Genomic DNA, 72,089 nt, shown 5'->3' with positions numbered 1-72,089 from the left:
CGGCGTGCGTGGGAACTAAGATATGCTAAGTATACTCGCAACAGAGAGGCAGAAAGACCAGGAAAAGTAACAACTTACACTTAAAGGAAGCTTAGAGGGAACAAAAGGGATTATGCACTTAAGACTTTAGATTGATATCCATGCACCATATATGTTGACATTCATATAGCCGTAGAAAACTCCGGTATAAGTTAAAAGAAAGAATTTCGCCTAGGTCATAAACAATGGATTGAATTATCAGAAGATTGTATCATGGATATTTCATAGCGCCGATGAAATGATAAAGTAATAACTAATACCGTGAGCCACAGATTAGAAGATAGCTTAAGCCTACATAAAAGCTGATCAGAAGGAAGTGGAAACTAAAGAGTTACAACAACGAAGTAAATTAGTAGTCTGATTATTGGACCTAGAAAATTATAGAAATCGTGATTGAGAACATTGCAGGATCGCTCTTAGTATCAGAGGTACAAGAGAGATAGTACAATAGCCATATTCTGTAATGGTTTACGATAAAATTAGTTAGAAGAGTACCATCCTCATAAGAAGCCAATATGAAGCTCCTAGTGGAGTGTGGATGCACCAGAGGTGCAAGTATTATAATAGAGCTTCAAGTCACGGATGTGAATTATACCTATGTGGAAGGAAGGTCATGAAAGAGACAGAAGTTGTGATACGAGATTTTATTGTTCATACGAGATACTCAAATGCAAAAGATTGTGAATAGTCCATACTTTGGAAAGGAGGCTAGAAGCACTATAATTCAGTATCCAGGAATGATAGCGGCAGCGTCAGTGGTATATATCCTCCAGCCTATGGTTTCTAGGTACCGAGAGGCCTAGTTAAGAGAGTAAATAAGAGTTTGAGACGATGTGATGTCTCGCTTGATGTTCTAAAATAACACAAGAAAATCTAAGTTGAAAGAAGGTTGCGAGTAGTATAACTATATATGTGTAGATGGCAAGCTAAATTAGGGTAAAGCGACAAGGTTTTAGGAAAACATGAGTAAGGAAAAGAAAGGGCGAGTGAGAATGGATAAGTCCTTAGGATTAAGCCCATATAAACAAGAGAGTTGATGGTTTCTCTAAGTTATAGAAAGCTCAGTGTAGCTTGAATGAACTCAAAGGAGTCTAAGACTAATAGCATTTAAAAGAGATGGAATTTTGCCTTGGTAGTAAAATAAGGGCATACTTGTGATAAATGAAGTATGATGTTTGGATCTTTGATTGAGTGATGATTTGAAGGGATTTCAGGAATTGTATAGGATTAAAATACCCACGTAAGTGAGTCACATTGGGATGCTATAAAGTACAGTTATTGAAGTACAATATCACCACTAAGTGGATCAGGAAAATCACTTCGAATATTCCTTGATGCAACGTAAATCAAAGTGGAAATATTTTATGTAAGAAGTTTCAAGATATCAGTGGTATATTGAAGATCAACATTGAGGTAAATCAACAATGGATGGATAGAAGTTACAAAATACGAAATGAGATATGGAAATATTCCTAAGTTCGACAAAGTATTGACCGAAGAACTTCAATACACCTATAGATGCCTAGAGGGATATCTTATCAAGTTCTGTATATGCTCCCAAAGTAAGGCCTAAATATTGGCTAAAAGCTGAAAGGAAGAGTCGCATAGGAGCACACGTAAGGAAAAAGTCCTATAGGCTGCATGGCAGAAGGTAGCAAGAGTTACAAGATTGGAAGAATTCCAACCACATACCATGGTGTGAGAAAGAGACCTAAAGGGGAGAATGCCCTGGCCTTTGGATTTATTCAAAGAACAGTTTCCTAAATGACAAGGAGAATATTAAAGCATGCGGAAGACATAAGTTTTATGAAAATGATAAGTATCAGCCAACATTTGAGGACGAATGTTCCAAGGGGGGAATAATGTTACACCCAATATTTTTGTACGTGAAAGTATTCCATAAGTAAATTGATAAAAGCTCATAAATGAAATGGTAAATCTCGCATTTTCGTATGTCAAAATTTTGTCGTAAGCTAATCGGCGTAAGTGAGAATGAGATTATTTTGAGATTACAAGCATTTTGCTATTTCAAACAAGTGATGAGTAAATTCGTGAAGGTAAGAGGGTAAACAAATCGAAGAAAATGAATTTCGTTGATGTTTGACATTTTGGGATAAAATACGATACGAGCTTTAATATCCGGTATTTATGGACTAGTACCATACAAGGTACCACATGACCATAATAGTAAGGTGTACAAAGTGTATTCAAAGTGAGTAGTATTTTAAGTAATTTGAGATAATTTCTAATTACGTGGATAATCAGATAATTAATAAATTTTAGTGGGAGATTAATTAGAAATTTATGAATAAAATAATTAATTGTGAACTTTGGATAATTACTAGGGGACACACAAATCCACATGGGAGTGTGGAAATATTGGCAGCAAATTGTCATGTTTTCATGACCTTAAGAAGGTGGAGGCTTGGCTTGCTAATTATTATTGCTCTTTCTCCTCCCTATTTCCAGGAAACTTGACAACCCCATTTTTTTTGCCCTTTTAACGTTTTTCATCCCTTCCTGGTGTAAGTCTTGATCAAATTATCTGAAACTAAGTGTTCCTTTCATTTTCTTACCCCACAAAAAGAAAAAAAAAGTTTCGTCTTTGAGGAATTTCAGCCAAAGGGGTACAAGAATTTATGGGAATTTCTAAGGATTATAATTTTATTAAGTATGACATAATATAATGGATTCAGAATTTTGGACTCGTCTATTTACTTCTTCAAGGCGTTACCAATCTCGATCAGATGTTAAGATTTAAAGTGGGATGATATTGATTGGCTTGCTAAGTATGGATGGAATTCTTAAACAAGATTTCACATGAATCCTTTACAAAGTGAGATAATATCCAACGTGATTTTGCTTCAACAAAGTTTCATACAAAGTAATACTGCGTAATAGCAACGAGATTTACAATTTTAAAAGAGTATGGTGCAATCTTTCTAAAGAACATTATACGGATTTTTTCCTACTGCGATCCGCCATTATGCATTGTCGCAATCAATAATGTTGAAGGTATTATCAAGAGAATCGGTTCAGGTATGTTAAGACTATCCCTTCTTTCTTTTGGCATGATCCATACGGTACAAATAAAATGAGCAAAATACGCAACTTTTATAAATGACTCTATTCCTGGAAATACTATGGGGTGTCTATATTCTTGATTCCCTATGTGAATTATTATTATATCTTCTGTTCATGGGCCTTAGAAAAATAAGTATTTGATAAAGTTTATCCGAAAGGCATATTGATTTTTATAGCATTCTAAGAAAATATTATTAACATATTTCTTATGCATTTCATGCATTCATACTTGTACATTTACCCATGACCAGATGGTATTATATACACGTATTTATATGTATATATATGTATATGGGATATGGGAAAAGGTTACGGCGTTATATACGTACCACCACCTGATCAACTGGTATACGTTGATGACTTGCCCACAGTAGCCGAGATGATATGCTGGGATGCTCTCAGAGGTTTGATGAAGTTATGAAAACATATACCCATGCATGGTATGGCATTTATACGTATACACATGACATTTTAAATATTAAAGGATTTCACAGGGCTATTCAGCTTTATATGCCGAGTCTTTCACTCTATGTTTCTCTCATGTCTATTGTTTACTAATTTTCGTTCCTTACATACTCGGTAGATTATTTGTACTAACGTCCCTTTTACTTGGGAACGCTGCGTTTCATGTCCGCAGGTTCCGATAGACAGGTCGAGAGTCCTTCAAATAGGCTATCAGCTCTTTGGAAGATGTTGGTGCGCTCTATATGCTCCGAAGTTGCTTATTTTGTTAGTACGATTAGTATATGCATTGATTGGTTTGGCGGGGCTCTGTCCCAATCTTTACGATATTATGTATTTTTATAGGCTTGTAGACAGATGTCATGTATACAGATTCTTGTGTGGCCTTGTCAGCTTATGTTTTGAGTATATAAAAAATCATGACGGCCTTATAGGCCCGTGCATCATATGTATAAGTTTGGATTACATGTTGGATTATCCAATGTCGAGTATTTCTCCATGTTTTATTCTACTTATTTCATGATAGACTCTCTGGCTTATTTACCCATAATAGCATGATACGAAAGATACGTTATGTAGGTACTCTGTTGAGTAAGGTATCAGGTGCCCGTCACGGCCCATCGATTTGGTTGTGACAGTTCTCCAATCCGAGACTCATTGCAAATGCAATCCGTTGATCTCAAAATTGATGCTCGCAAATACAAGATTTGAAGGCTATACCGTCAATAGTCTTGCACCAACAATTTCAATTTTAACCAAAACTCATTCGAAAAACACCCAGGGCTCCAAACCAAACACGCACAAAAGTGTAATAACATTATACAAACTCGCTCGCTAACTTAAATCATCAAATAGCATCAAATAATAAGAATCGATCATCTAAACTCAAGATTTTAACTTAAAACTCTATTTTTACAATCATTCACATAATGCACCGAAATACGCTCAGGTCATCCTGGACCCTAGCTAAACATATGTACAAGTACACAAACATCATATGAACCTACCGGAATCGGCAAAACAGTGATCAGAGGTCATTTACCAAGAACGTTGACCATCCCCAAGCCAAACCTCATTTTAAGTCAAAAATCGCTTTTTCTTCAAAATTTTACGTAAAAACTTAAGAAAAACTACACAAACCATGCACGCAAATCAATTAACATCAAATGAAGCTATGAGAGGTCTCATAACATGAAAGTTAGTCTAGTACTCAAGAAGACCTATCGGGTTGTCATATTCTACACCTATAAAAGAAACATTCGTCCTCGAACGAACACAGAAAAGTACCTGAACTGATAAAAAGGTGGGGGTATCTACTCTGCATATCAGACTCAGGCTTTCATGCAATCCCCTTAATCGGCTGACCTTTCCATTGCACTTTGATAGAAAGAAAACTCTTAGATCTCAACTTACGAAACTACCAGCTTAGAATAGCCACCAGTTCTTCCTCATAGGCTAGATTCTCATAAAGATGCACCATGATGAAGTCCAAAATATGTGACATGTCCTCAAGGTACTTCCAAAGCATGAAAACGTGAAATATCGAACACACCCCTGCTAGGATAGGAGGCAATTCAAGCCTATAAGAAACCTTCATAACTCTCTCCAAGATCTCAAATGGGCCAATAAACTTTGGTCTCAACTTGTCCTTCTTCCAAAATCGCATCACGCCTTTCATAAGTAACACTCGGAGAAGAACCTTATCACCCACCATGTAAGCCACATCCTGTCTGCATAACTCTTTTTCTTGGACAGATCTGGACAAAGTCACTCCTAAATAACCTTAAACTTTTCCAAAGCATCACAGACCAAATCAGTGGCAACAGTCTAGCCTCGTTGGGCTCAAACCAACCAATCGATGAACGACATCGCCACCCATATAAGGCCTTGTACAGAGCCATCTGGATGCTCGATTGATAACTGTTGTTATAGGCAAACTCCGCTAGAGGTACAAACTATCCCCACTGACCTCCAAAATCCATAGATCATGCCCGCAACATTTCCTCCAGTATCTGAATAGTGTGCTCAAACTGTGTGTCCGTCTGAGGATGAAACTGGGCACTTAGCTCAAGCCGCATGCCCAACTAACGTTGCACGACCCTTTAAAAATACAATGTGAACTGTGTGCCTCAATAAGGAATTAAATTGAAATGGGCACGCCGTGCAGCCGTATAATCTTCCAAATGTAAATCTGAGCCAATCGCTCTGAAGAATAGTAAGTCATAATCAAAATGAAGTGAACGGACTTAGTCAACCAGTCTACAATAATCCAAACTGTGTCATATTTCCTCAAGGTTCGTGGTAAGCCTACTACAAAATCCATAGTAATGTGCTCCCACTTCCACTCCGGTATCTCCAATCTCTGAGTCAACCCGCCTAGTTTCTGATGCTCTTGTTTCACCTGTTGACAATTCAAACACCTAGAGACATAAGTAACAATATCCTTCTTCATCCTTCGCCACCAATAGTGTTGTTTCAAGTCACGGTCCATCTTCGTGATACCTGGGAATATAATAGCGGCAAACTGTGAGCCTCATCAAGGATCAACACTCTAAACCCATCAACATTGGAACAAAAATCCAGCCCGCAAGCCGCATAACATTGTTATCTCCAATCACAACCTCCTTAGCACCAGCTCGTTGCATCGTGTATTTCAACACCAATAAGTGATGATCATCAAACTAACAATCTTTGATATGTTCGGACAATGAAGACTATGCTACAACACATACAAGAACCCGGCTAGGCTCCGAAACATCCAATCTCACGAACCAATTGGCCAAAACCTAAACATCCATGGCTAGTGGTCTCTCCACTATTGGTAAATATGGCATACTGCCCATGCTCTCAACCTTTATACTAAATGCATCGCCCACTACATTAACCTTCTTCAGATGATATAATATGGTGATACCATAGTCTAACTCTAACCATCTCCGATGTCGCAATTTAAGGTCGTTCTTCTTGAATAGGTGCTGGAGATTACGATGGTTGGTATAGACCTCACATGGAATGTCGTATAGATAGTGCATCAAAATCTTCAGTGCGTGAAAAATGGTTGCCAACTCTAAATCATGCACATGGTAATTCTTCTCATGAATCTTCAACTGTCCGGACGCGTAGGAAATCACCCTATAGTTGTCCAATGGGACGAAATTTTACCGGGACAATGATGGTACATGTCTTAATTAGGACGGGATAAACGGATGACCTGGTAGACTCGTCCCGTTCCACCAACAAACGGGATGGGTTGGGATGTGGGCCTTTTCTTAAAAAAATATTTAAATATTTAAGCATTAAACTAGGCAACAACCATTTTATTTACAAATAGCAACGGACGATACATAGTCTACATTTTGTTATACTTACCAAATACAATACAAATTCCATAAATATACCATAATATTTGTGTAACAATAGGATAATATATATTAGAAAATTATTTTGTAGCATAATAAAATTGTTTTAAAAATTATTAAGCTCTTTAATCTCATCCATATTAAATACCATTTGTATAGGTAACCGATAATCATAAGCAACTTTAAGTATTTCATAAGTAGAATTCTACCTAGTACAAATATCATTTGGAATTTTTCTATATGAAAGGTCATCATATGCACATCGTTCTTTAAACTCATGAATTCTAGTCACTCTATTAGCATGAAAAATATAGCCGCAAACTTGCACATCTAACATGAAAAATTTATGGATTAATTGGGTAAATTCTAGCTTTTAAGCTATTTGCTGCATTGGCGTTAGCAGAATTATTATCTAATGTGATAGTTAAAACTTTATCAATGAGCCCATAAAATTAAAGTATTTCTTGAATAGTAGTTGCAATATACGCTCCAGAGTCTTTTGAATCAACAAATTCATAACCAATAATATATTTTTGCATGTTCTAGTGATGATCGGTCCAATGATATGTAACAGTTAAATAATTATTGCCATTAGGAATACAACTTATATCAGATGTGATAGACACTTTACAGTCTAAGTGAAAACTAATATACAATGAATATACTAAAGATATTCGGTTTGAAAATTAAAAATATCATTTCTAACTCTGTTCTTAGGAAAACCTTGAAAAGTATGATTATAATTTTTTTGTATATAATGCACAAAAGCAGGGTGAGAAGGAAAAGTAAAAGGTCAGCCACAAATAGTGACCATTTTTGCTAAATTTTTACGATCTCTATATTTGTTATAGGGACGTAGTATAGTACCAGAAGTAGGATAAAACTATTATTGGAAAAAGTTAGAACCCTGCCAGATCCAGTTGGATCACCAGTACCACTACTAGTATCTGGTATTTTTTCGGTATCTATTTGAGCTTGTATACATAAATGTTTGTGTTGTTTAAGTAAGTGCTTGGTTAAACCCCTCGTCCCACCTGATTTTCCATGTGCAAATTGTGCTTTATATTTTACACAGGTAGAAACTAAATTGACTTTATCATGTTCAAAGAAATTTCGTACAAGTGATGTTTTTGTATGTTCATCGTTAGCCATACCCATTACAGGTGGGACATGGGATAGAGCTCCATACCAAGATTGACTCTGAGTTAGAGATTGTGTTGCTGGACTAGTGGGTGTTTCTTCTAATTTTTCTTTCTCATTAAAATTATCATTTCCAAATTGTCTTTGTAAAGTTTCATGACTAGTTATTCTCCGGGATTAATGTTATTAAATACGGGGGGCTTTGTAAATGAAGTTTTATCAACATGAGTCATTTTATCTATAAATTTTCTAATTCTAGTAAGAGGATTAGGAATAATAGAACTAGGACCTTTACTACTTTTTTTTAAAAGGGTTGGTTATGTCAAATATTTATTTACAATCCATAATTTAAATACGAAAAGTTAACAAAAAAATTACACACACAACTTAAATACAAAAATAAACACATGTAAAGTAAACATAAAATTAGGCACTAAAATGATACGCAAAAATAAATTAAAAATTAAGAGATGAAACGAGTGCACTGTGATTAAATATTAAAACATGAAGAAATTACCCAAAATATTGCTCCAAATACTTAATGAATTAATTTAAAGCTTGAAATTTGCTCCAAATATTTGCCAACCTACTTGAAACATAGTTGATTATGAAAAAGGATAGGATGGTATTTATAGTTAAAACTAGGGCTAAAGTATAATTAAATAAACTTAGGGGTTAAATTAAAAGTTTAGGGGGAAAGGGGAGGGTTTTTTTGGGTGGGGGGTGGGGGTTAGCCGTGGCCAAAAATGTCCGTTTATAGCCATCGCCAATGGCTAATTTTGAAAAAACACGTTGGCCAACAGCTCTTTAAAAAAAATTATGCAGGCTGGCGGGATGGGACGGTCCCTTAACGGGCTGGCCCAACGTGACAAAATGGGCAGCCTATCCCATCCCTTGTTCTGTTTAATATAAGACTAGTACCATTTATTTTAAGTAGGCCATGATGGGACCGGGATGGGCCGGACTGACCCGTCATGTTGGATAGCCTTAATCTATATTGCGCCAAGCCAATTATACAATGTATCACAATATACGGTGTAAGATCCCGAACCTGTAGGAAATACCAATACTGGGGTTGTAGTCAATGCAATCTTGAGCTTTTGAAAGCTCACCTCATACTCGTCGGACCATCTAAAAAGAGCACCTTTCTGGGTCAACTTGGTCAATGGGGTTGTGATAGATAAAGTCCCCTCCACAAATGGAGATAATAAGCCGCCAAACCCAAGAAGGTTCGCATCTTTGTAGCTGGAGTAGGTTTAGGCTAGTTCTAAATTGCCTAAATCTTCTTAAGATCCACCTTGATGCCCTCGGCAGATACAACATGGCCCAAATAGGCAACCGAAGCCAACCAAAACTCACACTTAGAAAACTTGGCATATAGCCGACGATCCCTCAAAGTTTGGAGTACAATCCGAAGATGTTGCCGATGCTCTTCTCGACTGCAGTAGCAAACCAAAATATCATCAATAAATACAATTACAAAAGAATCTAGATAAGGCTTGAATATTCGATTTATCAAATCTATGAAGGCTGTTGTGGCATTAGTCAAGCCAAATGACATCACTAAGAACTCGTAGTGTCCATACCAAGTCCAAAAAGCAGTCTTAGGGATATCTGATGCCCTAATCTTTACTTGATGGTAGTCATACCTCAAATCAATCTTGGAAAACATCTTGGCACGCTGAAGTTGGTCATATATGTCATCAATTCGTGGCAACAGATACTTGTTCTTGATAGTGACCTTGTTCAGCTGCTTGTAGTCAATACACATCCTCATAGAGTCATCTTTCTTCTTCACAAACAACACTGGTTCATCCCAAAGAGAGACACTAGGTCATATGAATCCTTGTTAAGAAACTCTTGCAATTGATCCTTCAATTACTTTAACTCAACTGAAGCCACACGGTATGGTGGAATAGAGATAGGTTGAGTGCCCCGAACCAAGTCAATGCAAAAGTCGATATCTGTATTGGGTGGAATACCCGAAAAATGTATAGGAAACACCCCTCAGAACGCTTTCGCAATCGGAACTGAATCCATGGAAGGAACATCTGAACTAGAATCATTTATATTTGCCAAATATGCCAGACACCCCTTCTCGACTATACGCGAGCCTTCACATATGATATGACCCTACTAGTGGAGTGACCAAGAGTCCTTCTACACTCTAATCGAGGCAATCTCGACATAGCTAAAGTCACAGTCTTGGCATGACAGTCAAAGATAGCATGGTACGGGGACAACCAGTCCATATGCATTATAACCTCAAAATCCACCATATCCAACAACAAAAGATCAACTACAGTATCATAATGATGAAATGTAACAACACAAGTCCCATACACCCAATAAACTACTATAGAATGTCCAACCGGTGTAGACACAAAAATAGGAACGTCAAGGGAATCACAAGGCATACTCAAATACGAAGCAAAATATGAGAACACATAAGAATAGGTAGAAACATGATCAAATAACACGAAAGTATCTCTATGACAGACTGAAATGGTTCCTATAATAACTGTTTTAGATGACTTTGCCTTATTTCTAGCTGGGAATACATAACAATGGGGCTGAGTCCCACCAATCTAACATCTACCTCTTACACGACCTCTAGCTAACTACCATCCACCTCTAATGGTCTGACCACAATCTTAGGCTGTCTGACCCCTGCCTCTAGCTGGCTGAGCGGGCAGTGGAACAACTGATGCCAGAATCATAGGACCAGTACCCTATTGTAGTCAGTTGCTCCTCAATCTAGGACAGTACCCCTTGATATGACCTGTGTTACTACATTCAAAGCAACCTAGTGGTTGGCGTAAGTGCTGAGTCTGAGATGATCCCTAATGACACGAATGACCGCTGTAGTAACTATGTAGTGGTGGTGCACTGGTGGTGCACTAATAGGAGCTAATGTGTACTGAACACTAGTTTCTTGGTGCTTTACCCATACACGTTGTGACCACCTAAAGAACCATGAGACACCTAAAATGTTGGCCGAACGGGCCTAATAGGATGGCCTCTACCAAATGAACCCCTGCCTCTAGATGAGGCACCATTAAAACCACCAAAATGATGTGACCTCTTCTCAGATGCCACCTTTATATGTTGATCACGAATCCTCTCGATTAGCCTAGGTATTTTCACAACCTGAGTAAAACAAACATCATCCTCAGTCTCTCCCATCTACAGCATGATACCTTAAGTAAGGCCATCTATAATCTCCTCAACCTATCTCTCCCAGTAGGGATCAGGATAGCTCCATAACGTGATATATCCACAAATTTGGTCTCATACTGGGTAATGGTCATGCTACCCTATTGGAGGTACTCAAACTTGTTGCACAAATCCTCTCACTTAGTGAAAGGAATGAACTTTTCCAAGATCAGCTGCGAGAATAGAGCCCAAGTGAGGGAAAGTAAACCTGTTAGCCTACCTCAAACATACTCCCACCACTATCTTTTGGCAGAACTAGTTGTCACACCTCCTTTTTACGTCCCCGCGAGGGGTGAAGGAGTTTTTGCAATTAAAGGACAATCGAAACGCGATTTATTTATTTATTTCAGAGTCACCACTTGGGAGTTTTAGGGTGTCCCAAGTCACCAATTTAATCCCAAATCGAGGAAAAGAATGACTCTGTATTACAGTCCGCGAACCAGAAATCCGGATAAGGAATTCTGTTAACCCGGGAGAAGGTGTTAGGAATTTCCGAGTTCCGTAGTTCTAGCACGGTCGCTCAACTGTCATATTCGGCTTATTTATCTATTTTTATACAATTATGAGCTCATGTGCCAATTTTAACTCTTTACCGCTTTTATTCAATGCGTATTTATTTAAGACAAACTGAACGTCATTTAAAGCGTGCTTTCGGATCGCGTCACATGAAATGCACCCGCAATCCTAAGCACACTCTATCCAACGTTTTGGGATTTGAATTGGGTCGCATGAAATGCACACCCGAGTTTAAGAAGGTAAATTTATTAGAGTCGCGTCTAAAGAGGCTAACCCGTTCTTATCTTTTGGGAGGGTCGTGACATCCACTGAACGACCCTTTCCGATTTTTCTAAATATCTTTAAGCCTTTATTGGGGGCCCCGCAAATTTGCATTTTTATTTGGGCGAGGCTCGTCCCATTTTATTTTAAGGATAAACCTAGAAGTAACCATATTTTCTAATTTTTGTTTTTTTTTTGTCTTTAAAAGAAAAGAAAAGATCCTAATTGATTATTATTAAAAACTTGGGCTTCAAGTTCAAGTCTGGGCTCAAACAAAAGGAAGGACCTTTTAGCTTGGACCCGCTACTTAACTCAAAACCCGAGTTTACATTACTGCTAAGCTTTGAATCACCATTATCCGTTCATTATTGGGACCAAAGAGCCCAAACCACGCTATTGGTGCATGTTTTAATGCCTAATAGCCACAGACATCAGGCCCAAAGTTGGCCCCAATCACACAATTCCCATTAATACGCATGGATTAAGTAATGCAAAATAGTCCAACTAATTGTATATGCCTAATCCAAACAAATTTCCGATCTGAACCATTAACTAAAATCAATTACGCTTATATGTTTAGAACCAATATGCGGACATGACTTACTGCAATTCAATATGGATTCAGCTTGAATATAAAACCTGATTTTAAATTCAAAATGATACTTCAACTATTTCTGGTTCTCTTTTACAAACGAAGTTAAATCTAAACTAAAAGTACTAGCTATGTATAAATTTTAACTGGATGACTCCAAGTTTAAACAACCCAAACAATGGCTAAGTGATGCGCAGGCATACTAAAATTTAGCATATCATGGTCAACACAAGCTCAACCAAAATAAACTGCTAACTCTACATTTATTGCTTCTAGGAACACTTCTAATGAGTTTAACAGTCTACCATTTATCAATCAGTAATTCAATACAGTCCCAAAATGAACATGAATATCTAATCGAATATTTAAAGCTACAACAACTTTCAACACATTCCATTGAACAGATGGCAATTTATTGTTATTGATTTTCCAAATCACCCATACATTTGAAACAAGTCTCCACACCATTTGGGATAGGAAAGTGTACCTGGTAGAAGAACAGATATACAGTAGAAGAGGAGTCAGCAGTAATAACAGTAGTACAGCAGCAGATTGAGCAAAACACAACAGCAACCAAAGGAAACCAATAACAACCAGTAATAGGCAGCAAGAAAGAACCAGCGACAGATTTTGTAAAACCAAACAGAAATCCAAGACACTCAATGAAACAGTAGCAGGTCACCCAGATGGCAGACCCAATAAAACCAGTTTGAAGAAAAACCAAACAATATTGGACAATCAACAGGGGCAATGAAGCTATAACAGTATTGTATTCAACAATGAAGAAAAGACATCTCTTTCAGTTTCTATCTCTCAATATGCTGAAAATAGCTGTAAGAAAGCAAGCCTATCTCACTCAATATTTTCTAACTTATCAAGATTCAGAAACCAGCCTTAAGAGCTCTTAAAAAACAATTCTAAAATATTAATGTTTACTCTTCTTCTAAAACAGTCCTTAACCTCACAAGTCAGTTCTCCCCTCCAAAAAATCTCTCCTTTTTTCAGTCCTTAGCCCCCTTATTTATAGCCAAGCAGTCTGTTTTCTTTTCAAAAACTAGTCACCCCCCCCCCTTTTATTCAAACTTCAGTTTTTCCAACCTGTATATTCATTCTCATGTGCACCCCTTAATCTCCTTTTATCATTTAGCCCATGATATTCTGATTTCCCCTTTTATTCAGCCCTCTTTTTGTTAAAAATGGTGTCAGATCTTCACTTCTTTATTAAAAGCCCATGCTATTTCTGATTTCCATCCAATAAAGGCACTTAACACATTATCACTCCCACCATTGATCCCTATTTTATTCATTAGTTTAGTGGTATATTAGTATTATACTGACACACCATTAAAGTTGAACAATTTTCAGGCTTCTAATATCCCAAAATACCCCTCTGGGAATCTGAACTACTGCCCTAACAACTGATTGCTAATTACTATCCAATGTACTACAGCTATAACCAATTCACAACTAAATTCAAACAAATTCGATCAAAAAATATGAAGCAGTAGGAATTAAAACATTCAAATCTGTGAAACTAATTGACGGCGTTTATCTAATCGACTATACTAGTTATAACATAGAACAATCAGTCGATGAACAAATAAGACCAAACAGGGTATCAACTGACTTCAGCAACTTTGCACAAAATAGGGAATCTATATGAATTATCCATTCGACTATATTAAACAAATCGAATATGTATCTTACTACACACATTTAACAATGGACAGAAGAATAGTCGACCAAATAAAAAGGTCTTACGAAGATGGAGAAAATTGAAAGAAAAATATCAGTAAGATCAACAAATTAACTAAACATGTTAACAAACACAAACAACATTCAAACAAGAACAGAAAGGAAAAAGAAAACTTACTTTGGAAGCTCAACAACAAACGACCCAGGTCTGATTGGATTTGACCATTTGAGGACGAACAGACTTTAATCGAGGTATTTTCAACCGAGAACACTTCGATTAAGGTCTATTAGACCCCAACCCTCCGCTTAAACTGGTCGGATTCCCAAAGTTCTTGTGTTCTAGGGTTTACACGGTCTAATTTGGGGCTTGAGGGTTTGTGGGTAGATTCGGACAAAACCAAACTTGGTTTGGTCACGAGTGAGGCCAGGGTAAAGACCGGTGTGAATTGGGGTGGGTTGGTGTAGAACGGGGTTTTGCTCGAACATTAAAACGAAGATTCGAGACGATGGGGAATGATTCGAGGCAAGAGGCTAACGGATTCGTGTTCAGGGTGGTTGGGTGCATCAGGGGTGTTAATTTGGTGGTCACCGGCGTCATTGTTGTCGGGTTTACGGCGAGGGTGAAGGGTGGCGGCTAGGGTTTGAAAAGGGGTGATAGGTTTGTCTCTGAGAGAGACGATGAAAGGGGGGGTGTTCGGATAGGGGGGCTAGGTAAAGGGATGAGGCTTATATACGACTTAGAAGAATCGATCCTAGCCGTTGGATAGAACGTGATCAATGGCCAGGATCCCTTGGCTAGCGTAAAATGGTGTCGTTCCACTTAAAAGGAGGTTAGGCTGGTCCGGGGCCAAATGGGTCAGACATCTGGGGGTGGTTTGAGTCCGTTGGATTAAATGAAATGAACGGCTCTGATTAGACGCACCTAAACGGCGTCGTTTCAATTTAGATGGGAGGTGAACTGGACCGTTAGATCTGTTTGATCAACGGTCCATATCTGATAGGCTAGAAAGACGTCGTTTGGGGAGGTCCTGGAGACCAAGGGACCGGACTAGGTTATTAAAACGGATTGGGCTTGATTTTTTAGTCTTAAAATTCCAGCCCAATCCAGTTTTCTTTATTTTTCAACCTTTTTTTTTAATTTCTAATTTAAACAAAAATTCTAAAATAAATTGTAAAAATCAAAAAGTAAAATTACACATATTATTTAGCACCTATTAAATAAAAATCACATAATGACAAGAAACACACATGCATATTTTTTGTGATTTTCTTTTAACCAAATTATGGTTGATTAATTCCTAAATGTACCATTAATTTCTAGATGCATGCGACATGTATTTTTTGTATTTTTGACTAATTTATAAAATAAACATGCGCAGACAAATGCAAACAATACAAGAAAAATAACACAAAACTCACAACAATTGCAAACAAACAAAAAATTGTATTATTTTTTGGAATTTTGGGAGTAATTCTTATATAGGGCAAAAATCACGTGCTTACAACTGCCCCTCTTTGTCCGAAGACATGAAGGGTTTTCGTGCAAAGATAAAGTGAGCGATTTTTGCCCATCTGAGTACTCCGTGTGAAGCATTTTTTGAAAAAGATTTAACCGAACCTTTGCTTCAAAGGTTTCCTACATATCCCTGGCTAGAAGGGAATCAGGTTAATGTAGTTCGGGATGTTTTGATAGCTGGGACTACCATGGGACTGCAATGTTACTGCTGTTGCATGTTGTTATTACTGCTTACCGACCTCCTTGTTACACCGTGCTTAAAAGAAAAAGCAAGAAGCTAGGCTAGACTACGGATTACAAGATCCCATCTATCTTCCATTCGTTCTTGATGCCTTGCTTTCTTGTCGGCTTGTGTCTATTTCAGTGCTTCTTTCTTCGGAGAACTGACGGGGATAACACCGGCTTTTTGCTTCTTGGAATACCAGCTCTCACTGTCTGGTTCGGTCCGCCGGGGGTATGGCTTCCTTCATTAAGCTTTTCGGTGGTTCTTCTGGGGGATACGGCTTTCTTCATCAGATTTGTTATGATGGGCATAATTTAATGTTCACAGACCGCTTTTTTCAAGATGCGTCTTCTCTTCCTTTTGACTCATACGCTTGAATTTGCGCTGGGACCTCTTGTTGCAACCTTCCGCTTTTCGGTGAGTTGCTGGTTTCAAGACCTGAAAATGCAAAGACTAAAAAATATTCCGCTTGTTATACAGGTGGGCGCCTATTTATTTCAAAACATGAAAATATTCCTCTAGTTATGCAGGTGGGCGCCTATTTATCTAAAAACATGAAAAGCATTCCTCTAGTTATACAGGTGGGCGCCTATTTATCTAAGACATAAAAATATTCCTCTCATTATACAGGTGGGCGCCTATTTATCTAAGACATGAAAATATTCTTCTCGTTATACATGTGGGCGCCTATTTATCTAAGACATAAAAGTATTCCTCTCATTATACAGGTGGGCGCCTATTTATCTAAGACATGAAAAGTATTCCTCTTATTATACAGGTGGGCGCCTATTTATCTAAGACATGAAAATATTCCTCTCATTATACAGGTGGGCGCCTATTTATCTAAGACATAAAAATATTCCTCTCGTTATACAGGTGGGCTCCTATTTATCTAAGACATAAAAGTATTCCTCTCATTATACAGGTGGGCGCCTATTTATCTAAAAACATAAAAATATTCCTCTCGTTATACAGGTGGGCCCCTATTTATCTAAGACATATAAATATTCCTCTCATTATACAGGTGGGCGCCTATTTATCTAAAGCATGAATATATTTGAATTTGTTCCTCGTTCATCCGAGAAAATTTTTGACAACGTCAGAAAATTTTCTGCCCCGGTTTTGGCGACCTTCCTTGTGGCGCGTCTTTCTGCCATCATCAACCTTTATTTTGTTGTAGAAATCAAAGAAAATTTTGTTAGTTTTAACATGGTGAGTGATCGTGTCACTCCTGCTGGGGGACGATTTTTCCTTTCCCTTTCCCTTGCTCTGTGCTCCCAAAACTGGTTGGGGATAAAGTTGCTTGTTGGGGATGATATTTCTGTTGGGGATGGTTTTTCCATTTATCCCTTTCCTGCCCTTTTGTTTCAAAACATGCTGGGGAAGTCTTCTTAAATTCCAAAACTACTCCCTTCAAAATTTATTTTCCCTTAGTACTGCAGGGGATAAAATGTTATCCTTTGGGGATAACGTTATTGAGGATAGGACTGTTGGGGTTATTTTGCTGCGGATTAACTCTCTCTTCTTCCTTCCCCCTTTCTGTGTTGTCTGACCACCTTGGACCTTGGTCAGTGATCTATCAAAGTTCTGCTGGGGATCTTATTCGAACTTGGTACATAAGTCCCTCAACCGTTGTTTTCCGCTTTTCTTCATGATCCCCTTAACTTTCTAGGCCCGTTTGTCATTCGGTCTTGCGACAAACGCCTTTTGTCTTATTGCCTTGTCTCTGGACTGTCCCCTTTGCATTTTTCTTTGTACCATTCTGGCCACTGGTAGTAAACTCTGAAAAATCCTTCTCAAAACAAATTTCTGGAAAAAGTCTTTTTAGACAAAGAAATGAAAAGATAGAAAAAGAGAAAAATCTTTCTGAACAAATGCTGGGGGAGAAGAAAAGGAAAGAACTTATCTGGACGGTATGACTGGTCCCAACGATCATGTCGTGCATTCCGGATTAATCGACCCAGTCTGTTTGTATCAATCAGTCTTCCTGATGGCTTCATTCGCCGGGAATGACCAGACGCCCAATTTTTGCCATATGTGGATTCTTTCTGCCGATCTCAGCTTGTCGCCTCATAGTGCCCTTCGAGGGGTTTGCACTAATAAGACTCTCTCCTTTCTCTCAACTCTCGTCGCCTTATGGTACCTGTGAAGGTTTTCACCGATAAGACTCTCTCGTTTTATTTCTCTCATCTTTCGTCGCCTTATGGTGCCTGTGAAGGTTTTCACCGATAAGACTCTCTTATTTTATTTTATTTTTCAGCGGGGGATTGGAGTGCTGCCGATATGACTCTCTCTTCTGGGGATTCTTTTTGGCTATCAATTCATTTTCCAGTTTATGATCCTCTTCTTTGCTGGGGCTCAGAGTGTTGTTCCCGACTTCCGTTTGCATGACTCGACACTTCTCGGATACTGATCGGGAGGTCTTTTTTGGACATCTATGTTGGTTTTGGTGTGGGGCTAAAATAAAGGCTATCAAAAATTCAAAATAACTTTGATGGGTAAAACACTACAACTCTTGGAATCAAACCTTTTTTGAAAATTTAAAACATAACTTCTACCCCAGTTTTCTTGCTTGGGGGATTTTATTTTTGTTACACTATGTTGAACTATGCACATTATGACCGAGCCGTGAGGTGCTTACGTATCCTCTTTGAGGAATCAGGTCAAACGTAGTTCCCACGATTCCTTTGTTTTTCTTATGACCTTTATCTTGTTTTCATTTTTCTTTTTCTTCTTTTTTTCATATATTTTTCCCATTAGTGACTCCAAAAGAGGGGTATGAAAGAATAAATAAGGCTCAAAGGGGGAAGCAAAGGTTAAAAGTGTTTAGATAGAAGAAAGAATTGCCTCCGTCATTTCATTATCCAATAAGTACCAAGTACAAACAAACGAACCAATAACTATCATAATCAAAGAAATTACGCATAATATCTTTTGACTGCATCAGAATTAATAGTCATGTCGACGCATTTTCCTTCATCCATTAAGATTTGATGATATCCTGCATAGCAGTCCACAAAGGATCCGATCTCGCGCCCAGCGCAATTATCGATCAAGATATGGATGTTGGGCAATGGAAAATTATCCGTAGGACTTGCCTTGTTGAGATTGTGGTAGTCGACACATACCCTGATTTTTCCATCCTTCTTCGGCACTGGTACCACATTGGCCAACCAATCGGGATATCGAGTGACCCGAATAACTTTTGCCTGCAGCTGCTTGGTCACTTCTTCTTGGATTTTCACACTCATATCCATCTTAAACTTCCTCAGTTTTTGCTTGACCGGAGGGTATGCCGGGTCAGTGGGCAATTTGTGAACCACTAGATCGGTGCTTAATCCTGGCATATCGTCATATGACCATGCAAAAACATCTTTGAACTCAATGAGGGCTTTGATTAATTCCTCCCTGATGTTTGGCTCAATGTGGATGCTGATTTTGGTTTCTCTGACATTATCTGCATCCCCTAGATTGACATCTTCGGTGTCATTCAGATTAGGCTTGGGTTTCTCGTTGAATTGGCACAATTCTCGGTTTATTTCTTCAAAGGCTTCATCCTCGTCATATTCGGACTCATCATCATAACCGATCTCTTGTATAATTAAGTCGGAGTCAGATTGTTTTATTAGACTGGGTCGAAGATCCGTTGTGCATGCCATGTCATTAGAACCAGTAAAAAGAGAACTGTTCAGAAAGAGAAAAGAATGAAACAAAATTAAAACAAGACAAGAAAAGAGAATTTTATTAAAAATGCGGGATAACAGGGTTCACACTTTACAAAATAAAATGAGATTTGGATTACACCCTGGAATAATCCGAAAAACAAGAAAGAAAAATCAAAGCCTACTACCAGGACTCCCCCGGGTAGGAAGAGGAGTAACCGTCTAATTGTTGGTACTGGCCTCAGGCCCCACAAACTGCATGCCTGCTCTGCTTGAACCCTCTCCAACTTCTATTACATGGACATCAGCGAACAGCCTTTCGAAGATCCGATTCAAATCCCCGTCCATCCCCATCAATGGTTCGAGAATTTTCGGGACCGGTGACCCCTTGGCACTTGCTCTAAAAAAGGATCTGGAGAGACGCGGAATTGGTTTGGGAAGAACCCAAACTCTCTTCTTCATTTTCCGCGCTCGCTTTACATCTGCCGCAGTAGGTTTGAACCCCAATCCAAAGGTCTCTAAATCCTTGGGCAAGGAGACAGGTTGAACAATCCGTTGAAGCTCAGCCCCCAGGCCTTTTCCTGGCACAAACCCATTACCCGGCATCTCTGAAACCATCATGATGGTTGCGGAAGCTACCCTGGGGTGTGGAATTCTTTCACCCTCAGGAATCTTGTTTGCTGACACTGCATCGAAAATCTGGTAAACCCAGGGACCTTTGTCATCATTGGTTTCTAAGAAGGGCACAATGGCGCCTCCCATGGTGCACGCAGTGTCTTCCCCATGCAGCACGACATCTTGTCTATCCCATTCGAACTTGACCATTTGATGCAAGGTGGATGGCACTGCTTTGGCCACGTGGATCCACGGTCGTCCCAACAACAGTTTATAAGATACCGCGGCATCCAATACCTAGAACTCCATAGTAAACTGGACCGGGCCGATGGTCAACTCGAGTATAATATCCCCCACGGTGTCTGTTCCACTTCCATCAAATCCTCGGATGCAAATGCTGTTCTTGTGGATTCTACCATTGTCAACCTTCAACTGGTTCAGGGTGGATAATGGACAAATATTGGCACTTGAACCGTTATCTACCAACGCCCGAGTAACTGTCGAATCTTCACATTTGACCGTCAAATAGAGAGCTTTATTATGTTTCGTGCCCTCCACTAGCAGATCGTCATCAGAGAACGTTACCCTTTTTACCTCAAAACTTTTGTTGGCAATCGTTTCAAGGTGGTTCACTGAGATTTCATTGGGCACGTGAGCTTTATTCAGTATCTTCATCTGGGCCCGGCGATGTTCATCCGAATGGATCAATAGTGATAACAACGAGATCTGGCCCGGTGTTTTCTTCAATTGTTCGACAACGGAATAATCCTGCACTTTCATCTTTTTCAAGAATTCCTCCGCCTCTTCTTCTGACACAGGTTTCTTTGTTACTGCTGGGTTGGACCTTCTCAACTCCACTGGAGCAAAACACCGTCCCGATCGAGTCAGTCCATGCGCCTCACAACTATCCTCCTCCACTTGCTTTCCCTTGTACATTACCACTGCCTTTTCATACTTCCAAGGCACGACCTTGCTATCAATCACTGGCAATTGGACTACCGGCTTTATGATGGCCAGTTCCCTGCAGACCCCTTTCACAACAACTACGGGTGTGGATGACGTTCCTGATACCACCAATTTGGCTGGCTCTTGTTTCTTTGTTGCGGTGGACGGATTCTTTCCTAATATCACCACTGGCTTGGCATCTTCCCCCTTCAACTGTACCCCTGCTTCCCCACCGGTCGACTTTTCTCTCGGAGTGGCACGGATCATCATCACTGTCTATGAGGGTTTCTTGGGTTCCCCTCCTTTGTGCACCAGCTCGATCATGTGAGCTTCGTGGTGCACTGGCAATGGGTTGTGGTTGATGTTGGATGCCTCCGGCGTCTGGACCTCGATCTTGTTGGCATCAATAAGATCTTGTATTGCATGCCTCAACCTCCAACATTTTTCGGTATCATGCCCTAGCATTCTTGAGTAGTACTCACAGCTTATCGATCGGTCCAAATTTTGGGGTGGGGGGTTTGGCCCCCTAGGCTCAACAGGACACAACAAACCTAACTGCCTCAATTTGTGGAACAAGGTGGTATAGGTTTCTCCCAACTCAGTAAAGGCTCTCTGTCTCTGTAGCCTGTCATTTCTAGAAGCTTGATTTCCTCGAAAGCCTGCCCCTGGAGGGTTCCTGTAAGCCCTTGGTGGAGGATAGGCATTTTGGGGTGGAGGGTATGTGTTCTGTGGAGGTGCATATGCGTTTTGGGGAGCCGGCATGCACCATTGCGGGCGAACCGGAGGCTGAGTGTATGTTTGGGCTTGGTGCACGGAGAAGTGTGGTTCTTGAGGTGGATAGTAGTGTTTTGGCGGGTTGTATGGATAATTTGGATTGTGGGGTCTGGGTTAGTTGTAGTATGGTTTGCTGGACCTGAACCAACCGCCTGTCTCAACCGTGGCGACTTCTTCTTTCTTCTTCCTCCCCAGCGCACCTCACGTGCCGCTCTGAATAGCCTGGGTCGTTGCCTTGAGCGCTGAGTAATTTAGGATTTTATCGGACCTCAGTCCCTCCTCTATAATAACCCTTATCTTTACTACTTCATTGAAGGATTTTCCAACCGTCGTCACCAAGTGACCAAAGTAAGTTGGGTCCAGCGTTTGCAGGAAGTATCCCACCATTTCCCCTCTCTCATGGGAGGATCAACCCTGGCTTCCTGTTCTCTCCAGCGGAAACCAAACTCACGAAAGCTTTCCCCAGGCTTCTTTCTGGTCCTCAATAATGTGAGACGGTCAGGGACTATCACAAGATTTTATTGAAAGTGACCCGCGAAAGCCTGCGCTAGATCATCCCAAGTGTACCATCTGCTGGGATCTTGCCTGGTATACTATTCCAATGCCGATCCACTTAAGCTTTGACCAAAGTAAGCTATCAGTAGCTCATCTTTGCCGCCTACTCCTCTCATTTTGCTACAAAAGCCCCGCAAATGTGCCATAGGGTCATCGTGCCCTTCATATAAGTCAAACTTAGGCATCTTGAATCTTGCCAGGAGTTGGACGTCCGGGAAAGGGCATAGATCCTTGTAGGCCACGCTGACCTGGTTGCCCAATCCATGCATGCTCCTGAAGGATTGCTCTAGGCTTTTGAACTTCCTCATTACCTCATCCTGCTTTGGAACCTTAGCCGGCTTTTCAATCTCCGCCGGGACCTCCAAGTGTGGATTATAGGTATGGGGTTTTGGTGCCTTGAATGTGGGTTCAGGGGGATAGTACTGCGCATTGTGAGCCTGAAACAACGGCTCACTAGTTGATCTTTGCAGCGTGGCTGGTGTGGGTTCCATAAAAGTGGGAACATTTGGTGTTAGGAGATGTTGATGGGGTGGTGGAGCTTGGGAATCATAGGGGCTTATCCCCTGATAATAGTGGTGATTCGGGAGGCTTGTTGAAGGTCCAGGGTGAGGGCATTCCGGCATATGCCCTAGTGTAAGAGTAACAGGTGGTTCAGGGCTCTTTTGTACTTTAGCCAAGGCTAACTGCATAGCATTCATCTCCAATCCCATCCTCTCTATCTTCTCCATTGCCTCTTTCAGCAACTGGCTTACTGGCCTTTCTTCCTCGGCACTATTTTTTGAAGTAGTCATGATTATTGGTACAGGTCCTTTGGATCTGGTTTGATAAGGATGTGATGCCAGAACGCTTTAACAACTAACTGTCTGATATTTGTGGAAAACAACAAACTTGGTAATCGCACGTTGGGGATGCAATGCTCCTAAGCAGTTAACCATTTCTAACATGTTTTTGCTTCAACTGCATGCGTCATCCCGGCTTGCTTTATTTGTGCCTTTAAAGTGTTTTGGGAACCCTCCGCTTTCCTCTCTATTATTTTTCTTCTTCCTTTTCCTCTCTTTTTTCTTTCCTTTTTCTTTTTCTCTTTTAGTGGTGGTCGAATCTTATGTGGATTTCCTACGTATCACGTCCCCGCGTGAATCAGACCGGGCGTAGTTCTGCCATAAAGTAAAGACACAAAATTCTTTTTGGAATCATTCAATTCATCACCAAAATTTGCTATTACAAACTACTTATTTCAAACGAAAAAATAGCAAAAATACAGATTCCAAAATTCTTAACATATGGGAAGACAATGGACCCACAAAGCCAACAAACAAGACTCAAACTAGGGATACATTAAAGATTTCAACTTAGGTGCTCGCGAGGCATCATTCAGCCTTTCCGCGGGTTTTGGTGTAAGACCCCTCTACAAGCTTTTCAACTCATTCATGATCCGGTGGACATAGCCCATGATGGAGGCAAGAAGGGTATCATGAGGTATTTGCTCACATGCTAGGCATCTCATGTAGATGTAGTGCCCAATCTCATCAATCCTACCCCGGATGTTATCCTTTTCCCTGAACAGTTGTCCTATTTGCCGGTTCTTTAGTCCCAGCATTTGAGCATTATCGGCGAGTCGATCCTGAAACCTCTCTATTCGTTCTTCCATTATGGCCATTAAATCATAACAGCGTCTTCTGTCTGCCTGGGCATCTCGGGCTTGTTTAAAGACCCGCTCCTGAAGAGTGGGGTTTGTTTCTCTTAATAGTCCAATGCTTATTTCAGAATCCCTTATGACTTGTTGTAGATGCTTCCTCCGTGCCATTGTCCCTTTTGCCCATCTGACCCGCATTCTTGCTATGCAAGCCTCGGATCTCTCCAAGTCCTCTCGGCTTTTTCTGACTTAATTTCTCAACTCTGCTATCAACCTTTCATCGGAGCGACGTTTCTATCGGTCGTTGTTACTCTTACTGACTTGGCAAATTCGGGCTTTTAGTGCCTGGTTTTCTTTGGTTAATTTATTTTTTTCACCCTGCTCCGAGGTGACTTGCACGCTGTTCTCAAATATAAGTCTTTCAACTTGTCGCTTCAGCTTCCCGATTTCAGCCCGGTAACCTTCTCCTCTCGCTAACCAGCCCCACTGTTCCTACGAATCATCCATAAATTGTTGGACATGAGCTCTTTTAGCAGGTCTCTGACGAGTCTGGAACCTTCTCCCGAACCAAACATTATACTTTGGGTCTACCTCACCCTTAGCCAGTTCTCGAACCATAGTCTTGGGCTCAAGGAATCTACATTTGTGCCACAGCTTTCTAATTTTTCCTTCGGGGAATACGACTCCTGCGCTGAGCTCAATGGCGTGCTTGCTTAGATCCTCATCAGTGGGAATTACCTGAAATCTTCCTAGTTGGCGCAACACCCGATGAGGAGCATATGGTTGGATGCTGCGAACTCCCATCAAAAGAATATGACATTCCTCGGCCGCCATGTATATTACCTCAGTATCAGACAACCACCCAAATGCCCATTCAATTTGGTCGGCTGTTGTTGACCTCAATCGTGTAAGCCATGCTTCGACACCTTCGGGGAATACAATTCCTGTCATTTGTTTCTCAAAACTGCTGATACAGTTTTTTCGGTTAATCCGTGGTTCATGTATCCCACTCGGTGACAGAGGTGTTCTTGCATCCACAGCTAGAGTAACAGATTGCATCCCTGGAAGAAAGTGCCTCCTTCTCGGCATATAGTTAAAGCTCGGTAGATTTCGGACAAAAGCAAAGGAACCACAGTACTGTTAGTTTTTTTGATTGCAATATCAGCCATCCTTACAAGACCTATGTCTATTTTCTTATCTTTGCGGGGACAAACCACGATTCCCAGGAATGCTGTTATGAATGACAAAGTACGTCTCGCCTACCACTTGTTTCTGTTCCCAACATGAATTAGTCCGAGGTTAGGCTCTTCAAAACCCTGAGGAGTACCATACCGTTGATATAAGAATTGGAGAGCACAACATCCTCTTGACAAATCATCATTTTGCACCTTCCGACTAATGCTTAGAAAATCCAAAAAACCCGTGCGGAGATACTGGTCTTGGTGAAAGTAAATATTGTCCTCTTAATTTTCCATTCAATCCCGCATATCCGGCGATTTCCTCTAGTGTAGGTGAAAGTTCAAAGTCAACAAAACGGAATACATTGTGGGTTGGGTCCCAGAACGGTATTAGAACCTCGAGGATATCTGTCCTCGGCTTGATATTCAACAGATTGACAAAACCTCACAAAATTCTTCCCGCTATCTCTTTACTATCGACTTTCAGATCATTCCACCACATGTAGAGTTGTAGAGGGACCTCGCTAAAGACTGAGAACGTTTCACTTTGATTCGTACTCATCCTGCACATTTATTAAGGTGATTAAAGAAGGAAAAACTTTTATTCGACCCAAAACAAAACTATCTATATCCCGTTTTTTTTTTAATTTTGAAGATGAATGACTCGGTTTTCAGATACGGCCTTTCAGCACTTCGGGGACGAAGATTTTAAGGCTGTGTAGGTCTATCGGTCAAAAATCACAAAAATGGTCGTTTGTGCAAATTCAGCCTTCCGGCGTCCCTTTCGGGAATACTCGGCTATTTATGGCAAAACAGCCTGACTCAATTTATTTTTCTGATGAAATTAACATTTGGCATATTTTGGTTATTTTAGCAAAAGGGGAGGTTGGACCCGTTTAGGGCTGCCTACGTATCTCACATCCGGTGAGAATCAAACCGGCGTAGTTCGCCAAATTAAACAAACTATATATAAAAAACAACATATTTTCGCTTCCCTAACAAAAATCAAGACTCTTTTTCCTTTTCATTTTTTTCTTTTTTTACAAAAAAAAAATAATTCGGCAGAGTTTTGACACTATTTGGGCATTGTTATTTTTTCAAAGCAGAAGATTAACCCTATACACTGCTATTTCTCTTTCTTTCTCTCTTTTTTTTTCAATATTCAAAACCGGTCATCATGCAACTCCAAAGCAAATAAATGCACAAGTAGTGAGTAGGATGCATCAGGATGGTCGTTTCTGTTTCAGGTTGCTATTCCTAAACGGACTCAACCCCTGTGTTGAGTCCCCTAAGTCAAAAATGCACATGATGCAGATAAGCGTTCCTACTAGGGATCCGGTATGAAGTTGAGTTATTCTAGGTTCAGAACCTGGGTGTTTGTTCTAGACCAGGCTTACCCGAGCGGACAGCTCGAGCCGAGGGAGAGGCAGCAATCCGGGAATACAGAAGCTTCACCGGCTTTGCAACTTATCCAAACCTCGTTCTAAATTGGGATTTGACACTATACAGAAAAGAAGTCGTACGAAGTACGCCCTTCTTCATGATTTAGAAAACTCAGAGAGAAGATGGGTTTCGGCACAGTTTATATACAGTTCACAAAATATCAAAGCGGTAAAAGCAGTTAGTTAGCACATTACGCACAGATCATGTAACAAAATCAGATAAATCTAAATACAACAATTATTCCAAGCTCGAATTCTGAACCCTGAACCACGTGGTCGTGGGTTCGGTCCCCAGCGGAGTCGCTAGAGCTGTCACGCCTCCTTTTTACGTCCCCGCGAGGGGTGAAGGAGTTTTTCCAATTAAAGGACAATCGAAACGGGATTTGTTTATTTATTTCAGAGTCGCCACTTGGGAGTTTTAGGGTGTCCCAAGTCACCAATTTAATCCCAAATCGAGGAAAAGAATGACTTTGTATTACAGTCCGCGAACCAGAAATTCGGATAAGGAATTCTGTTAACCCGAGAGAAGGTGTTAGGCATTCCTGAGTTCCGTGGTTCTAGTACGGTCGCTCAACAGTCATATTCGGCTTGTTTATCTGTTTTTATACAATTATGAGCTCATGTACCAATTTTAACTTTTTACCGCTTTTATTCAATGTGTATTTATTTAAGAGAAAGTGAACGTCATTTAAAGTGTGCTTTCGGATCGCTTCACATGAAATGAACCCACAATCTTAAGCACACTCTATCCAACGTTTTAGGATTTGATTTGGGTCGCATGAAATGCACACCCGAGTTTAAGAAGGTAATTTTATTAGAGTCGCGTCTAAAGAGGCTAACGCAATCTTATCTTTTGGGAGGGTCGTGACATCCACTGAACGACCCTTTCCGATTTTTCTAAATATCTTTAAGCCTTTATTGGGGGCCCCGCAAATTTGCATTTTTATTTGGGCGAGGCTCGTCCGATTTTATTTTAAGGATAAACCTAGAAGTAACCATATTTTCTAATTTTTATTTTTTTTGTCTCTAAAAGAAAAGAAAAGATCCTAATTGATTATTATTAAAAACTTGGGCTTCAAGTTCAAGTCCGAGCTCAAACAAAAGGAAGGACCTTTAAGCTTGGACCCGCTACTTAACTCAAAACCCGAGTTTACATTACTGCTAAGCTTTGAATCACCATTATCCGTTCATTCTTGGGCCCAAAGAGCCCAAACCACGCTATTGGTGCATGTTTTAATGCCCAATAGCCATAGACATCAGGCCCAAAGTTGGCCCCAGTCACACAATCCCCATTAATACGCATGGATTAAGTAACGCAAAATAGTCCAACTAATTGTATATGCCTAATCCAAACAAATTTCCGATCTGAACCATTAACTAAAATCAATTACGCTTATATGTTTAGAACCAACATGCGGACATGACTTACTGCAATTCAATATGGATTCAGCTTGAATATAAAACTTGATTTTTAATTCAAAATGATACTTCAACTATTTCTGGTTCTCTTTTACAAACGAAGTTAAATCTAAACTAAAAGTACTAGCTATGTATAAATTCTAACTGGACGAATCCAAGTTTAAACAACCCAAACAATGGCTAAGTGATGCGCAGGCATACTAAAATTTAACATTTCATGGTCAACACAAGCTCAACCAAAATAAACTGCTAACTCTACATTTATTGCTTCCAGGAACACTTCTAATGAGTTTAACAGTCTACCATTTATCAATCAGTAATTCAATACAGTCCCAAAATGAACATGAATATCTAATCGAATATTTAAAGCTACAACAACTTTCAACACATTCCATTGAACAGATGGCAATTTAATGTTATTGATTTTCCAAATCACCCATACATTTGAAACAAGTCTCCACACCATTTGGTATAGGAAAGTGTACCTCGTAGAAGAACATATATATAGTAGAAGAGGAGTCAGCAGTAATAGCAGTAGTACAGCAGCAGATTCAGCAAAACACAGCAGCAACCAAAGGAAACCAATAACAACCAGTAATAGGCAGCAAGAAAGAACTAGCGACAGATTTTGTAAAACCAAACAGAAATCCAAGACACTCAATGAAGCAGTAGCAGGTCACCCAGATGGCAAACCCAATAAAACCAGTTTGAAGAAAAACCAAACAATATTGGACAATCGACAGGGTCAATGAAGCTATAACAGTATTGTATTCAACAATGAAGAAAAGACTTCTCTTTTCAGTTTCTATCTCTCAATATGCTGAAAATAGCTGTAAGGAAGCAAGCCTATCTCACTCAATATTTTCTAACTTATCAAGATTCAGAAACCAACCTTAAGAGCTCTTAAAAAACAATTCTGAAATCTTAATGTTTACTCTTCTTCTAAATCAGTCCTTAACCTCACAAGTCAGTTCTCCCCTCCAAAAAATCTCTCCTTTTTTCAGTCCTCAGCCCCCTTATTAATAGCCAAGCAGTCTGTTTTCTTTTCAAAAACCAGTCAGCCCCCCCTTTTTTATTCAAACTTCAGCTTTTCAGCCTGTATATCCTTTCCCATGTGCACCCCTTAATCCCCTTTTATCATTTTGCCCATGATATTCTGATTTCCTCCTTTTATTCAGCTCCTTTTTGTTAAAAATGGTGTCAGCTCTTCACTTCTTTATTAAAAGCCCATGCTATTTCTGATTTCCAGCCAATAAAGGCACTTAACACATTATCACTCCCACCATTGATCCCTATTTTATTCATTAGTTTAGTGGTATATTAGTATTATACTGACACACCATTAAAGTTGAACAATTTTCAAGCTTCTAATATCCCAAAATACCCCTCTGGGAATCTGAACTACTGTCTTAACAGCTGATTGCTAATTACTATCCAATGTACTACAGCTATAACCAATTCACAACTAAATTCAAACAAATTCGATCAAAAAATATGAAGCAGTAGGAATTAAAACATTCAAATCTGTGAAACTAATTGACGGCGTTTATCTAATCGACTATACTAGTTATAACATAGAACAATCAGTCGATGAACAAATAAGACCAAACAGGGTATCAACTGACTTCAGCAACTTTGCACAAAACAGGGAATCTATATGAATTATCCATTCGACTATATTAAACAAATCGAATATGTATCTTACTACACGCATTTAACAATGGACAGAAGAATAGTCGACCAAATAAAAAGGTCTTACGAAGATGGAGAAAATTGAAAGAAAAATATCAGTAAGATCAACAAATTAACTAAACATGTTAACAAACACAAAAAACATTCAAACAAGAACAGAAAGGAAAAAGAAAACTTACTTTGGAAGCTCAACAACAAATGACCCAGGTCTGACTCGATTTGACCATTTGAGGACGAACAGACTTTAATCGAGGTGTTCTCAACTGAGAACACTTCGATTAAGGTCTATTAGACCCCAACCCTCCGCTTAAACTGGACGGATTCCCAAAGTTCTTGTGTTCTAGGGTTTACACGGTCTGATTTGGGGCTTGAGGGTTTGTGGGTAGATTCGGACCAAACCAAACTTGGTTTGGTCACGAGTGAGGCCAGGGTAAAGACCAGTGTGAATTGGGGTGGGTTGGTGTAGAACGGGGTTTTGCTCGAACCTTCAAACGAAGATTCGAGACGATGGGGAATGATTCGAGGCAAGAGGCTAACGGATTCGTGTTCAGGGTGGTTGGGTGCATCAGGGGTGTTACTTTGGTGGTCACCGGCGTCGTTGTTGTCGGGTTTACGGCGAGGGTGAAGGGTGGCGGCTAGGGTTTGAAAAGGGATGTTAGGTTTGTCTCTGAGAGAGACGATAAAAGGGGGGGTGTTCGGATAGGGGGGCTAGGTAAAGGGATGAGGCTTATATACGACTTAGAAGAATCGATCCTAGCCGTTGGATAGAATGTGATCAATGGCCAGGATCCCTTGGCTAGCGTAAAACGGTGTCGTTCCACTTAAAAGGAGGTCGGGCCGGTCCGGGGCCAAATGGGTCGGGCATCTGGGGGTGGTTTGAGTCCGTTGGATTAAATGAAATGAACTGCTCTGATTAGACGCACCTAAACGACGTCGTTTCAATTTAGACGGGAGGTGAACTGGACCGTTAGATCTGTTTAATCAACGGTCCATATCTAATAGGCTAGAACAATGTCGTTTGGGGAGGTCCTGGAGATCAAGGGACCGGACTGGGTTATTAAAACGGATTGGGCTTGATTTTTTAGTCTTAAAATTCCAGCCCAATCCAGTTTTCTTTATTTTCAACCATTTTTTTTAATTTCTAATTTAAACAAAAATTCTAAAATAAATTGTAAAAATCAAAAAGTAAAATTACACATATTATTTAGCACCTATTAAATAAAAATCACATAATGACAAGAAACACACATGCATATTTTTTGTGATTTTCTTTTAACCAAATTATGGTTGATTAATTCCTATATGTACCATTAATTTCTAGATGCATGCGACATGTATTTTTTGTATTTTTAACTAATTTATAAAATAAACATGCGCAGACAAATGCAAACAATACAAGAAAAATAACACAAAACTCACAACAATTGCAAACAAACAAAAAATTGTTTTATTTTTTGGAATTTTGGGAGTAATTCTTATATAGGGCAAAAATCACGTGCTTACACTAGTCATCTGAAACACTATAAAGTCAGCTCCATTGGACTCCACTACACCCATTTTGTGCAATACCTCATGGAAACGGTCTAAGAAATCTTGGGGATCCTTAGAAGGTGCACCACCAAATTGAATAGGAAATAGCTTGGCTAATCTGTCCAACCTCTTCGATCCTTCTTATGACATCGGAGACCCTCCCTAGACTGTGTAACAGTAATAAACTGAACTGCTCTAAATACTAGAACTACCGAAGTCTGATATCCGTGAGTCATCTGCTCTGAACTGTGAGTAGCAAGAGTCTGGGCTCCTCCCCAAGCCGAAAAGATGGCTGGCATAACAAGAAATACACCGACTTAGGCCACGCTCTCCATAAGGCCCACCAAGTGGACTAGAACGTCTTGAAGTAATCGGTGGTAATGAACCCCTCTAGGACCTGAACTGGTTTAACTGGCACGGTTTGAAACGGGGCCTCTTCCTCCTGCTCGATCTGAGGCTATGCAATAGGTGCTACTGCACATGCTCTAGGTTGAGCTCTACCTCAGCCTCTGGCACTCCTTTAGTCCCATCCCCTACCATGGTAGTGGCTGGAACCTGGGGCTCTGGCTCCTAATCGGTTACGAATTTTGCATGTGTCCTCACCATCTATGAGCGAATAAGAATAACTTAATGATAGAATAAAATTGTACAATGGAGAAAGAAAGAAGTGAAATTTCTGTAACACCTTATAGCCTTTAGAAGATAATCACAGACGTCTCTGTACCGATCTCAAGAATCTACTAAGCTTGCTCATGACTTGCAAGACCTAGCTCTGATACCAACTTGTCATGACCCGAAATCTCCAACTACAGGGGTCGTGATGGCGCCTAACATTCACTTGCTAGGCAACCCAACGTTAGCTAAAGAATTAACCAATTTTAACAATTAAATAATAATAATAAAAATTAATAACTGAAATACCCATGGATATATGCAATAAATACATAAGTACGCAGTCTATACTAATCCCAGAAATCCGGAGTCACAAGTACATGAGCGAATAAAATACTCTAAATATGGTCTGAAATGAAATACAACAAATTGAAACTAGAGAAATAGTAAAACACGATAGAAGGGGACTACAAAGACTATGAATATCGTGCAGATCTACCTCAAGTCTTTTGAATAAGTAGAATCCGAGCAAACTCCTCTATGCGTCTCTAGGACCAACACCGGGGTTTGCACAAGTGCAGGAGTATAGTATGAGTATAATCGACCCAATGTACTTTGTAACTATCGATCCTAACCTCAATGAAGTAGCGACGAGTCTATGACAAGACACTTACGATAAACCTATACGAATAATAAATAAAAGACAACATAATATAGAGTAAAACTGATAAACCCATAAAAACGAACCTGAAGTAATAGAAGGGCCCAGAATAGCATAATTCCATAGCTTCACATCATAGTATAGAAATAGAACACCACAGTTACAACCAACTACAACACATTAGACTCTATTGTGGTGCGCAACCCGATCCCTATATTTATACAATATCTGTTGAAGCGTATAACCCGATACTAATATTATATCAATATTTGTTGTAGTGTGCAACCCATTCCTATTATCAATTCATTTTAATGTTATTGTAGCGCGTAACCTATTCCCAATATCAACTTACTAAAGTGAACAACTCTATACAATGAGATTCGATACTCAACACAAAAGGTACTAAAACGTATAGAACACCAAGGAACTACTAGCACAACAAAGAGAAACTGATAACTCATATTCACAAATCTCAACAAATCATTAACTCAAGAATAGCCAAAGGATTCACACAATCGGATATAACCTACTAAAGGGCAACAAATAAGGTAAAGACAATAAGACAAGTAGGGACAAGAATCAATGAAGATATACAATTAATACAGGTAGGAACACACAACAGGTAAGCATATATTGTTCGAGAAGTGAATTAATTGAAACATGTTATAACTTAATGACATATAACAAATAAGGCATGAATAGCAAGTAAGAACATGTAGTATCAAAGCATGTAATGAGATATAACATAGAATAAATTGTAATGACCCGACTAGTTATTTTGAGTATTTGCATTCCATTCAATGGTTTGAAGGAATGAGTAGTTTCGTATGATATATTATGTCATATATATATATTATCATTTTTAATTTTCATGTCATTCGGGATTGATTTGGAATGGATGATCTTCAACTAGGAAACACTAAATTGAAAGAATTGACCAAGTTTAAATTTTGTGAATTTGAACCCAGATCAGAGTTTTGATGGTTCCATCAGGTCTGTATGGTGATTTTGGACTTGGGCCTATGCCCAAAATTGCATTTGGAGGCTTCAAGAAGGTTTTGGCCATATTTGGCAATAGTTGACAATTTAAAGGTTTGGAACGTTCATAAGTTTGACCAAGAGTTGACTTTAATGATATCGGGTTTAAATTGTTTTTTTGGGAAATGGAATAGGTTATTTATGTGATTTGGCACTTGTGTGCAAAATTTGAGGTTATTCCGATTTGATTTCATATGATTCGACATGAGTTTTGGAAGTTGGAACTTCGAAAGTTTATTAAGTTTGATCTGATGTGCGAGTCATGGTTTTGATGTTGTTATGTGTGATTTGGGGCCTCGAATAGGTTTGTGTTATGCTGTGGGACTAGTTGGTATATTCGGACGGTTCCTAAGGGGCTCAGGTGAGCTTCAGACATATTTCAGACCATTCTTCCTTCATGTGTGAGGTGTTGCCATCCACATAAAACTTACTTTCAGACATAGACGGATCCAGGATTTAAATTTTCTGGGTTCAATTTTAAAGTTTTTAGCATTGAACCCATTATATTTTCAAAGTTATGGGTTCAAATCTACTATTTTTGCAATTTTAATGAATTTTTACTTACAAATTTTTACTCCGCGTCGAAAGTTATGGGTTCAGCTGAACCCGTTGGTAATACGCTACATCCGCCACTGTTGACCAATACGAATGGTTTTGTACAAGTGTGGTGGTCGTAGAAGGGGGAAATTGGTATCACTTATGAAAAAGGCTGGAGTTGGGCGATCTCCACAGTAGCACGATTTTGAGCGCATCTACGGCAACGTAGATGTACTGGCTTGGAGAGCAGAAGCGAATATGAGCACAGTGGGCTGGTGTCGCACCAGCGATTGCGCAGAAGCGGGACATTATCCGCATGTGAGAAATGATGGTTTTCCAAGATTTTCCATAACATCGGGATAATTGTTGCAGAACTGATGCCGCAGAAGCGACCCTTTGCTCACAAATGCAAAAGAGCTCGGCAAAAGTTATAAAAAGATGTTTTTTTTTTGTTTTATCACATTTTGAGTTATGAAACTCGGATTTGGCCAATTTTGGAGAGGAATTTCATCACATGGATTGGGATACGTGTTTTTTACTCGATTTTAATTATATTCCATGATTCTATTGTCGACTTTAGCATTTGATTGATGATTTTAAAAGAGAAATTGCGAGCTTTTGTCTAAACTTTTCTAAATTGAATGTTTGAGATTTGAACATTGATCCGGAGTCGTATTTGAGTGAAATTAGTACGGTTGGACTCGTATTCGAATGTGTTGTCAGAAATTTTGAGTTTGAAAATATTACCGACATAACTGGTATTTTCGTAATTATTTACACCAGAAAAATCGGCAATAACAAAAAATCTTCATTTTAGCACCCAAAACTCATTCGGAACCTCCCAGACACAAACCATATATGCATTTCAATCACAAAATATACTACAAATATTTTCGTGCACTCAAAACATCGAAAAGAGGTCATTTTGACCTGATATTGACCATGATCAAACTCCAAATCCTTAACCAGTCTCTCAACCAATGACCCAAAACACGCCCGAGCCCCTCGGGGCCCCATCCAATTATACCAATAAGTTCATATCCATTATCCAAAATTATTCAAGGCCTCAAAATAACCATGGGAACATCACAACAAATAATTGAAGCTCAAACCTAGTAGAATTCTCTTAGGTTGTTAAATCTTTATTCCGTCAAAAGAGTATCTAAATCAGACTTTTACACTTCAGAGTACTTCTAAACTTCGCACACAAGTTTATGTCAACTATATAGACCTATCCAAAGTCTCGGAATACTAATTAGAGTCTAATAACATCAAAGTTAACTCTTGGTTAAACTTATGAACTCTTAAGTTCTTCTAATTGCCAACTTTCAAGAAATAGAGTTGAATTCTTCTAGGAACCTCCAGAACAAAATTCGAACATATGTATAAGTCCACAATCATCATACGAACCTATCGGAACAATAAAAACTATATTCCGAGTCTGTTAACCCAAAAGTCAAACCTTGGTCAACTGTTTAAACTTAAAACTTTCAATTCGAGAGTCATTCTTCCAAATCAATCCCGAACCACTTGAAAACTAAAACTGACTATACCCGCAAGTTATAATACATCAAATGAAGCTACTCAATGTCTCAACCCACCGAACGAAATGCTAAAGTTAAAAATGACCGATCGGGTCATTACAACTAAGGTAATTAGTGGTGGTGTTTCGAGATAAATCATTTCCGCAAGAATTTCCAAGTGAATAACATGTTATTTCCTCTGTGTAAAAAATATTGACACTATTTCTTATTAGTCCATTTAAAAAAAGATTGACATATTTCTATACTTAATGTATGAAAAGCTTTTATAGTCACACAAATGTTGTGTCTTATTTAAGATCACAAGTTTTAAAAGTTTTATAGTCATACAAATGATATAATATATAGAAGACCTTAAATTTTAAAAATCTTCATATTTTAGTAAATTTTCTATCAAGTCAAACTAAGACAGATAAATTGAGAGGGAGGGAGTAATACTTTTTAGATTCTTTGTAAGATTTAAATGAACCAAAACCAATTCAAAGAAAATAAGGATAAAAACCTAAAGCACGTATATAATGATGTAGAAGCTGAACTATTCAAATTTAGTCCCCTGAAAACAAATAAGGAACTATAGCGGTCCCAAAAATAGTAAAGACTAGTATGTAGTTTTTTTCCTTTTTGAGTTGATCTCCATTTTGTGGTGACATATGAAAGTGATAAGTTTTGCCAGAATTATTCAAACTAGATGGCTAAATTTCCCAACACTTACGTAAATGCACCTTTAATGAGCTCTCAATGAGCCTAACAACTACTATGAACTTAAAAAAGAGTTGAACAGTGATATTAACACAGACAATTTATCAAAAGATGGTTGAGATGGGGAGCGACATATTATATATAATAGAATTTTAAAAGTTGACTAACTTCTGACAGAGAAAGTATTTTTGGGTGGTAAATAATATATTCCATTACATACATATAATTACCGTGAAATACGCGTACAAGGTAACTAACGTAAAATTGATGATCACTACTGAGTAGAAAAATCAATTTTCTTTTCTCTTATCAATTCACTACAAAAAAAACAGCATTTAACGACGGACGCAATCCGTTGCTAAAGAGCCTTGTTTCGTCGCTAATCAGGATTAGCAACGGATTAGCGACGGATTACCATTTGTTGCTGATTTGCTCGTTGCTAAGCTCTTCGTGACGGAAAAATGGAATCTGTCGCAATATTAGCGACGTTCTAGCGACGAACACTATCCGTTGCTACAGTTAGCAACAGAATTGCCGTCTCTATATTAGAAAATTTTGTCGCTAAATTCATAATGCATTTCGTCGTTGGTATACTTTTGCGACAAAAATTCGGTCGCAAATCTGTCGCCAATATTTTGAGACTCATTTCACCTTTGCATTTGGCGACCAAAATAGTCTGTCGCAATGTTATTTTATATATTTATTTTTTTTACAAAAAATATCCGTCGCAATATTTTTCCCATTTAGATCCTTTTTATTTAGCATATTAAATTTTCTCTGCTCATGCACTTTGTATGTAAATTATTAGATATCCTTTATAATAACTAAAATTCATATAAATTAACATACTTCAAGGTCCAAAATGCATATAGCTAATACAATTAAGTTCGAATTATCCGTAACACCAACAATAAAATTCAAACCAAAAAGGTGGGTATTATCCCTAACACCAACAATAAAGTTCAAACCACAAAGGTGCGAATTATCCCTAACACCAACAATAAAGTTCAAACCAAAAAACTTCCAAATACGAGGCTTGGGGGTTAAGGTCATCATCTGAAACCGATAGATGAACCCCATGAACAGTAATATGCTTTACATTGATCAATACCATATACTCTTCTCTTCTTTTCCCCTCCCGCGTCTTCGTAATATGCTTTACATTAATCAATATCAGATTGAGTTTGTATTTGTTCATATAATATTTCCTGATACCTTTCCTGTAAAAGAGGTGTAATAAGTACTTAAATTAAAATAGTCAAGAATGTTGAGCATTTAATTAACCAACAGAGAGGATACTTTTCATACTCTTTTTATATTATAGTAAATAAGATTATAAAATATTGAACTTACATGCACGAGCCGAGCTTCCTCATCAAGAAAAGATTTTCCATCATGCCCATGTGTATGGACGTACAAATGTAACTCACTTGGTGTTGGGTCTCGACCCTTTTCAACAGCCTATACAAAAAATAATTTATTTTTAAAAGGATGAAAATATTACTATAGCAAAGGTTCTAACTTCTAATCTTTCTGAACTTGTAACTAACAGAGATTCAATTTTGTTTGATTCAATACAAGGGTTAAGGCTGCCAATACAGGGCTGAAACCATCATCAACGGCTCAAAATGTTGTGACAGTATTTGATGTATTTCCTTCAGGTGTTAAGGCTTCCAATACATGGGCAAAACAAGTGCAAGGGGTGGCTGAAAGTAAGCAGTTGACAACTGCACAAAACACTCTTGTATGCGATGTTGAGGACCAGACTTTTGCAAGTAAAAGGACTGGACAAAAAACTGATGGCCATAAACTGCTAGGCCAGGCACTTGGTTAACATTGATTTTTGATATACTTGAAAGGATGCTATGCAAAATTTACCACCAACACAAAACATATAAACAGTACACAGTAAAGTACACAGGTAAACTGATGGAAATGTAATTGCACTATATATCCTGCTCAATGTAATTAAACGGCGGAATATGCCAACAAATTCACTTTACAATGGAAGGCTAGCTTAACCTCTTGATCCAATTACTACTCAATTTCCAATTCAACAACTAAGCAAGAAAAAATATAAAGTAACGATACATGCTTTTATTCACTCAAATTAGATGTTGTTTTTCAAATGCCACTGCACAAGAAACATACTGAATTGGCTAATGTATATACAATGTCAACTAGTGCAGGGCAAATGCACATTAAGTGATAAGCAGTAGACAAACACCACCCCCTTTTTGATTAAGTGATAAGCAGTAGACAAAGGCACATTATATGTCACACACTGACCAAATTTATTGCACAACCATTTTAGTTCAATCACTTTAAATTCTATAATCATTTCAGTTAACCATCCAAATTCAGTATCCAAGATGGAACTTCCTGCAGTGCACGTTAGCTGGTCTACCTTTGAAGAAGGGAAGTGTACTGGGTGTTATAGCGTTTGCATAATCAACTTATATTGACAGCAAAAGAACGTCAATATGCACTCAATCTTTAAACATAGAATAACCTGGTCAGAATCAAAATTACATACCGACACAGCTTTTGCTCTCATTCTCGATAATGAAAACTAGTCTAAAGGAAAGATAAAACAATAGGTGTAGTCGACCAAACTCCTAGACTAGCAGTGTATTCCCATCTAACCTTTTCCCATCTAGGAATTCTTACTTACACCAAAAAATAAAATAAGAGCAGACAACTCATCTTAATTATTTTGCACCTAATTACTTTCCATATTATTATGTTGCAGATAATAATTACAAATGAGAGGGGGACAAAGTGAGTGAGAATGAAAGAAAATGAAAGACCATATGCTAAACCAGTGAAATTACGTATCCCTTTGTGGAAAAAGCTTCTCTTATACCTGCCCTCCTCTTATTTTTTTATGAGTGCTCAAATCCATATTTGTTCTATTAACTGTATTATTATTTCTATCATTTCTCCTCCATTTTTTTTGTACAACTTCTTTAGTCTTAATTAAACCTCTATTTCTCTGCCAACAAAACAATTCTAGGAATTTCTGTAAGGCTCATAATATGAGGTTTTAGGTCATTCTCTTTAAGATACCAAACTTCTCTGCTTTTTTACACTTTCTGAAGAAGAAAGTCCAATGGCGTGACTCAGCTTTGTGTCTCTTGCCATAGAAATCTACGGACAAACATTTTTTACATGTTAAACTCATGGCTGAAGGTAAGAGGGTCATTCCTAGTTTTACCTTAAACTATAAAAAAATTAAAAATTTATTGTGTCATTGTGAATAAAAATTTCTCAATCTTTAACTATTATTTTGCAGGTAGGAGAATTCTCAAACGAGTTGCAGGTATGAAATAAGAGCAAACATATAATTATAAGCAATTCTGAAATAAGAGCAGACATATAATTATATAATTATAAGTAATTCTTAACACCAACAAGAAGAAACTTTAAGTTTAGATTTGCAATAAAGCTAAGGTTGCGATATACTTACAAGTCTCTTGCGATACTCCCCAATGGAGACAGAGCCGCCTGTGTGAGTCTCAGTGGAGACTCCACTCCTACCGCCACGACGATTCTTTGCATTTGTTTCTGACTTTTCAACACACTTGGGATCTTTCCAAAGTTGTTCCCAACTGCTAGATTTTCAAATTTAATAGTAAGCGATAAATTTAGGGAAATGAGTGAGAAGTTAGACATCAAAGAAAAGCAATAAATATAGATATATTCTCAATCATACCAAGGCTACAGGGAGATCAGTGAAATACTAATATTTCATATGCAGAAGAAACTCATATACCAAACAAAGATGAAATTCGAAGCCAAATAGATGTAAATATCTACCAAAGATGATCAACTGATTCTACAAGGCAAGATTTGTTTGAATAACTTAAAAGAAAGTGACACATTATTTTACCTGTCAACAATGTTGCTAGAACATGCTTGCTGATATGGAGAAAAAGGAAGTGCAGGAACTACAGTTAGCCATAAATGGCAATTATTCAACTAAAATAAGAAAAAAAGCTCACAAGATCAAATCGCAGTAGAATAACAGATACAGTAAAAACTAATCCACAGACTTTCTCAAATTCAACTTCAAATTATATAAAACAAACTAAAACCCTAGTAAGGTGAAGAGTGGAGAACAAAAATTACATACTCCAAACCTTCTTACAAACAAAGGAGATTGAATAATAAAAGGATCTTGCACTTTGGGAGATTTCATCAAGGGGAAAAAATGAAAAATTGCTTATCACAACCAAAGTCAAGACTTGATAGATACTATTCTATATCCATTTTAAGTCAAATTAAAACCCAATTTTGCTAATAACACATAACCTCTTCACCAAGACAAGCACATAAAGAGTCAGTAAAACTGTAAAAGAAGCAAATACAAATATAGTGAAAACCTAATTAGTCACGTAAAAAGGATCCTATCTTGAAAATTAAACCAGAAACACAAGTCCAACCATGAAAGAAAAGAACTTTACATACAAAAAAGCCTCCTTTTACAATTAAAATCTGATAAAGCTCCAAGCCCTAGCTACTCCAAATTGATGCAAATAAAGTAAAAAGAAAACAATTAATTTGAAAATGTTCACTCACATTCAGTGTAATGAACATAGTATTCGTAGTCATTAGCACCGCCATCAAGCTACTGATTAATAAGAAACAGAAGAAGAAACAAATTAAAGCCATCTACACACCTTAAATTCACGTTGGCTACTAATTTTTGCCCTTGTTCTTGCCCTCAAGTGTGTTTTCCATTGATTTTGCTCCCAGCCGCCTATATTTGCTCCAGCGTTCTACCCTGTTAGAAGAAGAAGACACCGAACTTTTACCAATTTTGTGCCCTAGGATAAATAAATAAGTGGTATTCAGCGACGAATTAGCTACGGCTTATTTCCGTCGCTATTAATGATATTATTGTTTACTAGATACTAGATATAACATGATCGACGGAAATTTCCGTAGCAAGGAGCTTAAAAAATTTTGATAAAGAAATTAAACATAGCGACGGACATTTCGTTGCTAATTTCGTCGCTGTAGGTAAATAAATTTTGTCGCTCAGGTTTTGTCGCTAAATCTGTAGCTAAATTGAGGGCGCCAATATTTAGCAACGATTTTTCGATTTCGTCGATATTCCGTCGCTATATTATATACTAACTATTTTTTGGCTTTTTTGGCAACGAAACTATTATTCCGTAGCAATCCGTCGCTAAACAACTTTTTGAGGATTGGGTCCTTTTTACGATAAGATACAAATTGCCCAATAATTGAGTAATGTTCGGTCTGTGTCATATCTACAATAATATAAAAATACAGTTCAATTGACTAATTTATGTTTCTCAGCAAAAAGGATGGGCCTTTTCTATTTCCAAGAAATGTCAACTCCAAATAACACTCGTGGTTCTACAGGAACCACTAACGAAAATAATTAATATGCATTTAGGAAGGAAAGATAATATCTTTATAAGAAAAACTTCTTTCATGATATTTTCTTCACTTTCTCCTCCAATCAAGCAAATCATGTTAAAGTACCATTATCTCGTTCATCTTAATTATTAACTATATATATATCTTCCTTTTTCTTTCTTCTTCATTCACAAAGAAAACATTCAGTAGTTGCAGTTTGATTCAATGGCTTCATCAAGCAGCCTTCAACCTGATGGTATGCATCTCTCTCTCTCTCAGACTCTCTCGAGACATGCACAGCGGCAGAGTTATATAGAGTCAAAATAGTCCAACCGAATCCCTTTCGCTAAAATATACTCCCTCCGTTTCAATTTATGTGAACCTATTTCCTTTTTGGTCCGTGCCAAAAAGAATGACATCTTTCCTTATTTGGAAACAATTTACCTTTATGCAATGATTTATAGCCAAACAAAATATATGTGTCTCATTATACACCACAAATTCAAAAGTCTTCTTTCTTTTCTTAAACTCTGTGCCCAGTCAAATAAGTTCACATAAATTGAAACGGAGGGAGTATATTATAGCGTGCAAAATAGGAATAGTGATAAGTTTTTTTATTTTTTATTATGGACATATAAACTGTTGAATCTCTTTGACATAAACGAAGATTCTAGTATAAAGACTGTGTGAGTTCAAAAATCATTTTAAGTCAAATGTTCAAATACAAAAGTGTGCCTTTTTACAACAACAACAACAACTCAGTATAATTCCACTTAGTGGAGTATATAATCCCACTTAGTTGGGTCTGGGGAGGGTAAGTGTGTACGCAGACCTTACCCCTACCCTGGGGTAGAGAGGCTGTTTCCAAATAGACCCCCGGCATCCTTCCCTCCAAGAACTTCCCACCTTGCTCTTGGGGAGACTCGAATTCACAATCTTTTGATTAGAAGTGGAGGTTGCTTGCCATCAGAACCCTCTTGTCTTAAAAGTGTGCCTTTTTGGTATTGAGAAAACATATGCATGTGCCTGCAGGGATGGGAAATCATGACCAGCTTACTCCTTTAGAAAAACATGTAATGTTCTTTGATATCAACAAAGATGGAATAATATACCCTTGGGAAACATATCTAGGTGTGCACTTTTTCTCTATTTTTTTTAATTATTATTTATGGTAAATTTGATAGTTTCCTTTAATTTTCTTTCTAATTATTTTTTTTTCTTTCACGAATTTTCTTACTATATTTATGATTTATCATCTGTTCAGGTTTCAGAAAACTGGGACGTAATATTTTCCGCTCACTTTTGGCTGCTGTTCTCATTCATCTTGTTCTCAGTCACAAGACTCGACCGGTAATTCGAATCTCTCTCTATCTCTATGCATTTATTGTTCGTAGTCTAGATTCTAACTAGTCCTCATTATATGACATTACTTTCTTCTTCCCATTTTATGTAATACTCCAATGTAGGGTGGCAAACGGACGGGACGGATCGAAAACGGGTAATGAAAAAACGGATAAATTATTCGATCTGATCCGATCCATATTTAATATGGATAAAAAACGGGTTAACCGGCGGATAATATGAGTAACCATCTTATCCATGACTTCATGAATATGATCACTTTTGGGAGAATTCCTAGTCTCTCAAACTTGAGGAACCCCAGTTTGAGATTTTATAAATGTAAAAGTTAAACGCGTTAGTTATTCATTTTCTAAATGAATAATATGGTTCTTATTCATATTTGATCCGTTTTTAAAAAGTTTATTATCCAACCCATTTTTAGTAGATAATATGGATGGTTAACTGTTTTTTTTTAACCATTTTTCCACCTCTACTCCAAATTTATTTGGCACCAAACTTAAGAAAAAAAAAGAAGATTTTTTGAATTAAAATAAGATATATGTAATTGTGTGATATAAACCATCTCGTTAAGAGTAAAATATCAAATTTAAATGAAATTATTTTAAATATAAAAAATGTTCATCTTTTTGGAAATGTGTCATAAAAATAGACATTTGCCCCAATTTATATGATAATTTTCACTTTCGAAATTTAAACTTCTTAATTTTGATCATGGACATCGTATTTTTAAATTTTTAAAAATAAAATTTATCTATTTAAAAATTACGTAAAAAGTGTTGTAAGTTACATTAATTAATAATTTAAAATATTTAAAAAGTATATAAAAATTATGAACAAAAGAATAATTTTTTGACTTTCGAAATTCAAACACCATTAGGAAAAATTGGGACAGAGGAAGTTTAATTACTGAGTTTGATGGTGGAATACAATAGAGAAACGTTAAATTAAAATCAGTCATGCAAGTACATATAAACATGCAGATGAATTAAATATTTATCACCATGTTCTATTTGCTATGACATAAGTAAATTTCAATGACGACAAACAATCTCTTTGATCTCTTGTCAGTATTTAGATGGAATAAAATGATATTATTTGTGTAGTGGCACTTGCTATGTTATTATTAATTGAACGTGGGGTACCGATGCACACAAATAAGAGAGGATGACATATATATAGAATAATGCGAATAAGTTGGGGAGGGAGTCAGCGTATTATGACATAGTTAACTAAAAAAGTAAATTTTTTATAATAGCTTAATTTATACATAAGATGATCATACATCACAATATAATACGAGATAATACATATTTGTGATAACAATATTTTAAAGTGTTCTTGATTATGGGTGGTAAGAATATGGATTTGGGTGGAACTAGACCTCCAGCTTTCTGTTTGCGCATTATTACTATAGACTTGATATAACATCGACCGAAATATAAGCTAGCTATATTTGCCCTTCTATTTTAATTCTTCTAAATTAAAAAGAAAAACAGGTCAACAAATTGGGGGATTAGATTGTCTAGATTAGAGCTGGTGACAGAGGTAGACATGCAATGAATAGAGTTATATGATTGACTTTAATATTCTACGGCTAGTTGTTTCTAGCTAGTTTTTTTTTGTTCCTCAATTGCAATGCTAACACACCCACGGCGGGCGGCCGCTTGAGTTTTCTTTTCTTGATTTTTTCTTCTTCTTTTTTTTCCCCGATTTCCTACTCGGTGGTACTCGCATTGCATGAGGTCTTACTAAATTTGGATTTATCTAGGAAAGTCTCATATTAAGAGTAAAATATTCCTTAACAAAGACTACTTCATACTAAGGACTAGAATCGAAAAACTCTAATCAAGAATAAAGAAATACTTATCATTTCATCACAATCTTTGTTGGTTCTTTTGTTGAGTTTCCATAGAATACAAACAAAATCATAAAAAGAAGAAACTCTTATGAATTCCAAATCCAATCTAATTTAGGTCGTAAGGATGACGAGGACAAGCAAGCTAATATATATATATATATTTGTATTTTTCGGAAAAAAAGATTCACTGCTATGGCCCGAAATTTACCAGCCAAGTTCTCATTTAATTTATTTGTTTTGATCATAGGGAAAATGGCCGTCTCTACTGTTTCCCATTGTGATTAAAAACATCAAATATGGAAAGCATGGCAGTGATTCTGATGCTTATGATGCTGAAGGAAGGTAAAGCTGAAATAATTTGTGTATTGTAACTAAAAATATGTGACTCGTGTATTTAAGTACAAACTGTAATTTTTTCACAAAATGAATAGTTAGTGACAGAATTCTCTTTCATAGACAATAATTTAATGGTCATAGATCACATTTGTTGTAAGCTTTGTATAAGATACAGTTAATATTCGATTATATTTTTGAATGTTTTTGAAGATTTGTGCCAGAGAAGTTTGAGGAGATCTTCAAGAAGTATGCTCATAAAAATGCAAATTCATTAACAGCTGACGAAGTGAACGAGTTGCTCAAGAAAAATAGAGAACCTAAAGACTACTTTGGATGGTGCTGTTTATATTTCTTTTTGTTTTTCTTTGAAGTGATATATATTTTCTAATATCATATTTTTTATTGGCGTAGGCTTAATGCTACAACAGATTGGAGGCTCCTATATGATTTGGCGAAAAACAAGAATGGTGAATTGACGAAAGAAGCGGTACGAGCTGTTTATGATGGAAGCCTTTTTGAACAAATGACAATGGCAAGAGAGAATGCTTCTAAGAAGTCAAGCTAGTTTGATATTGCACAAACTGAACAGTTAATGATGTTTGTTATTCTTGATATTTCGATACTTCACTCAACTCCTAAGTTAATTTTATCTTCATCTTTCATGTTATTGTATTGCTGTACAAAAACGAACAACAAAGTTATTGCCCTTATTATTCCTATTGTCTTTCTGTTTAATACAGTGACCATTGTATTCTTATTACCTCATTCGTCTTGCAAGTTTATCTCATCCATTAGAGTTTGGGTGTGCTTTTATACCATAAAAAGGATAACAAAGGAGGGGTCTAAGCCCGGCAGTACTCTATTATAAGAGAGGGCTGAGAAATTCAACCTTGCCAAAATGATTAAGGGATGACTGGTTATGCTAGGATGGTGTGGGGTCCATCCCCATAAATGAAAGAAAGAAAAAGAAGGAAAGGGGTTCATCCCCATAAATGAAAGAAAGAAAACGAAGGAAAAGTGGGTAAAATGTCAAATATAATAGACTTCTTATAGGCTATAGAAGGAGAGCTTCGATTTCCATTTCTACGTACCAACAAAGAGAAAGAAAGAGTGAGGTTTCACAGGGTATAAAAAATGGAAAAGGGTCATATATGTCCCTCTATTGGGTAAAATAAGCTAGATCCGTCCTCTGTTATATTATTTGATCAAAATTGTCCCTATCGTTCAAGTCTATTGTTCAAAATAGACCTCTACATTTCAAAGAGAATATTAAGAAGATTTTTCATCAATTCAAACAAATAAAAACTTCAAAATATTTGGTTTAAATGGTGGAAAATGTTGCAAAATATGGAAGTGCTGATAAGAATGGGGAAATTCACTGGTATAACAAAATTAGCTATCCAAGCAGATGCAACCAACTATGTGCCAATTTCAAAGTGCCGGCCTGTTTCAACATAATTAATAATTGACACTCCTGAAATTATAAAAAAGTAGGTCACAACAAGAAAATGGGCATGAGTGCATGAAGATTCTTGCCTTTGATGAAGCGGACCACACGTTTGCAGAGATATTGATTCTCTATCAACACTTACTATAGTTCCTTTGATTTTTTCGATAGTTAAACATGTATTTCTTTTTTTTTTCTTTTAAATCAGTTTTCTTTCTGTGTTAATTGGTGTAAAACTTTTAGATTTAGTGTTTAATTTCATAGATGAATGGGAGCACTGAGCTTAATAAGCTAATTATCTGAATGTTAAATTTTCGATCTTCATTTTTTGAGGAATTTGCCCTGTAGTTTTTAGAGGAATGAGTTGTTAAAAGAAGAAAGGGTGAGGTCGGGAAGATGACAGGTGAGAGATTTGGGCGGGTCGACTTGCTCAAAGAAAAAGGAGGAGTGGGTTTAGTTTAGCCAATAGAACTCTAACACGTGACTTTTTATAATTTAAAATTAAAATTTGACGGCAAAGGGGTATTTGAACAAGAGACTTGAATGGTAGGGATAATTTTTATCAAATAGTATAACGGAGGACAAATCTAGCTTATTTTAGCTAGTAGAGGGATATATATGACCCTTTTCCGTATAAGAAAATAGTCAATGAGAAAAATAGAGAGAGCGATATTGTAGTGAGCTGGAAACATCAAAAGAGGGTTATTTCTTTTGTATGTTGTAGTGGTCTTTAGAGTATTTTACTCGGACCTACAAAGTGTAAAATTCCTTGCTATAATGATATCAGTTGCTCTTCACGGGTCCATGGGTTTATCCCTTATTCAAAAGGGTTTTCCACGTAAAAACTTTTGTGTTCTTGATTGTTATTTTTATTTTTGTTGATTACCATATCTCGGTGCTACGTTATTATTTCGCTTTTATTACCGTGAATATTATTTCTTTAGGGGGTTTATTCCCAATAACTGGTATCAGAGCACAGGTTCTGCTCGTTCACAGAAGTAATATTGACTGTTGGTAGTACTATGCTCAGTGAAAAAAAATGTCCGGAGTAAAATATGAGGTTGCAATATGCAACGGAGATAGAGGTTTCTCAGCATGGCAAAGAAGAATAAGGATCTGCTCATCCAACAAGGATTACACAAGGTACTGGATGTTGACACCAAAAAGTCTTATACCATAAAAGTTGAGGATTGAGCTGACTTGGATGAAAGGGCTGCTAGTGCAATCAGGTTGCACTTATCAGATGATGTGGTAAATATCATTATTGATGAAAACACCGCATGTGGAATTTGGACAAAGTTGGAAAGCCTATACATGTCCAAAACGCTGACAAATAAATTCTACCTCAAGAAGAAGCTATACACCCTACACATGGGTGAAGGTACGGATTTTTTGTCACATTTAAATGTGTTTAGCAGACTAATCACACAACTCACCAATCTCGAAGTGAAAATCGAAGAAGAAGACAAAGCCATCTTGTTATTGAACTCATTGGCATCTTCATACGATAATTTGGCAACAACCATCTTGCACGGTAAGACTACCTTTGAGTCGAAATATGTCACATCGGCTCTTCTACTTAATGAGAAGATGAGAAAGAATCCTGAAAATTAAGGACAAGCTCTCATCACAGAAGGTAGAGGCAGGAGTTATTAAAGAAGTTCGAGCAACTATGGTAGATCCAAAGCTCGTGAGAAATCTAAGAACCGATTCAAATGAAGAGATATAAATTACTACAATTGTAATCAACCAGGTCACTTCAAAAGAGATTTCCCAAATCCATGGAAGGGCAAAGTTCAAAGCAGTGGTTAGAAGAATGACGATAACACAACCTACATGGTACAAAACAATGATAATGTTATCCTCTTTATAAATGAGGAAGAGGAATGCATGCACTTGTCAGGTCTAGAGTCGGAATGGGTGGTTGATACAACAAAATCTTGCCATGCTATACCCATAAAAGATCTTTTTTTTTTGCAAATATATAGCAAGTGATTTTGGCACTGTGGGAATGGGTAACACAAGTTACTCAAAGATTACGGGAATTGGTGACATTTGTATTGATACAAATGTTGGATGTACATTGGTTCTAAAGGATGTGCGGCATGTACCTGATTTGAGGATGAACTTGATCTCGAAAATTACTTTAGACCGAGATAGAAATGAGAACTATTTTGCAAATCAAAAGTGGAGACTCACCAAGGGATCATTGGTGATTGCAAAGGAATTTTCTTGTGGCACGTTATACAGGAAAAATGCAGAAATATGCCAAGGTAAATGGAACGTAGTACAAGATGAGATTTCTGTAGATTTGTGGCACAAAAGGATGAGTCATATGAGCGAGAAAGGATAGAAGATTCTTACCAGGAAATCACTCATTTCTTATTCCAAAGTTACAACGGTAAAACCTTGTGACTACTGTTTATTTGGTAAGCAACATATAGTCTCATTTAAGACATCGTCTGAAAGAAAATTAAATATACTTGATTTGGTATATTCTGATATTTGTGACCCAATAGAAATTGAATCGATGGGCGGTAACAAACATTTTGTTACTTTTATTGATGATGCTTCATGAAAACTATGGGTTTATATTTCGAAACCTAAAGATCAGGCATTTTAAGTTTTCCAGAAGTTTCATGCTATGGTTAGAAAAGGAGACAGAGCAAAAGCTAAACCATCTCCGAAGTGACAATGAAGGTAAGTACACTTCAAGGGAATTTGAAGAGTACTATTCGAGCCATGGGATCAGACATGAAAAGACATTTTCTAGAACCCCACAACACAATGGCTTAGCTAAAAAGATGAACCATACCATTATGGAGAAGGTGAGAAGCATGCTCAGAATGGCTAAACTACAAAGTCATTCTGGGGTGAAGCAGTTCAGGCAGCCTGTTACCTGATCAATAGGAGTTCATCAGTTCCGTTGGCATTTGACATCCCAAAGAGAGTTTGGACTAACAAGGAGGTGTCCTACTCGCATCTGTGTTCGGTTGTAGAGCTTTTGCGCAAGTACCAAAGGAATAGAGAACAAAGCTAGATGATAAATCTGTTCCCTATATATTTATCGGATACGGAGATGAAGAGTTCAGATATAGATTATGGGGTTTTGTAAAGAAGAAGGTCATCAGAAGCAGAGATGTAGTCTTCTGAGAAAGTGAAGTTGGAACTGATTATGATATGTCAGAGAAGGCCAAGAATGGTACAATTCCTAACCTTGTTACCATTCCTTCTTCTTCTAACTATCCCACAAGTGCAAAAAGTACGACCGACGAGGTTCCCAAGCAGGGGGAGCGACCTAGTGAGGTTATTAAGTAGGGGGATCAACCTGATGATGATGTCGAGCAAGTGAGTACCCCACTCAAGAAGAATAAGAACCTCAATCTCTAATGAGATTAGAAAGGCCAAGGGTAGAGTCATACAGGTATCCTTCCACAGAGAATGTCCTTATTAGTGATGATGGAGAGCCAAAAAGTCTTAAGGAGGTGTTGTCTCATCCAGAAAAGAACCAAATGAATGAAAGCCACGCAAGAAGAAATGAAATCTCTACAGAAAAATGGCATATACAAGCTGGTTGAACTTCCAAAGGGTAAAAGACCACTCAAATGCAAATGAGTCTTTAAACTCAAAAAAGATGAAAATGGCAAACTAGTCAGATACAAAGCTCGATTGGTGGTAAAAGGCTTTGAATAGAAGAAAGGTATTGATTTTGACAAAATTTTCTCACCTGTTGTCAAAATGACTTCTATTCAAACAATTTTGATCTTAGAATCTTGCCTAGATCTTGATGTGGAGCAGTTGGACGTGAAAACTACACTTCTCCATAAAGATTTGGAAGAGGAGATTTATATGGAGCAGCCACAATGATTTGAAGTAGCTAGAAAGAAACACATGATATGCAAATTGAATAAGAGTCTTTATGGGTTGAAGCAAGCACCAAGGCAATGGTACAAAAAGTTTGACTCATTCATGAAAAGTCAAACTTACATAAAGACATATTTTTATCCATATGTATACTTCAAAAGATTTTCTTACAACAATTTTATTATTTTATTGTTGTATGTGGATGACATGTTAATTGTAGGGAAAGACAAGGAGTTGATCGCAAAGTTAAAGGGAAATTTGTCCAAGTCATTTGATATGAAGGACTTGGACCCAGTACAACAAAATCGGGTATGAAGATAGTTCGAGAGCGAACACGTAGAAAGTTGTGGCTGTCTCAGGAAAAGTACATTAAACATGTACTGGAATGCTTCAACATGAAGAATGCTAAGCTAGTCAGCACACCTATTTTTAGTCATCTGAAGTTAAGCAAGAAGATGTGTCCTACAACAATAGAGGAAAAGGAAAGCATGACAAAATTTCCTTATTCCTCTGCCGTTAGAAGTTTGATGTATTCAATGGTATGTGTCACACCTCCTTTTTCTACCCGAAAAGGGGTATAAGAGAGTTTTTTCAATTAAAGTGACAATAATCGAAACAAAATTATTTAATTAAATTCAGAGTTGCCACTTAGGATAATTTATGGTATCCCAACCGGTTTAAAATTTTGAATCGAGGAAGTTTGACTCGGTTTTACAGTCCGCAAAACACAGAAATTCGGGTAAGAAATTTTGTTAACCCAGTAGAAGGTGTTAGGCATTCTCGAGTTCCGTGGTTTTAGCACGGTCGCTCAAATATTATTGTTGGCCTAATTATCTAATTAATTACATATTTAGAGCCTATTGAATTTTCAAAATCGCTCTTAATTATTTATGGAATTAGGTTGGAACAAGTTGCGATGTCGCACACTCGTTTGTTTGGTACACATTGTGAATCGCATCACGGGAACCATACCCACGATCTACAACATCTTTAATTTCATTATTGTTCGGAGTTGGGGGGTCAAGTCACACCAACGTGCACTCAAATTTTGGGATTATGTATCATGACTATGCCTCGGGAACTGTACCCACAGTTTTTCCCATTCCCACGGCATAAGACCTTTCGAACATCCAAGCAATCAGCTACCCTACTTAACTCTGTTAACTTAATATTCTATCACTATATTATCAATCCTAAAGCCTCGAAACCTTTATCTTTTAATAAGTCATTGCCAACGAAACTTCAAATTTACTAAGAATTCATCCGAATATAAAATTACATGAAAAGAAACACACAAACAATAATCACAAGAACCAAAAACACGCAAACAAATTCTGCCAGGCATCACGAGCAAAAACGAAACATTAATTCAAAGATCAACAAAACATATAAAAGAGAGAATAACAAAATTACTGGAAGCATGGAATTAAGCCAAAATAGTAAAAAAAAATTGAGGAATAAACCTCGAATAGATCTGAAATCTGACTGTCGCACAGTTGACGATGCCAAGCAATGGAACCGCGAACAAGATCTAAATCGAAAAACCTCGCCGGAACCTCATCGAACTCTGAGTGTTCGTTCAATTGTCTATCTCTCACTATGTTTTTTTAACCTCTTTTTTCCGACGAAAATCAAAGACACGAGAAGAGAAAGCAGAAACTTTTTCTCACTGTTGCTGCTCTCATTTTGGACTGAAGGTAGTCGCTGGTGTGAAATGACATGTGTAAAGAGAAGGGAGAGAGGTGTGAGGGTACTGGTGCAACTTTTTTCTAGGTTGTTTTCTGGCTTGGACGCCGGTTGTTGTGAGACGAAAGTGAGGGTGGCTGATTTGTGTTAGTTTGGTCACTGGTTTGGTGAGAGATCCAGAAGCAACAACGACTATGGAGTGATCTATAAGTCTAGGGTGTTTTTTCTTCCGTTGTTCATCACCCTGCTTAGGTTGTATAGGGTTAGGTCTGTTGGTTCTTTTGTTTGAATAGGAGGGACAACGACGGGGCTAGTTCTCAGGCGAGGGAGGGTGGCGTTAGGTTAAGGAAGATGAAGGAGAAGGGTCCAAAAACGGCTGAAGCTTGGGCGTTCTCAGCTCTTAGGTCTTGTGTGTGAATGGTGCTGAAGGTTGAAGATGAAGCAACAGGAACGGCTAGGAGATAGGGTTCTACGGTTGTAGCTTGTTAGGCCTAGGTTTTTTTAGGTTGTGTCTAGGTCTTAAAAATGTGTGTTAGCGTGTATAAGAAGAAGGGAGAGTGGGTCTTTGGGTTTGGGCTTTAAAATTGGGTCATCTCTTTGGACCTCTTCAATTAAGACCAAACAAAAATTAGCCTCAAATTTCGTACTCTTTCTTCTAAAGCAAGACTAAAAATACTACACCATTTACTAATTAATCCTACTTAAGTAAAAATAACTATTAAAATAAAACTAACCGTTAAGACAAACCTATTTTTGTAATTTTCATTTTTGTGACAAAATAAACTAGTTGAAATAGCGATATTAGGCCTAAACTAAACATTTAAATGCCTAAATATATAAAATCTTGGGGAGGGTAAAAAATTACATGTCTACAGCTACCCCTCTTTTACTGGAAATGCGAATAATTTTTAGACAAAGAACTACGAGACAGATTTTTTGATCCGACCCTTATTTAGAGAAACCAAAAACTAAGAAAAAGGAGAATGTGACCGAGCCCTAGTATATGAGTTGCCTACATATACTTGGCTATAAAGGAATCATGCCACGTGTAGTTCAAAAGTAGGAACAATGATGGAGTACCGAGGTGGAGAGCCGATTGAGGTGTCGTCGAGGTTCCGGTCCGTGGTTCCTACCATTACATCAAAAATAAAAGGAAAAAATTACAGTAAAAATAAAAGAAAAATACAAAATCCTATCTACTTCTTGTCTTGAGTCTTTCTTGAATCCCCACTTGCTCTTTAAACATGAAACAAAAAATTCACCCTGTTCTTCAGGTGGGCATTTTGCTTACTTGATTTTGAAGAAAACTTGAAGTTGACCCTGTTCTTCAGTTGGGCATCCTGCTACTTGCACTTGAAATAAACTTGAACTTGGAGTAGACTTGAGCTTGAAAACCTTGTTCCTCAGGCGGCTCGTGCTGCTTCTGATTTGAATTAAAAATTGTCTCTATTCTCCAGGCGGGATCCTGCTGTCTTTGACTTGAATCTTGAAAACTAAAAGTTGACCCTGTTTTTTAGGCAGACTCCTACTGTCTTTGACTTGAATCTTGAAAACTGGAAGTTGACCTTTCTCTTCAGGCGGGATCCTCCTGCTTGATTTTGACTTGAACTTGAAAACCGAAAGTTGAACCTATTCTTCAGGCAGGCTCCTGATGCCTCTCTGACTTGAAATTGTAAACTGAAAGTTGACCCTGTTCTTCAGGTGGGATTCTCCTGATGCTTCTCTAATTTGAAATTGAAAACGGAACATGTTCTTCAGGCGGGCTCCTGATGCCTCCCTAACTTGAACTTGTAAACTGAAAGTTGACCCTGCTCTTCAGGCGGGATCCTCCTGCTTAATTTTGACTTGAATTTGAAAATTGAAAGTTGACCCTATTCTTCAGGCGGGCTCTTGATGCCTCTCTGACTTCAAATTGTAAAATGAAAGTTGACTCAGTTCTTCAGGCAGGATTCTCCTGATGTTTCTCTAACTTGAAATTGAAAACTGAACATGTTCTTTAGGCGGGCTCCTGATGCCTCCCTGACTTGAACTTTTAAACTGAAAGTTGACCCTGTTCTTCAGGCGGGGTTCTCCTGACGCTTCTCTAACTTGCACTTGAAACCAATTTCTGAAATATTGACCCTCGTTCTCCAGGTGGGATCCTCCTGCTTGATCTCGAACGAAATTGAAAGTTGACCCCGTTCTTGTCACGATCCCAAATACCAATCGTGATGGCACCTATCACAGTACTAGGCAAGCCGACAACCCATAATCACAACCCGTTTAATCACTTAAACAGGTGAAAACATGACTGAGGATATGGTTTCTAACCAATAAAGTGAGGAAAAATAGTCAAAACGCCCCTAAGGGTTCTACAAATCGGCACAAGGCCCCAAACATGGCATACAACCCACAGTACAGTATAAAAGACTAAAATACGAAATAATATAAGATTTCCAAATCAAGTACGCGACTTAATAGTTGCTATGGAACGGACCAAGCCATAATCTCTAACGGTGCATGCCCACACGCTCGTCACCTAGTATGTGCGTCACCGCTTTTATCAAAGCAAGTCAAATACCGGGGTTTTGTACCCTCAATTCCAGATTTACAATAGTTACTTACCTCAAATCGGTGAAAAATACTACTCCGCGGTGCCTTTGCCTCTCAAATCGGCCTCCTCGCGCATCGAATCTGACCAAAACCAGAACGAATACGTCACAATATGCTAAGGGAACAAAGCCAGAGCGAAAACAATTGAAAAATATCAAAAATTCCAAAATTAGCAAAACCCGAGCCTCGGGCCCACATCTCTAAACTCAGAAATTTTCACATTATTAGATTCCTTATCTCCCCACGAGTTCATACATATCAAAAATACCAGAATCGGAGTTCAATTGACCCCTCAAATCCTTAATTTATGCCCTCTTAAACTCAAGCCCTAAACCTCCATTTTTAATCCATTAATTCCTTAAATTTCAATCCTAATTCATGAAATACCACTATAGAAGTGTGTTTTAAGTCCAAATCCTTACCTTATCGAAGTTCCCTTGAAATATCTCTTCAAAATTGCCTAAAAACTCTAATTCTGAAGTTAAAAATGGTTAAACCCTTCAAAAATCGCGAAGAAGAAACATATATACCTTATGCCTAGACATAACCGCATCTGTGGTCAAATAGCCGTTTCTGCGGTACTATCTCCGCATCTACGGTCCACTTGCCCTTCTGCATCTCCGCAGGTGCGGTCCCCCTTCCGCATCTGCGGTTCCACACCTTCCTCAGCCTTTCCGCTTCTGCAATCCAATCAATGCATCTACGATACCGCACCTGCGGTCCCCAAATCGTAGGTGCAAAAACACCAGAAGCAGTAGAAAAATCTGCAATCCCTCATGTTCCAAACTTTCCGTTAGCCATCCGAAATCACCCCGAGGCCCCCAGGACCTCAACCAAAAGCACCAACACAACCCAATACCTCATTCAAACTTGTTCCAATTGTCAAAACACCCCAAACAACGCCAAATCCATCAATTCACATCGAATTCAAGCCTAAGTTTTCTAAAAACATCCGAAATACGATTTTCGATAAAAAAACCCAACCAAACCACATCCGAATGACCTGAAATTTTGCAGACACATCCCAAATGACATAACAAAGCTACATAAACTCTTAGAATTCCATTTCGACCTTCGGATCAAAATCTCGCCAACCAACCGGAAATCGCCAAAATACTAACTTTGCCAATTCAAGCCTAATTCTATTCCGGACCTCTAAAACTAATTCCGATCACACTCCTAAGTCATAGATCACTTCCTGAAGCTAACCGAACCATCAGAACTCATATCTGAGCCCTCTAACACATAAGTCAACATCCGGTTGATTTTTCCAACTTAAATCTTCTTAAAAGAGACTAAGTGTCTCATTTCTTACCAAATCCACTCCGAACACAAACTACTTAATTTGATCACATAAAACACGGATAACGAAGCATAATGAAGAAGAAATGGGGAAAACAGAGCGGTAACTCATGAGACGATTGGTCGGGTCGTCACAGTTCTTCAAGCGGGTTCCTCGTGCTTCTTTGACTTGGAACTAAAATTGATTTCCGAAATGCTGCCCCTCGTTCTCCAGGTGGGTGCCTACAATCAAAAACAACAAAACAAACAACATTTTCTACCCCAGTTTGCACTAGAAAGATTTGTGAGTTGTTAGCGAAACTGTAAATCACGTATTTTATTGATGAAGGATGCAATGATGAGGGTAAAACTAAAAACTCGACTAAGATGTGCGTCTCCTTTGAGATTGAGCTTAATAAAACTATAAACTGATCTTGATTAAACTAAAACTGCCCATATTCTTCATGCAGAACTCTGAACTCAAGAAAAACTAGAGATTGAAAACTTAAGGAAACTAACAACTAACCCTATTCTCCAGATGGGACCCCTGAACTTTAAGAGAAACTAAATATTGAAACCTTAAGTAAGCTGACAACTGACCCTATTCTCCAGGTGGGACCCTTGAACTCAAGGAAAACTAAAGACTAACCACTTAAGAAAATTAAAAATGACCCTATTCTCCAGGCGGGGCTCCTGAACTTAAGGAAAACTAAACATTAACAACTAAAGAAAACTAAAATTGACCCTATTCTCCAGGCGGGACCTCTAAACTTAAGGAAACCTGAGACTAACAACTTAAGGGAACAAAAAACTGACCCTATACTCCAGGAGGGATCCCTGAACTCAAGGAAAACTAAAGAATAACCACTTAAGAAAATTAAAACTGACCCTATTCTCTAGGCGGAACTCCTGAACTCAAGGAAAACTAAAGATTAACAACTTAAGAAAACTAAAATTGACCATATTCTCCAGAAAAGATCCCAGAACAAAAGAAAAACCAAAGACTAACCACTTAAGAAAATTAAAAATGACCCTATTCTCCAGGAGGGTTCCTAAACTTAAGGAAAGCTAAAGATTAACAACTTAAGAAAATTAAAATTGACCCTATTCTCCAGGCGCGACACCTGAACTTAAGAAAAGCTAAGACTAACAACTTAAGAGAACTAAAAATTAACCCTATTTTCCAGGAGGGAACTCTGAACTCAAGGAAAACTAAAGACTAACCACTTAAGAAAATTAAGAATGACCCTATTCTCCAGACGGGACCCCTGAACTTAAGGAATGCTAAAGATTAATAATTTAAGGAAACTAAAATTAACCCTATTCTGCAAGTGGGACCCCTGAACTTAATGAAAACTAAAAACTCTTCTGACTAGGGAGAATGCCTAGGAGGTAATGGTCATCTCAAGTAGGGGAACTCCTAGGAAGTAAAAACCTTCTCAAACAACCTTTGTGTTGACTAGATTTGGGCACTACACATGAAAAATTCAAGCTTCCAAGCTTTGATTTGGACATAGTCTTCGTCCTTGTTTCAAACAAAGAAAACTTGTAAGTTTAAACATGGTGGTTGGTTTGTGGCCTTGACTTTTAGGGCGATTGCTCCTTCACTTGCCATGATAACTTTGATTTCAACTTGAAATACCTTGATTGTTTATTGACTAACCACTTTCTCTGTCAACCCTTATCAATGAAAACACCTCTGATCCGTTCAAACCCCAAAGCACCTTTGTATTTCACATGAATCCCAAAGCACGTCAATTGTTACCAACTCAGTGCGCATACTGTTCTTTCCTGACTTATGCCACTTTAATGTGCAAACCAGATTACGTTTTGTGCCATTGGAAAGCTGGTAGCAAATTTTGAAGTAATTTCTTACTTGTTTTGATAAAACAAACTCAAGAAGAGGACTTCAACAAATCAAGAGGAATATAGTAAGGGGACAATGGAAAGAAATGATATCTAACAGGAAAATCACCAAGTAGAAACTTATCAGATGTGGATACCAACACTAATGACCATGACATGCACTTTTGGATTAAGTGGTCTAATCTATGAAGCAAGTCTAATATTCCACTCTTGTTGTACCTCTTCGCCGTGAAACTAGGCTTCAATGCTCCGATTATCCTATCTGATTCACGATCCTTATTCGACTTGTAAAGCTCGAAGGGTTTTCACCATCCATCCTCTCTCATTTTGTTTTTTTTCTCAACTCATCGTCGCCTTATGGTACCTGTGAAGGTTTTTACCAATAAGACTCTCTCATTTTGTTTTTTTCTTCTTATTTCCTCTGATTCTGCAGATGACAAGGCATTAACCATGGTAAAACAAGAGAATTTGATTCTAAGAAAAACCACCCCACTCTTGACTTTGTGGGATTATGAAATATTTTATTTGGTGCGACCGAACCGTAAGGCTGCTTACGTATCTTGTGGTGACAAGAATCAGGTCGAACGTAGTTCACAACTAATTCTTGTTTTATTTTTTTGTTGCTATATTTTTCCTTTTTTCTTTTCTTCTCTTTTTTTCTTTTTCTTTTCTTTTTCTTCTTTATCTCTCTTTTTTTTTTTTTGAATTTTTCTTTTGGAATGAATTTTCTAAAACAAATTTGTGGGGCAATAATATATTTTTTTATGACTCTAACTTGATTCCAAAAGAAGGGAGGTCAAAGAAATCAGCACAAGCTCAAAGGGGTACCAAAGGATATAAAGTGTTTGGATAGCTGAAAGAGGGCCTCCCAATGTCTAAGAATACCAAGTATAATACATGCAACTTGAAGATGAAAAATGGAGATCATGCATAGCATTTCTTTTGCAGCATCGACATTGGTATCACAGATATTCCTTCCACCTTTCTTTAGTTCCTTGTCAAGTACAGAGCTGTTCTTGGGTGATTTCATCTTCAAAATGGATGTGCTCCGTCAGTTTGGAGAAAACTCCCTTGGATTTATGTTGTGACTTGAGATGCACTTTAACTCAAAGTTGCTTGCTTCAAATTGTCTGGGATGCACTTTCTTGTAACAAATTCTTGTCGTCCTCTTAACTTCCCAAACCATCTGCCCCAGTTTCACACAATTCGGGCTTTAAATGATCTCAAAATATCCAAATCTTTACTTATTTCCCTCAAATGTCCCTATCATCTTCAGAACTTGTTTCATTGTTTCATGATTAGACTAACTTTTAAGACCAGACTGAGAATTCCACATGCATGTCATGCCACTAGAGTCACCATGAAAAGAACTATAAAAGAAAAAGAGAACTAAACAAGTACAGACTAGAAAATAATAGGAGATTGCATTAAACAGATGGTGAAAGTTTTCGAACAACAAAACAAGCAAACTAAACTGGGGTTACAACCTTGGAACAATCCTAGATAACACTAAATGAGTTACTACGACTAAACGAACTAGACAAAATAAAAGGATAGAAGGGTTTGAGCCACAAGACAATATCCGGATTACAACCCTGAAATAAACCAGACAACAAAATAAACCACCAAGACTCCTCCCTGGCTAGACAAGAAAGGAGAATCTTTCCAATCACCAAGATCAACATCTTAGCCACTGAGTTCCGCATCAACAGTACTAGGACCTTCATAAGTCTCCATCACATTGACCTTAGCAAATTGCTTTTGGTTCCCTTTTGTCGGCTCATTCTTAAGATCAACTTCTGAAACTGAGACTGATAGCGCTGAAAGCCTTGAGGCAAGTGGCCCTTCGAGGATCTTAGAAGAGTTCTCATATTCCTTTTCAACACAAATCATACCCATCATATGCGTCTCATTATGAATAGGCAATGGACTTTGGCTAGTGTCTACTGCATCTGGATTTTGCAATACAATGTCACCTGCATCAATAAGCTTCTGAACCGATCTTTTCATATGCCAACACTTTTCTTTAATGTGACCCGGGGCATTAGATCAATATGTGCACCTTTGAGAATAATCAAAATTCTTTGGAAGAGGGTTCGACATTTTTAGCAGAATCGGCTTCAACATGTCCAATTGCCTCAAACTTTAGAACAAATTGGCATATGATTCTCTAATAAAAGTGAAAGTCTTTTATTTTTTCTGTTACCTTTTCATTTTGTACTCTGGCCTTGGTTGGAAACATTTGCAGGTAAGTGGTTGATATGCTTGAGGAGGCGGGTAAGATATTTGCGGAAATGGTGCATGCCATCGGGGGTCCTATGGATGTGGAGCATATAGTAGTGCATTGTGGATGAAGTACTGGGAAGGTAAGGTATGACTTTCGGGATTTTATGGGGAAAGTAGCATTGGGGAGGATTATCTAGAGCACAGGGATACCCATGGGGTCGATATTGAGGTTGAAAGCGTTGAGCAGGAATGCCCACTGGATCCTGTCGTTAGCGGGGCTCAACAACATCTTTTCTATTTCTCTTTCTTCCACCCAAACTTACTAAGATGTTCTGAATGTCTTCTGCAGTATCTTTCAATGCAGAATAACTCATGATTTTGCCTGACTTGATTCCTTCCTCTACCACCTCCCCCATTTTTACCACATCATTAAAAGGTTTACCCAAGGTCGAGATCAAATGATTGAAGTAGGTGGGCCCCTGGGCTGGTAGGAAAAGCTCAACCATTTCTTCTTCACCAACCAGGGGGTTGACCCGAGCAGCTTGTTCCCTCCATCTGAGCCCAAACTCCCTAAAACTTTCCTCGGGTTTATTTTCCATCTTAGACAGGGAGGAGCGGTCTGGGATAATGTCTAGATTGTACTGAAAGTGTCGAACAAAATCTTGAGCCATGTCATCCCATGCATGCCACTTCTTGACATCTTGACGAGTATATCATTCCAAGGCTTCCCCACTCAAACTCTCACTGAAATACGCCATCAACAAATCATCTATCCCACCAGCACTTCTCATTTCACTGTAATAACCCCTTACATGGGCTACTGGATCTCCACGCCCATCGTACAAGTTAAACTTTGGCATTTTAAACACCGCGGGCAGATGAACATCAGGGAACATACACAAGTAATTATAAGACATGTTAGTCTGATTTCCCATCCCTTGCATGCTCCTTAAGGACTGTTCTATACCTTTCAGCTTCCTGGATATCTCATCTCGCCCTTCTTTTCCTATGAACTATTCATTTTCAACATGAGGCTCATTCCGAGGGCTATAATTGTATGAGTCAGGGACCTTGTGGGCAACCTCTGAGGAGTAATATTGGGCATCATGAGTTTTGAGTGGGTGTTCATTGTTGGATTTATGAAGGGAAGATTGTTGAGAAGTTATGATCGTGGGGATAATAGATATGATAGGAGGGCGATTTTTGGGAAAGGCAGTTGGAGGACGAGTGGGGGAGCTACTAGGGTGGTTGGGAAAGCTGTGATAAGCAGGAGAATCTGGAGAGTACGGGGAATTATCTAGCACTATGACCGGAGTTTGGGTAACGGTAGCATCTAGAAAGCTAGGTGGTGGCGGGGGTGCTGCCTTCCCAGTCATCCAAACCCTATACATGTCCGTCATGTGTTGTCTTAATATCCTTACCTATTCAACCAACCCATTGTCATGTTCAACCAATTGCTTTTAGGCACCAGTATCAACCGACTCAATTCTGTTATCATCTGCCATTGCCTTTCAACTTTATGTTGTAGAGAAGAGTTACCACATTAAGAACCACAAACGAACCACCCTTCTGCTTTATGAAAATAACAAAAAGGAACAAAATGAAGTCATCATGTTAGCGTTAGGGCATTTAACATAAGACAATCTCAAATTATGTGAAATGCACCTAGTCAGAGTTATCGGTTCTAAAATGACTTCGAGGGTATGAAGGTTATATGACATCATCCCATTTTGTTCATTTCAATCTTCTCTTTCTTTTCTTTTATAGCACTTCTTGACTTGCTCATTTTCCTTCCTCTTTTTTTCTAATTATCACTCTTTTCTCTCCTCTCATTTCTCACATCCCATAATTTCATCTCTTTTTTTGTTTCCTTTTTTTCTTTTTCTTTTAACTTAAAAAAATGATTCAATTGAACCCTATGTAGGTTGCCTCCGTATTATGTCCCTCATGAATCAGATCAAGCGTAGTTTTGGAAAAGTAATGGACAAAATAAACTAAGAAACAAAAATCTTCTTGGATGTTTCATTTACAACTCTTTTTCGATTTTCAAATATAAAACAGAAAATACGATAACAAGAGACTTGACAAACTTAACTATACTACGACAAACTCTGACACCAACTAAAAGAATCAGTACTACTGAACATGACTATAAAGTACAAGACAACAAAAAAAAACAGACTGAAAACATAAAAAAAATCTCCTTAAGCAACTCCTGGATGTAGCGGTCCTGACTGGATGGTCCCGGGGTATCTGTCATGCTCAATCTCCGGTAAGTAGATCCACACCTGTATGAAAAACTAAAATCAAATAGAGTTAAAGACTTAGAATACTATGTGAGACAATAACACTTCCTATTGTACACATGCAAGACATGATTGAGGCTATTTTTGCAAAATGACTTATGTGGCCAAAAGGTGACTAGAAGTGCAAACTCAACAAAAGTGACCTTTAAGACATGGAAAATTACTTGTAGAAATGGCCTATGTGGCCAAAAAAATGGCTAAGCAAGCAAATTCAACGTAATGGACCTTAAACTGAGAGGATACCTTATTATAGACATATGACTCTAAGACATGTGTTAATTGAACGACTTTTGTGAATATAACCCTATTTTGCAAAACGGCCGATGTGGACAAAAGCGGCAAGACATGCAAATTTGACAAGGACATGCCTTAAAGTAAAGAGACACCTAATTGTGGATTGAAGACTCTCCAGACACAATTAAATAAACCACTTTGCAAAAATAGCCATATTTTGCAAAATGACCGATGTGGCCAAAAGTGGCTAGACATGCAAGATTTGGCTACGACCCTCGAAACCAATAACCTAAGACTCACTAGAAGACCGGATCCTATGTGGGTTGCCTATGTATCACGCCCCGAAAGACGAGAATCAGGTATGCATTGTACGGGAAGATTGGATACGGGCGAGAATTAAAAAAATAACTAATTGAGAGAAAATATATTTTTTGTCTTTTTTTTTGAAAAATGATGAAACATGTAAACTCCTTTTGGATTTTCTTTTTCCTTTTTTTTTTGAAAAATGATGGGAAAGTGCAAAATCTTTTTGGATTTTCATGTTTTTTTTTCTTTTTCTTTAAAAAATGTGAAAGAAAAACATAACTGGGCCATACTTACTTTATTTTTTTACACTTCACCCTCTTTTTTATCATTTATCCTCAAGCCTCATTGGTCTGCCAAATGACCCCTTTTACCCTTGAAGATTGCAACATGTAGCACATAGGATGCATTAGGATGGTCTTTTGATTTTGGGTATACCTATCCTAGACGGACCCAACCCCTGTGCTGAGTCCCCAAAGTCAAATGCACGTGATGCAAACAAACGTTCCTACTAGGGATCCGACATGAGGTAATGTTATTCTAGGTTTAAAAACCTAGGTGTATTGTTCTAGATTTGGCCTACCCGAGTGGGCAACTCGAGGGGGGGGCAGTGTACCGGTAACCAAAAGATTATCCGAGTTTGCAACTTGTTCGAACATTGTTCTAAATTAAGGATATGACACTAACAGAAAAGAAGTCACACTTCCCAGAAGATTTGGAAGACTCAGAGAGAAGAAGGGTTTCATAACAGTTTATATAAAGTTCAAATAATATCAAAGCGACATTTAGCACATTAGGCTCAAACACATAAAAATCAGATAATAAACAAAGCCAACTACAACAATTATTCTAAGCTCGAATTCTGAACCCTGAACCAAAGATTCTGAGCTCTTATCCCCAGCGAAGTTGCCAGAGCTGTCACACCTCATTTTTCTACCCGAAAAGGGGTATATGGGAGTTTTTCCAATTAAAGTGACAATAATTGAAATAGGATTATTTATTTAAATTCAGAGACGCCACTTGGGATAATTTATAGTATCCCAAATCACCGGTTTAAAATCCAAATCGAGGAAGTTTGACTCGGTTTTACAGTCCGTGAAACACAGAAATCCAGGTAAGGAATTTTATTAACCCAGAGAAGGTGTTAGGAATTTTCGGGTTATGTGATTTTATCACGATCACTCTAATATTATTGTTGTCCTAATTATCTGATTAATTACATATTTAGAGCCTATTGCATTTTCAAAACCTCTCTTAATTATTTATGGAATTAGGTTGGAACAAGTCGCGATGTCGCACACTCGTTTGTTTGGTACACAATGCGAATCGCGTCACGGGAACCATACCCACGATCTACAACATGTTTAATTTCATTATTGTTCGGAGTCAGGGGGTCAAGTCACGCCAGCGTGCACTCAAATCTTGGGATTAGGTATTATGACTATGCCACAGGAATCGTACCCATAGTCACGATGATTCATTTACGCGCCTAAAAGTTTGCCTACCCCAAGTGACAATGGCCTAAGCATGCTCCTAGCGATCAATGTAATAAGGTAAATAAAAAAATAGAAATAAAAATTAAAACATGTAACAATTTAATTATGTTTAGTTTTTCCCATTCCCACGGCATAAGACCTTTCGAACATCCAAGCAATCATCTAACCTACTCAACTTTGTTAAATTAATATTATATCACTATATTATCAATCCTAAAGCCTCGAAACCTTTATCTTTTAATAAGTCATTGCCAACGGAACTTCGAATTTACTTTAGCTATTAAGAATTCATCCGAATATAAAATTATATGAAAGAAACACATAAACAACAATCAAAAGAACCAAAAACACGCAAACAAATTCTGCCATGCATCACGAGCAAAAACGAAACATTAATTTAAAGATCAACAAAAAATATCAAAGAGAGATTAACAAAATTACTGGAAGCAAGGAATTAAGCCAAAATAGTAAATAAAAGGAGGAATAAACCTCGAATAGATCTGAAATCTGACTGTCGTACAGTTGATGATGCCAAGCAACGAAACCACGAACAAGATCTAAACCGGTAAACCTCGCCGGAAACCTCATCGAACTCTGAAATGAATACCTCGCTACCTCTCTTTACTCATATCTGAGCGTCCGTTCCAATGTATAGCTGTCACACAGAGCTGTCACACCTCCTTTTTCCGCCCCCGCGAGGGTACAAGGGAGTTTTTTCCAATTAAAGGACAATCGAAACAGGATTTGTTTATTTATTTCAGAGTCGCCACTTGGGAGATTTAGGGTGTCCCAAGTCACCAATTTTAATCCCGAATCGAGGAAAAGAATGACTCTGTATTACAGTCTGCGAACCAGAAATCCGGATAAGGAATTCTGTTAACCCGGGAGAAGGTGTTAGGCATTCCCGAGTTCCGTGGTTCTAGCACGGTCGCTCAACTGTTATATTCGGCTTGATTATCTGATATAATATATATTATAAACTTATGTGCAAATTTTATCCCTTAGCCGCTTTTATTATTATATATCAAAAGGATGTGAACATCGTTTAAAAACATGTCTTTGGATTGCGTCACATGAAATGCACCCGCAATCCGGAACACATTTTTATTCAATGTTTTGGGATTTGGATTTGGGTCGCATGAAATGCACACCCGAGTTTAGGAATGTATTATTATTAAAATCGTGCCTAAAGCGATTAGCGTATTATTATTTCTGGGTAAGACCGTGGAATTCACTAAAGAGCCCATCCCGAATTCTAAATATTCAATTAAACATTTATTGAGGGCCCCGCAATTGGTGCATTTTATTGGGCGAGGTTCATCTCATTTTATTTTTAAAGGACAGTCCTAAAATGCCTACATTTTTCTCTTATTAACTTTGTCTCTACAAAATAAAAGAGAAAATGTCTTAATTTATTTGCATGCTTGAGTTGTTATAGATGGGTTTCGAATATGATTCATAAAATCTGAAAATGATGCAAACAGGACAGTCCGTTGCCACTGTGGGCCCATCCCAACGTGTATGACATAAAACTAGACCTGGGCCGTCTTATTCACATGTTACTACCTAGTTACATTATACTAAGCACGTTCTCAGTTTGTCAAATTAAAAAAAAAACTTAGCAATCTAATTTTAATCCTAGACCATTTACATGCTGAAATTAACCAATATTATTTAACTAAACAATATTCCTATCAAGTTCCTAAATGGCCTATTCGTTTGAATTTTTGACTAGAAGGAGTTACTACACCATTTATTTATTTTTAGGCAATATATTGATAGTTCATCCGTTAAGCTATCGTCGGATGTTCCACTATATATATTAAATAGCTACATGATTCTGATTTTTGCAAGCTAAATAATTTATACATATAAAATTTAAAATATAATTAAATTAAATTTAGAATTTCAACTCTTCATTTTCGTATTCATGCTTCATATTTCGGTTTACAATAACCAGCGTGTCAGTTGTGTACCTGATATTGGAAGCAAAAGAAAAGGGAGATCAGCAGAAATTCAGTAGCATAAAACAACAGCAACCCCAGCAACCAGTAACAACCAGCAACGAGAAACTTAGTGACAGATTTTAAAATCAAGACAAAAATCCAGAAACACCAACAACAATCAACGGACAGAAGCAAAGGGAATCTTTTCAGATTTTGAAAGACTAGTTAGTGTTTAACCCTTAATTTCTGAATCCGTATATCAGAATATTTGGATTGTAATCAGGTGTATACTATTCTTCTTTTGAATTTCCAGAATGTTTTTCTTTTTATTTTCTGAAATCTTAGTATTTTTCGGGATTTCCTCTCTCTTAAAATTTTCTTCTGTATTCTGTCCTGTTTTCTTGTGTATTCTCTCTTTTCTCTTTTTTTAAAAATCTGATCAAGTTCTTTCATTTATATCTCATCCCAAACCCTTTAATCAATTAATAAAACAATCATTTTCCCCTACCAAACCCACTATCTTCCCACTCATCCCCCTTTTAATCTCACTACCTAATGTTTTGTCCCCCACTATATTAAACTAAAGAATTATTCCCAACCCATTATGTCTTGTCCCCCATGCCTAACATAAACAATTATATCACTCACACCACATTACATTTTGTCCCTCATGCTTAACATAAAGAATTATTATATCACCCACACCCCCATTACATTTTGTCCCTCATGCTTAACATAAAGAATTATTCAAAATGTTCAATTACCAAACTACCCCTCCGACCTTATTGCAATTACCATCTTACCCCTGAACGTACTGCAATTTACCAAACTACCCCATCAGCTATAACCAATTCACCTAATCAATCTCAACCAAAATATAGCCAATATGACCAATTTCTCAACAAATTCAACAACAAATCATATGAACACAGATGAACAACATCAAATTAATGTGAATAAATTAACCATATTGGGAACCAATCTTGGTTAATTTAGACCAAAAATGAGTGAGCAAAGAGACAACAATATGATCCAAACTAAATCAACAAATCAAAAACAAAACAAACTCAAATTAAATTACTGGATGGACTTCAAACAAAGAATAAACATGCATTAAATCTATGTTAAATAACAAATATGACGGATTCAAATGATTAAAACAACATATTTCCCTATTACAACTGAATTATTTTAGACAAATAAAAAAACAAAACCGAAGAAAAAACAATTATGAATTTAAACTTGAATCTAACAACATAACAATTTCTGGAAAATACATAACAACACATGAAACAAACTGAAGAAATAATTAATTAAACTTCAATTTGAATCTAACAACATTAAACTAACAATTTCATATGAACAAACTGAAACATTAACAAAACAATGAACACGAACAAAACAAAAATCAAACATTTACCGATTTTAAATTCGAGAATATCAAAACAAAATACGGACAAAAAGTGAAATTCAAAATCCACTAACCGGACCGAAACGACGAAGAACTTGAATGAGAACAAATCTGTCCGGACACGATTATCGCACCAAGACTGCCAACGACCTAACGGATCTTGAATTCGACAACGAACTCACCTTCCTTTCAACCTTGACGAACTCAAAACGACGACCGACGACCTCAACCAAAACTCGATTAAACGAAATGGGGGCAGCAGCACAGCTGAAACATAATAAGCTGCTCGTCGTGGCAGCAACAACGCAGCAGAAGCAAGGTATGTTTGGAAGCGAGTGGTTAACGACGAAGAAGTAGCAGCCATTTTATTTTCTGTTTGGACGTAGCAGAAGCCGCAGAAATGAGCTGGAAGCGAGTGGTCGCAGGAAGGCAGTGGTCATTCATGGCTGCGTCAAACATGGAGCTCGACGAAGAAGGCCACCATGGGAGCTCGAGCTCGAGCTCGACGACGAAGAAGAAACAGTCGCGTGGTCGCAATAGGAAGCAGAAGCATGAGCAGCTCTAAGTCTACTAATTAGTGCATCAAGTGAACCCCAAGCTTGACGTAAAGGACAAGGACAAGGTGCTGGTGGATTTGGGTGTCCGTAAAAAGGACAGAGTTGAGTATGAACCTTAGTTTTTCCGAACTGACCGAGGTATCGCAGAAATTCAAGAACATGTGCACCACTGCAACGAGTAAGAGTAAGAGGTGGTCTATGGTTTCTTAAGTACTGACCGAAAGTGTTCCAATCTTTGCGTGTTTGGGATTTTGGAGAAGAAGAAAAGAGGGTGGGGGCGGATAGTTTAGTTTAGGTTTTAGGGTTTTTTGAGTTTGTTTGTTTTTTTTGTTTTTGTTTTGTTTTGGGAAAAATGAAAAATGAAGAGGGGTTGGGTATTGGGGTTATGGGGCGGACCGGGTCGACCCGTGTGGAGATGGACCGGGTCATGGGGAAGGTTGGGCAATTATTTGGGCTTGTGGTTTGAAATTGAAGAAGAGGCATAATTCCGATTTTCTTTATATTTTTGCTCTCTTTTCTTCTTTTATTTTTCTAAAACTAAATTATAAAAATACTTAAATTATTATTTAGAACTAAATTAAGTTATAAAAGCGCAAATTAACTCCCAATAACAATTAACGCATAATTAAGTAATAATTAAGCATAAAATTGTATATTTGGACATTAAATGCTAAAAATGCAAAAGATGCCTATTTTTGTAATTTTTAATTTTTGTAAAACAAACTTAATTACTAACAATTGTAGAATTAAATCCTACATGCAAAATGCGACATATTTTTGTATTTTTTTTATTAATTTAACAAATAAACATGCACAGACAAATACAAATAATTATCCAAAAATGTCACAAAATTCTCAAAATTGCTCATCAAGGAAAAATTATTTTATTTTGAATTTTTTGGGAGTAATTCTCTCATAGGGCAAAAACACGTGCTTACAGCTGCCCCTCTTTGCCCGAAGACACGAAGGGTTTTCGTGCAAAGATAAAGTGAGCGATTTTTGCCCATCCGAGTACTCCGTGTGATGCATTTTTTTTGAAATATATTTAACCGAACCTTTGCTTCAAAGGTTTCCTACATATCCCTAGCTAAAGGGGAATCAGGTTATTGTAGTTCGGGAAGTTTTGGTAGCTGGGACTACCGTGGGACTTCAAGGTTACTGCTGTTGCATGCTATTACCACTGCTTACCGATCTCCTTGTTACACCGTGCTTAAAAGAAAACAAGAAGCTAGGCTAGACTGCAACTTGTTCTTGTTGCCTTGCTTTCTTGTCGGCTTGTGTTTCCTCCGGTGCTTTTCTTTCGAGACTTCTGGCCCTTTGCTTTTCTGAATACCAGTTTTCATCATTTTGTTTGGTCTGCTGGGGACATGGCTTTCTTCATTAAGCTTTTCGGCGGTTCCTCTGGGGATACGGCTTTCTTCATCAGATTTGTTATGCTGGGCATAATTTAATGTTCACATGCCGCTTCTTTCAAGACGCGTCTTTTCTTCCTTTTGACTCAGGCGCTTGAATTTGTGCTGGGACCTCTTGTTGCAACCTTCTGCTTCCCGGTGCTGGGATTTTTATTGTTTCCTGCTGGGGATTCATGTTGTAACCTTCTGCCTTCCGGTGGGGTTACTGATTTCAAAATCTACAGTATAAGACTAAAAAGTATTCCTCTTGTGATACAGGTGGGCGTCTGACTTCATCAACAACTTTAACAATAAAACGTCATTCCTCTCTTCAGGCGGGCTCCTGACTTCAACAACAATTTTGAAAAATAAAAACGCCATTCCTCTGTTCAGGCGGGCTCCTGATTTCAAAAACAACTTTAAAACAAAATGCCATTCCTTTCTTTAGGCTGGCGAAATTTCAACAACTTTTAAAAATAAAACGTCATTCCTCTCTTCAGGCGAGCTCCTGACTTCAACAACAACTTTAAAAATAAACGCCTTTCCTCTCTTCAGGCGGGCTCCTAACTTCAACAACTTTGAAAATAAAACGACATTCCTCTCTTCAGGCGGGCTCCTGACTTCAACAACAACTTTAAAAATAAACGTCATTCCTCTCTTCAGGCGGGCTCCTGACTTCAACAACACTTTAAAATAAAATGTCATTCCTCTCTTCAGGCGGGCTCCTGACTTCAACAACAACTTTGAAAATAAAATGCCATTCCTTTCTTTAGGTTGGCGAGATTTAAACAACTTTAAAAATAAAACGCATTTCCTCTCTTCAGGCGGGCTCCTGATTTCAACAGCAACTTTAAAAATAAAACGTCATTCCTCTCTTTAGGCGGGCTCCTGACTTCAACTTTAGGAGGAAATGCCTCTCCTATGGGTAAAACTAAACTTAGGAGGAAATGCCTCTCCTATGGGTAAAACTAAACTTAGGAGGAAATGCCTCTCCTATGGGTAAAAATAAACTTAGGAGGAAATGCATCTCCTATGGGTAAAAATAAACTTAGGAGGAAATGCATCTCCTATGGGTAAAACTAAACTTAGGAGGAAATGCATCTCCTATGGGTAAAAAATAAACTTAGGAGGAAATGCATCTCCTATGGGTAAAAATAAACTTAGGAGGAAATGCGTCTCCTATGGGTAAAAATAAACTTAGGAGGAAATGCATCTCCTATGGGTAAAAACAAACTTAGGAAGTGTGTCTCCTATGCGTGAACCATTTCCTTATTCCTGAATTATTTACTTACCTGTGTTGTCTTCCCTCGAAACTGCTGGGAATTATTTTGCTGGTGATGAATTTTCCTTTTCTTCCTTACCCACTCTGGGTTGTCCGACCCTCTTGAAACTTGGTCGAAACTCTGTCGAGGATGCTTCTACATCTCGATGGTCCGCTGGGGATAACACTGCGAACTGTTGAGTAACCCTGCTGGGGATAACACTGCTGAGGATAACTCTACTGAGTAAATATGCTATCTTACTCCTTCCAAAATTACTTCCTTTTAAGTAGGATGTTTCATTCCTCTGCAAGCTACTTCCCCCCCCCTTTTTTTTTGCATAGCTTCTTCCTTCGAAGACTACCTCCCTTAAGACTCGTTTTGCCTTTCCCCAAAAGGAACCGCTGAGGATACCGATTTTCACCAAACTTGTGTTGGACTCCTCGAAACTGCTGGGGATAACCCTGTTGGGGAATTATTTACTTACTTGTTGGGGGATAGAATGTTATCAACTGGGGATAACGCTGTCGAGGATAACACTGCTGGGGGATTCTGACTCCTTCAGAACTAGTGTTTCACTCTTCGGAAGGCTGTTGGGAATGATACTGGCCTTTTGCTTTTCTGAGCACAAATGTCATCCC

At 37.9% G+C, this 72,089-nt stretch overlaps 1 protein-coding gene and 1 long non-coding RNA gene across 3 annotated transcripts; one reads left to right on the top strand and one right to left on the bottom strand.

The window, feature by feature from the left end:
- Positions 1-37,490: 37,490 nt before the first annotated feature.
- On the bottom strand, positions 37,491-41,789 carry LOC142172934 (uncharacterized). The gene is made up of 4 exons (XR_012702176.1): positions 41,319-41,789; positions 40,106-40,247; positions 37,990-38,097; positions 37,491-37,856 (listed from the first exon to the last, which is right to left on the bottom strand). It is a non-coding gene; the product is annotated as an uncharacterized LOC142172934 (long non-coding RNA).
- Positions 41,790-41,995: 206 nt separating this feature from the next.
- On the top strand, positions 41,996-46,318 carry LOC107761702 (putative peroxygenase 5). 2 transcript variants are annotated; one of them, XM_075237023.1, is made up of 6 exons: positions 41,996-42,283; positions 43,060-43,158; positions 43,292-43,377; positions 45,495-45,589; positions 45,794-45,919; positions 45,995-46,318. In XM_075237023.1, the coding sequence occupies exons 1-6, from the start codon at positions 42,253-42,255 to the stop codon at positions 46,146-46,148; spliced, it is 591 nt and encodes a 196-aa protein (XP_075093124.1). In that variant the 5' UTR covers positions 41,996-42,252; the 3' UTR covers positions 46,149-46,318. The 2 variants fall into 2 exon arrangements, with proteins under 2 accessions (XP_075093124.1, XP_075093125.1); XM_075237024.1 differs by lacking the exon at positions 43,060-43,158 and having other exon boundaries at positions 42,001-42,283.
- Positions 46,319-72,089: the final 25,771 nt, after the last annotated feature.

The sequence above is a fragment of the Nicotiana tabacum genome, chromosome 18, assembly GCF_000715075.1.
Source record: "Nicotiana tabacum cultivar K326 chromosome 18, ASM71507v2, whole genome shotgun sequence".
Taxonomy (NCBI): Eukaryota; Viridiplantae; Streptophyta; class Magnoliopsida; order Solanales; family Solanaceae; genus Nicotiana; species Nicotiana tabacum.
This window is presented reverse-complemented; position numbering and strand designations above follow the sequence as displayed.

Bases quoted from the DNA above. Each gene is read 5' to 3' on its own strand.
- LOC107761702 (XM_075237023.1), top strand. From the start codon at position 42,253: ATGGCTTCATCAAGCAGCCTTCAACCTGATG. The intron at 45,590-45,793 runs GTAAAGCTGAAA...ATGTTTTTGAAG, and splicing joins GCTTATGATGCTGAAGGAAG to ATTTGTGCCAGAGAAGTTTG. The intron at 45,920-45,994 runs GTGCTGTTTATA...TTATTGGCGTAG, and splicing joins CCTAAAGACTACTTTGGATG to GCTTAATGCTACAACAGATT.